At 35.6% G+C, this 72,089-nt stretch overlaps 2 protein-coding genes across 4 annotated transcripts; both read left to right on the top strand.

Moving 5' to 3' along the window:
- Window positions 1-13,200: 13,200 nt before the first annotated feature.
- Window positions 13,201-39,602, top strand: LOC149539425 (B3 domain-containing protein Os01g0905400-like). 3 transcript variants are annotated; one of them, XM_089799210.1, is made up of 5 exons: window positions 13,406-13,683; window positions 13,765-13,895; window positions 13,992-14,194; window positions 14,283-14,560; window positions 38,952-39,602. In XM_089799210.1, the coding sequence occupies exons 1-5, from the start codon at window positions 13,546-13,548 to the stop codon at window positions 39,222-39,224; spliced, it is 1,023 nt and encodes a 340-aa protein (XP_089655336.1). In that variant the 5' UTR covers window positions 13,406-13,545; the 3' UTR covers window positions 39,225-39,602. The 3 variants fall into 3 exon arrangements, with proteins under 3 accessions (XP_089655337.1, XP_089655336.1, XP_089655335.1); XM_089799211.1 differs by having other exon boundaries at window positions 13,201-13,683; window positions 13,765-14,194; window positions 14,283-14,345; XM_089799209.1 differs by having other exon boundaries at window positions 13,407-13,683; window positions 13,765-14,194.
- A 27,702-nt stretch (window positions 39,603-67,304) lies between these two features.
- LOC149539426 (uncharacterized) lies at window positions 67,305-68,642 on the top strand. Its single transcript, XM_089802576.1, has one exon. The coding sequence runs from the start codon at window positions 67,305-67,307 to the stop codon at window positions 68,640-68,642; it is 1,338 nt and encodes a 445-aa protein (XP_089658702.1).
- The last annotated feature ends 3,447 nt before the right edge of the window (window positions 68,643-72,089 follow it).

The following is a 72,089-nucleotide window of genomic DNA, read 5'->3' on the forward strand; positions in this document are numbered from 1 at the left end:
TCCTTTTTTTCTGTCTCATTTCAGCACCTCTATGTAGAACAATAAGTTTGTTTGCAGGTTATAAATTGTGTTTTGGGTGAAATTAGTTAAAGGAAGGTATTAGTTTGTCTCCCTTTTTGTAGTTTTAGTGGAAAACCTTATTATAAACTATTTGTGCAAGCCTTTACAGGAAGTTGTGCTTCATCTGTGTTTCATAAAGCTATATTATCCTCTCTATTACATGAAGGTTACATTTCCATACCCCTCTTTAGTGTAACACTTCCTTATTTTAAGACTTAAGGTTTAGGTTTTGGTTTTCAGTAACTTCTTCCCCTTTTCCCTCAAGTTTTCTTTAAGTTTCAAGAGGTTATCACTGAGAGATTCAATAGGAGCCGGCCTAGAATCCAGAGGTTTCATCTCACTGTCCAGTCCCACATAGTGAAGTGAATCCCATGTTAAGTAAGGGTTACTGAATGTTTTCCCATTCAGTAAAGGGTGCAAATCCTGAAACTTAACAGTTACTGATACTAGCCAAGTTATCAAAATTAACATGACATAACCTCTTGTGCCATAACCACACATCATCAAATTCTACAACTAAACCAGTAGCATCCTCCAAATCAAGGTATAATAGATTGCCTCTAGTTTGATCACCTTTTTTGATTAGTTTTCCATCAGTATCATATATCTTTGAAATCTTGTTCTTTGTGACACACTCAACAAATTATAGTTAAGTCCTTCAACATAATAAGCATTGTCACATAAAATCTTTTCTGTGAGTTTGATAGAACCTTTTCCTTTTATCAGATAGGGGGCATCATTACCAAACCTTACACTATTTCCATCATAATAATTCAAGTTAATGAACTTACTTTTATATCTAGTCATGTGATGTGAACACCCACTATGAATGATCCATCTATCATTCTTGTTCACACATGAAACCAATGCAGTCACCTCATCCTCATCAAATTCATCCTTCAGTACAATATACACTACTTCATCATCATAATCATCAGATGCATCTTTAGTTTCCTCTTCAACAATATAGCAAGACTTCTTGCCTTTGTCTTTTTAATCTTTGTTGTCTTCGTCTCTTTTACTTTTGTACTTGTCTTCACCTTTTTAATTCTTCTTCCCCAAACATCTAGCAAAAATATGACCAACCTCATTGCAATTGAAACACATGATAGGTAACTTACCTTTGAAATTTCCTTTTCCTCTATGAAATCTCCTTTCTAGTAGTGCTTCAAGTTGTTCTACATCTTCCTCATCTATATCACTATCACTAGACACATATTTTACCTTTTTCTTCTTCTTCTCATTAGGTTCCTTCAATGAAAGCTTGGATTTGAAAGCAGATTCAACATTGTTAGATTTGAAATTATCAAAATTAGATAGCTCAAAAGAAGCGAGCCTACCTACTAGACCTTCAAGAGTTAGATCAAAACCTACTACACATCTCAATACTTGTATTGCAGAAACTCTAATAGCATAGATGGGCAACAATGTTCTCAAAAACTTTGCTTAGTATAGTCTCATCATCTATCTTACTAGTAGACCCTCTTATTGCATTAGCAATGTCCTTTATCCTAGAGCAACAATGAGCAACATTCTCACCTTCTCACATTCTCATATCATCGAACTTACCTCTAAGACTTTCAAATTTGGCTCTTTAAACATTTGCATCACCTCCATAGATGGTGTGTAGAGCATCCCACATTTTCTTTGCACTGTCACAACCCTTGGTATCATCAAACTCAACATAACTTAGGGAAGAGGCAATCTCCAACATTACCTAGTTATATTCTTTCTTCTTCTTTAGATCTTCAATAGTTAGGGCTCCATCAGGATCAATATGCTCATTAACAATGGTAAATTGTGCATGATCTCCAAGACCTCCTAGGTGTAGCTTCATCAGACTTTTCCATGCAGGAAAGTTATCTATATTAAGCTTGGGTACCTCTCTTTTTGACATCTTGATCTTTTTTCTTCTAGTACCTTCAAACTAGTCCTCTCAAGTAGATTTCTTTTATACCAATTGTTGGAATTCTTTAGAACAATTGAGAGTGGGTGGTGAATTAGTTATCCAAGGTCCAGATGTACAAATAAAACTTTTCACAACTTAGTGAACCCATATCCATAAAACATTTTTATCATCCATGCATCCATTAGATCATAAAATCATTTAAACTTGTAGGGTACTATCAAAATCAACTCTACAAAAATGTAAGCATGAAAGATAACAGATTTAATAACACATTTGACATAATGATTTAACGTGGAAACCCAATTCAGGAAAAACCACCAATAACATGCTACTAATTCTCATTCTTCTAAAGTGATGCCCTATGAAAGGCCAACCCAATTAAAGGTTACAATGCACACTATTAAATGTGACCTAGTTAGAGGATTTTAATCACCATGTTAGGAGTGAGCCTATTTAAAGGACTTTAGATCATTCACTTGGAATGTCACTCGATTAGATGATTTACAAATAACTATAAGGTTAACCTTAATCCAAAGGATTTACCCTAGATTGATACAATGATTAGAAAGTAATGGTAAGGCTTGATCTAATAACAACTTACAACTCCATTTTGTAGGTTATAGATCTTTGTTTAGTCCTCCATTATGATTGGCTTTCACAAAGTTCATCTTTGATAGCTTGTTCACCCTTCAAGAATCCTTACCCTTAAGTCTTCTTTCTTTGCTTACCAATAGTAGTATCTTCTTTTAGGTCACTGAATGAAGCAATACCCTAGACTCCTTGTCTTCCTTAGGTTCTCACACATGACAACCTTCACTTCTAACTAGCCATCTCTATAAATAGGAAATTTGGATCCTTTTCATTCATCCTCCGTCGTCCATTTTAGGGTTAGGTTGGATTAGAAACTTCTAGAAACTTCTCCTTCAATTCTATTTAAATTCTTCTCAAAACAATTTATCTTGAATTATGTGCCACTAGCTCATCAAGCTTATCTTCCACACGGATCTCACAATCCAAGAAATCAAACTTGTTAGCTTAGATTCATTGAATTCACGATCTCTTTCATAATGCTGACACTCAACATTAACTTTCTTTTGATGCTCGACACATATTGCGTTGCTCGACATCCATTATCAAAACACTTGGCACAAACTAAAGTTTACTGGTGCTCGCATCAATGAAACTTTTCTCAACTTACACTGTATCACTCAACATATACTGAGATTTGACTTTTCTTAACTCCAACTAGTTTTTTGCTCAGTTTACACTAACTTTTCTTGGCATTTACTGTGCAAATTGTTAAGCTTCGTAGACACACTTCGTTTAACTTGTTCTTCTAAACTTAATTAGTATATCCTTCCTTTGCAATCTTAAGTAGATTATCAATGCACTATAATATCATTGTCTAACTGATCCTTGTACTCCTTTTCCATATCATAACTTAACCTTTTCTCTAGGTGCTATTGTTACCTCATTTGATCAAATCATCTTCATCAATCAAACAAATGATAGTACTCAAATCATCTAAGCAATTGTCTTACCAACAAGTAGTGGGCTTGACATCAGTGACAAAACAATGATTGAAACAAATATTCATACTTGTATCAATTTGTTTTCAACATGGTATGATTGTATCAAAAAATCTAGACAAGTGGTATGATTGTATTAAAAAAGAAGAAGGAAACTCTAAGCACTTGAATTCATAACACTACACCATGGGATGACGACCAATGGTAACATTAGGGATATCCACTCTATGTAGGTAGAATTCCCAAAGAGGATTGACTTTGAGAATTATTTAAGCCACTTGTATTGCTCTACTTCATTGAGGAGAATGAATTTATGGAGAAGATCCCTACCAAATAGTGTATGATTCTTATAACACTTAAACTCAACATTTAGGTCCAAGAGAAAAGATTGTATGACCACATCTAGTCCACATTAGAGAAGGCTAGGTCATTCACTTTTACAAGGGATCTCTACTCCTATTTTTGCAAAGGCAATAACATAAACATTTCCCTCGAGGAATTCTTCTTTGAAAACCTTCCTCAATAACATCAATATGTCAACCTTTTCTCCTTCAAGGTCTAGAAGAGACACCAAAAATTGAGACATAATGTCTAGGTTGACTTGGTGTTGGTTTTCATTTTGCAGAATATCTCTACCCAATACCATCCTTGTAGTCTTAGTTACAAAAGGCCCAATCTCATTACAAACTAACTCAAGGGTAAAATACAAGACGACCCAAAAATACCTTTTAAGCCTCCTTTAATGTGTTTCTAATCCTAATATGAGAGTCTATCTAAATCTTTTAAAATTTAAATATTCAAATATCTATAGCCTAATGACCTAAACCAAAGAAACTCTTATAATTTATCTACAAAAGGAAAATTGAAGAAGAAAGTAACTTAGATATAGTTTGTAAATAGACTAGTAATTCCTTCTCTAGCCCTATTAATTTCCATGTAGTTTTTAAAAAAAAATTCATATCTCTTTGTACATATTTCCCATAAATGGATACATGTATGAAATTGGCAATATTCTTAGTGCCTAGAAAAAATGAATTTTAGAAACCCCCTGCTAGAGAATATCACTATTAGTGACAAGACATTTATTTAATGTTGATTAGGAATTTAGGATAGTGAAACATTATTGACCCTACATATAACCTACTAACTAGTAGTAATTGATGATCAAGGTTAGTGGATGAGGTTAAGGCGTGATACATGTCACCATTCTAGAGACTCATTGAAGGTTCACATGATATTTAAAATTTTAGGGAAAAATAGAACTTCAACCATTGATCTAAAATTATCTAATAGTCTCAAATAATATATTTAAAATTATAAAATGATGTCACGTAGATGTTAGGTGTGTGTTGATTTTTAGAGTGGGGTTATCCTTGCACCAAAAGACTAGTCTTTTAGTGCTCGATACAACCACTCAACTTATAGTGCAAGAGGAGGTTAAACCCTTATGAATCTTGGGGGAGTGCTAAACATTTTACAAAAAATCTCCCCCTCAATGTTACCCAAGGGTCTAAGGATTCCAACCTATGATCAAGCTCTGATACCACTTGTTAGAGTGAGGTTTCTATTGCACCAAAAGATAAATCTTGGAGTGCCCCATACAACCACTAAACTTATAGTACATAGGAGGCAATTAAGCCCTTGCCATGAATCCTGAGGGGAGAAGTAAACATTTTTTCAACATTGATATGATTGTGCTTATCAATCATCATGCAGAAGTTGGAAACAAATAAAGGCTTAATTCTATGGATGTGGTGTTGCGTTAATTGGATCTCAACTATCATTTGGCATTGGCCCACATGACAAGTCACAATTATTGGAAAGTGGTATGATCAATAAAATCACCTTTAAAATATTTGTATTTTCACAAATAAAGAAAGATAAGCTAATTAAATTAAATAATTTTCTATTGGAGGAAACACATTCACCTTATACATTATATATTTTTTCCTTCAAAAGAGAAACATTCATCTTATATTGTACCGTCTTAAAAGGAAGAATTTCATTTTAAGACCTTTTATACCTCCTTTGCATGGTTTTTGGTCTCTCTTTATTCTTCCAATATTTCTCACATTTCTAGGTAATCTCTCATTTTTTGGCATGGTCATTTAGGTGCTATTTTATCACCTTTTTGGTCATATCTTTGAGCAACTTCATTATTTTCTAGATCTTTGTGCACTTTCTATGAGACTATGGGGACCTTAGGTTTTGGAATTCCTTAGGAATAGTTCAACCTAGATCAACCTATTTCAAAATAGGTCAACCCAGGTTGACTTCTTCCTTGAGGATTTCTAATTTAGGGGCCCAAAGTGTCTTGGGTTTCTAAATTGTTTAACCTTTCTCTTGGGTTAGCCAACTTTTTTCTAGATCCCACAAAATAGTATTTAAGAAGGATTGGACATTTCATTTCATCCATCTTCAATTCCACAAGGAACAAGGAGAATGCATAAATTTTTACTTATAAATTCAAGCAAGCATTCATCAAGATCAAGTATTTCCTTCTTGCATCATGCTTCTTCCTTCAAGGCGATAGTGAGAGTTTGACTTCCAAGGAGGAGATCTATTATTCAAATAATTCATGCCCTTCAATTCTTCAACAAGGAATTTCACATACATTCTTGTTCATGAGTTTTTGACTTCTATGGCTTCCTTTTAGTTTCTTTTAGTCAAGGCTATTACATTTTCATACTTGATAACATTTTAAATTACTTTGCACCTAAAAAGGTAATTGTATCTTTCATTTGATATATTCAATGCTACTACATCTTATCATTTATTTTATTATTATTCTTAAATCTCAATATCAAGGTTGACCAAGGTAAGCCCTCATCAAACCAAAAAAAAATCCAAGTTTTAGTGTTTTTAGGCACATGGTATTCAAATTGTGACTACAGATTTGGAAACTACTCACCAAAAAGTTTCTAAACAATTAGGGTCAAATTTTTTACTATGTCCTAATAACATGTCCATCTTCATGTAAAGTGTACAAATACTTTATTGCCAAGATGTCGATGTCTCCCAAAGGCCGAAGAAAAACAACAATTTTTGAGTTTTTTGTTGTGATCATGAATTCATAATTGGAAGTTTGACCATTGGTTTAGATCCACAATTTTTAGAGAAAAAATGTATATTCCCTTGCACATTTTAAGGTGAGTACTTTCATTTATTTCACCTTTAGCATGGATCTAATTTCATATCTTAATTGGGTTGATCACATATGTTCTTCGCCTACATCTACTTGACACTCATTATTAAATCAGTTGATTCAATTTAACATTTATATTGCACATCTTTAATCAATAAACATTGCATGAATGATGACTTTCTTGCATACCTGATATGATTTGGGATTAGTATTAACATACCTTCATCTTAGTTGAGTTTTGCTAATCTAACTTGGGTTTTATTGAGACTTATGTTTGGAAGCCTCCATTTCTCTTGTATTTTGAATGTTATTGTGAAGTGAAAGTCTTATATTTACACATGTTGTTTAAGTGCTTCCATTTTACCACTAAACATTTTGGTGAATGCAACTTAGGCCTAATTATTTTTAGAGTTAGATAGTTTCTATGCATTGGGCATTTACCTTCTTTTGGTGAACCTAAGACTTTCCTTCCTTTGTTTGATTTTGGATTCCTATTTAGATCTATTATTCTTTATTGGTGCTTAGATATCCTTTTACATTTCATATATTTGTGAAAATACTAAAAAAATTGCATCCTACATTCTTATATTGCATTGCAATATATTGAAAATGCTATTAAAATTTTAAAAAGATAGACATTGAATTTCATTTCAATGGGGTTTTTATCTTTATTTTCATGTTTTCTTTATGGTCCTCAAGATGTTACATTTCATGCATGATGATGAAACTTTAGTTCATTCTTTCATTGATTTTCATTCCCTCCCCCCCCCCCCCACCCCAAGGGTAATCTTTTTGAAGATGATGTTGATCAATCTTTCATGAATGATGATGTTTCTAACCTTAATAGTGATACTATTTGGGATAAGCCCTTAGATAGAGATATAGACTACTCTCTCCCTCATGAAACTTCTTTGAGTCATGATTCTTCCTTCCCTAATTTGTGGTTTATTCGATCCTTAGTTGATTCTATGATTTGGGATGAACCCTTAGACAAGGACATAGATTATTCTCTTCCTCATGCAATTTTTTTAAAATACAATTAGATGATATTCTCTCTTAAATGCATTTATTGTGTTACATGAGGATTAACATATCAAGTGCAATCTTATGCTTGTATGTACATCTCTTTTACAAAGGATCTATCATTTAGAGCATATACTGGATATTATTTCTCATCTTTCTCAAGGATCCATTATCTCTTTGTTTTAATTTCTCTCATGTTCATTAAAGTAGGAATAACATGGTATCCTATCATCCCCTTCATTCATTTCTCTATATCTTTTCATTATTTTATGATACATTCTTCTCTTTGGATATGTAATGCTTTGTTTCACACAAGACATGATTGTCGATGGGTAACAATATCTTTCCATGCATGCTATTTTAATGTTTTTCATTTAATAATTATTTTTTGTTTACTTCATAAGGGATATATTTTTAATCATATTATGTTGTTCTAAATTTTATATCCTATGATGCTTCTTGTCTTCTTTTTCTCTATGGTGTTACACTATTCTATGATGCTTCTTGTTTCATATAAGATGTTTTGTTTTGTGCACAACTAGATTATGGTTGCTTCTTATAGTTATTTTATAATCTATCATGGAATCATCATTCTTGCCTCATACTTGGGAGGGGAGGTTAGTTGTACATTCTTTTCTCTCTTTGTCTAATGATAAACTTCCCCTAGTATAGTGCCATTTATTTATCATGTGACATTCTTTTCCTATAAGGAATTTTGTCTTGACCATTATTCTCTCTTATATACAAGAGGTGCATGTCTTCTATCATCACCTCTCCTTTATTTGTGAAACTTTGTTCATTATGAACATTTATGCCTACGTTGTGGTTTAAATCTTGTTATCCTCCATCTAAGGATCTATATTCCACCTGAACATAGGGGGTTGAATAGGTATGTTCTTGTTCTTCTTCCCCTCTTTTGTCTTGAAGTTGATATCTTTGTTCACAACACTCCTCTTGAAGTTAGATGTCTTGCTAAAAGGATCTCTTCTTTTCAAGGGTGTCTTCTCATAAGTGACATATCCTTTCATAATTTATCTATTTTCTTAGCTTACAAGAGTCCTTTAAAGGATATCTCCTTATTTTCTTTGCTAAGTTTGCAAAATAAATTATCATTTAAATGATATCTCCTTGTTACTAGAATTCACTATCCTTTATGCTCTTCCTTATGATGTCTATGGATACATATTTATTATAAGGAGTGAGAAACACATATACCCTCCTTGTACTATAGTTCACTTTTTATGATCTTTTACTTTATATTGTAACATGCCACTCTCTAACGGGCATCAATGACACTTCTTCATCCCAGATAGATGCATTTGTACATACATTATCTTTATGGATAACACACCCTTTTCCATCCATAGAGAATACAAACATATTTACACTCTATGGTTATACCAAGAAATTGATACATGGTTAGACACACATAGATACACATGAATGCAAAATTTTTCTACAAGCACATATAATTAACTATCAGGAACCCAACCCTACTAGACCATTTGATCATTTTTTTTGTTATTTATTTTTATGATTCACCGTAAGGAACAACTCTCTCTCTCTCTCACTCACTCACACACACACACTCACTCTCTCTCTCTCTCTCTCTCTCTCTCTCACACACACACACACACACACACACACACACACACACACAGCATTAGGATAAAATCACGAGGAATGTAATCCTTTGTGATTCTCTTTCATTTCCTATGTGATCTCTTATACTTTGTAATATCTTTCCAAATATGATATTAGTTGGTGAGATATTTTCTTAGCTAAGGCCTCTTTCAGTAGTTGATTTGGGATTTATTAGTAACTCCTTTTATGTCTTTTGATTTTGTTTTACTTTTTATTTACTTTTTTCTTGTGCTCTTATGTATGGGAAGGGAGTTAGGATCCTAGCTTTGGGGGCTTAGGTCCTTGGGCTTGGCAATGTTCTATCTCACTAGGGCATTGTCTCTATCTTCTTCTTCATTTACTGAGAGTATAACTTGCCTCACACTCTCACTAAAGTGGGAGTCAAATGTACCATTAAAAATGGAAGTAATTAATTTTCAAACCTTTAAGATTCCTTAGTGTGATTTTTGGTCTATATTTCATCTACACTTATTGCTCACATTTCTAGGTCATATGTCATTTTCTAGCATGTCCCTTTAGGTGCTATTTTATCACCTTTTTGGTCATATCTTCTAACAACTTCATTATTTTCTAGATCTTTCTACAATAAGTCCTCAAGAATAGGTTGTTGGACTAACCACCAATGTTCCCCATCAAGATTTGTGACATGACTTAACCACCTCCTGTGTTTTGTAAGTCAAGTGGTTATATCGAGCATTGATAGATCAATTTTTTGGTGCAACATAAAATCTAGCTTGTAACAAGTGGTATCAGAGCTCGGTCACAAGTTTGAATCTCCTTGGGTAACGCTGAGGTGGGATTGTTGGACTAACTACCAACATTCCCCTTCGACATCTGTGACATGGCTTAACTACCTCATGTGTTCTATAAGTCTAGTGGTTGTATCAAGCATTGATAGGTCGATCTTTTGGTGCAACAAAAACTCTAGCTTGTAACATAGGTCATCTTAGGTCAACCTATATTCTAGAATAGGTCAACCCAAGTTTACCTCTTCCTTGAGGATTTATAATTTTGGGGTCAAAAGTGTCTTGGGTTTCTAAATTGTTCAATCTTGCTCTCGAGTTAGCCTACTTTATTGTCAATCCAAAAAAACTAGTATATAAGGAGGCTTGGAAATTTCATTTTCATCCATATTCAGCTCTAAAAATACCCAAGAGAAAACTTACATGTGTACTTGAGACTCAAGAAAGTATTTTCAAGAATTTATCAAGATCAAACATTTCCTTCTTACATCAGGCTTCTTTCTTTAAGGTGCTAGTGGAGTTTGGCTACTAAGGAAGAGATCTATCATTGAAAGAATTTGTGTTCTTACATTCTTCATCAAGAAATGTCACATACACTCCTATTCATGAGGTTTTAAATCCCATGGTTCCCTTTTGGTTTCTTTGAGTCAGGGATACTATATTTGCATACTTGATCACCTACTAAATTCAATTACATCTACAAAGGTGATTGTATCTTTCATTTAATATATTCAATCCTAGTGCATGTTACAATTTCCTTTGTCCATTTTACACATCTCAATTTCAAGTTTTCCTCTTCAATCTAGGGATTGACCAAGGAAAGCCATCATCAAACCAAGACAAAAACTAAGTTTTACTTTGTACAGATGCATGATATTTGAATTGTGACTACAGATATGGAAACTACTCACTGAAGCATTTTTTGAAAAATTTGGGTCAACTTTGCTACTATGTCCCATGAACATGTTCATCTTCTCATAAAGTGTTTGGACACTTTACCACGAGGGAAATATCTTCCTGGAGGCCTAAAGAAAGCAAGATTTTCTAAGTTTTCTATTGCAATAGTGAATTTGGAGTTAGAAGCTTAGTCACAGTTTTAGATTCACGATTATCAAATCAAAAAGGCATTTTTCTTTACACATTTTGAGGTGAGTGCTTCATCATTTATTTTAGCTTTTACCATGGACCTATTTTCATATCTTGATTAGGCTAATTGCATATGTTTAGCACCTAGATTTATCTTACACTTGGTATTATATGAATTGGTTAAATTTCACATTTATATTGCATATCTTAATTCAATTAACATCACATGAAATAAGACTTTCTTGCATACTTCTTTGATATGATTTGGGTTTAGTATTAGCATTCCTTCATCTTACTTAGGTTATGCTAATCTAGCTCCTTTTATATTGAGGGTTACATTTCGAAGCCCCTCTTTCTCTTATATTTTAAATGTTAGTGTGAAGAAGAAGTCTTATATTTACACATCTTATTTAAACGCTTCCATTTCACCACTAAACATATAAATTATATATTTTACGCCAGCTTAATGAATTAATTTCTAGGATATTATGGATTTTTTATATGTAATTTTTTTTTATCAATACAAATTGTTTTAGTTTCCTAATTTGAAAAAAAAATGCCATCAATATGAAGATCCCCCTTCCCCCAAATTATGTTGGATTCACTAAGATTTTTACACTTTTCTCATTAGGGGATTTCTTAATGATATCCCTGTTGACTTCAAGTATATATTGGAATACAAACCCATCCTTAAGTAAAACATGATTAGTACAACCAAAGGAAGAAGGGTGTTAATGCAAGATCTAAATCCAAGTGAGATTTGGATTTCCAAAGGGGGTTATGAAATGTGATACGATACAATATAAATGAAAGGCTTAATCTAATAAAGCAAGTGCAAAGTAAAAGTAGGAAGAATAAGCACACTTGGGTTTTGACCTAGACGATAAAGTGGCTTCAAGAGAAGATTATGATGTGATCTTGGGTTTTGAGAGGTGTTAAGGATGTTCCTAAGAGTTGCCAAGGAGTTGATTCAATTCCCCTAGAGTAGAGGTTTGGTTGGGCTAACCTATATAGTGCCTAGTTAAAGTAGTGTGTGGGTTGTAGGCAAACAAATCATTGTTTACCTACAAGCTCTACATCAAAATCTTGAAACACAATGTGTGAATACATGCTTCGACACATGGAGGATGCGTTGAAGGATCTTGATATAATGGAGGTTGTGTTAGTGTTGAAGTGTATTTGTTGTCGAATATATATTAAGAATGAAGGTTTATGAATGCCTTCCCCCCCTTTCTTGATTGGTTTTCTATGGTCAATGTATATTAAGTCATCATGTGACATGTCTTTGATATTCACAAATGGTTATGTTGTAAGGTTGTAGACATGTTTTTTTCTAATGATCTTATCTAGGAAATTATTAATCAACTCTTATGATTTTTCTAACAAATTAACAAGGCCCAACATAGCTCCAAGCTAAATTTCAAAATCTTGCTCATGCTCTCATCGCCATCTTATTCTTAGTGTTTAGCTTTCAATATTGGATAGTGTAGTCGATGTGACAATCTAGGTAGCACTCCTAAGATCACACTATGACAATTCATTTGTTTGATAATCACACATCCCTAATGGTTTAATAGCACACACATCAAAAGATAAGGAGTCACACTTGAAGTCATTCTATTTCAAGAGGAAACCAATTCAACTTCCATAATGGCTTCAACCATCATGATATTTAATTTATACAAATATTTATAACATCAATAAAGAAATATTGACTTAAAAAACACATAAATTGATTAAAAGATAACAATCTTAAATTTTACTCAAGAATATATTTATATTAAATTTGCACCAACATATAAATATAAATACAATTTCTATATCACTTCGATATCAAAACTTGTCAATAGACATAACTTCACCTAAATCATCCCTACACTAAACTTGTAATCACAACTGACCTTTTACTAATTTCAACTTAGAAATTTTAATATACCATCTCCATTTCATTTCACCTTATTTTTTATTTTTAAAACTTCTCGCTGAAATTACTGGGGCTGGCTTCGCTGCTAGTTAATTTTATTTTTTTATTTATGGCAAGAGAATAGGAGGTGTAAAAAGAGAACAAATCAGATCTGGCAAAGAATGCCACTAAGGAAGGACGCCATCAATCATTGCGTGAATCTCACTTAAAAGGAAGGACAATATGAAAACTAGATAGCAATCCCTGAAGCTACCATCCTTTGCATGATACGCTGGAGGTGAAATGTCCAATCACGAGGCCAAATTGGATTAATGGGAACATCGATTGGCGTGACAGGCAAATTTGAAATGCGCGTGTCCAATCCCACTTTCATTCATCATGATTCTTTCACTTTTCTTCATGAAAACTCACGTAAGGAAAATGGAACTTGAGTTCATCCATTGTTTATCACAGAACGAATTTTGGAGCTGCGGTTTGGAGTAATGTTGGCAATGAAGAATGATGGGTGTGCATGCAGAACATGCTGTGTTGTCTGTGTAGCTCGTCACCCTCCTTTGCTTTTCAATTCGAATGGGTTATCTTTCTTTAAGGTTATGACCAGCGACTTCACTTCTTTCTTGGTAAGTCAATGCACACAAATTCTGTTTTCCGGTATTGAAAAAAATAACCAAGCTAGTGGTGAATTTAATTATATGTTGCAGGAAATCCCATGGAAGTTTGCAGGTGGAATGCCAGATGGGCTCTGTCAAGATGCCCTTCTTATTGGATTAAATGGCTGCTTGTGGCCAACAAAACTGTGTATTCACAATGGCCTTGCAAATTTCAGAAATAGGTGGGAAAATTTTGTTTCTGATAACTGTCTGAATGATGGAGATATTGTTGTTTTCAGACATGTCACTCGCAATGATTTTATCGTGCAAATTTTTAGAGCGAATAGCTATGAAAAACAGTGTGCTAAAGAGGAAATTCTTTCCGAGGTTTGCAATCATGGGGAGAAATCATGCGCTTGTATCGAAATTATTCATATTGAGGAGAGCAGTGAAGACGATATGATTATAGCTGCCGGAGAGGAACAAGACACAGAACTAGAGCTGGCATGCAATCCAGCGGTAGAAAATTTGGCGGAACCTGGTATACTAAGACAATTTAACAGAAAATTCATGTATGACTAAATACATTTTTTTCTCATATATACTGAAATTTTTCCTTGCTGGTTCAGATCTTGCACTTGAAATGGGACCCGGAGTTTCTCGGTTACGGCCCTCTTGCACAGAAAAGAAAAGTAAGCTGAAGGTCCAGAAAGCACAAAATACCTCTTGCGTAGGAAGAAAAAATAAGCTTAAGAATGTTCAGGAGACACAAAATGCTCTTACTCGAACCAAAAATAAAAGTAGCTCCAAAATATTTGCTGCAGAAGTTTTGAAACTAATCAAAACAAAGAATCCAAAGTTTGTGAAGCTTATGACTGAAAGTTCAGTTACGGGTGGATATAGATTTGTAAGATTCACTCTTTCCTTATCCCTGATTTTTAATTAGGAAAAAGTGTCCAGAGCAAATTTGCAGCTTATATACATTATTGTGATTTCATAATGTCTTCTAATACGTTTTACAAATGGTAAAGAAGAACCCATGCTCCTTGATTCGAGATAGCACTCTGCCATGCGATTTTGTCAAGCCTAGCTGAATAAGAGCACCGTCATCTTGGTCTAAGAAAATATATGTGTGAAGGCCTGAAAGAAACAAAATAAATTGAATAGCTTTTATAATACCATGATTCTGAATTTTAGTTCTTGAGCATTGTTTATCTAGTACTCAGGTTGTCACAAATATCAGTTCTCTTCTTCTTAGCATTTTGCTATGTGTTTCCCTATATCACAAATCTAGTAAACATGAGTGATTGACAACCTTTTTGTTATCTGCTCATCCAATGATATTATAATAACTTCATCCACAAGTAGTTTTTCAAGGAAGCATTGCCTTAAAATTAGAAAAGTCCGTCGTTAATCTATATTTCTGACCTCCGGCTACTTTTGATCGATGACTTTCCTCTTTGTCTAGAAATTTCAATATGCTTCCTGTCAAAATGAAGTAAGTCTTGAGATCTATCCCTGTTCAACCTATGCGGAAGACGGAGCAATTATGTGAATAGGACATGTTTATATTTCTTCAATAAGATATGTGCGTACAGCCAATCTGTGTGCAATTTGACTCTGTCCGAGATCTAGAATGGACGGCACTTTTGCAATGCTGGCTTAGCTACTTTGTCAAAACTCCTTGAACTCTTCTCCAGACTTTGTAGAATACTTATATGTTAGCCTCAGAATTCTTCTTCTATTTTGTACAAATTTGCATAGCATTTTATCTCATAAATATACATTTTTTACAAAATTCAATTAGCTTGACATTTCATATGCTTCAGTATATTGTATCCAAATCGAACTCCATCATCTGAAATATCCCAATATAAGGGTATACTGGAGCCCTTCTATATGGCTTTTAGGATGACTGCAATGAAATGAACATTATGTAGACACTTTTAAAAGAAAGGCGCAGCTATATTTGTGGGTTGTTTGAATAAATAGATCAACAACAAACTTTTATTAGCCTGATCTTCTTGCTCTGCAATTTTGTTTCGTGTCTGATATAGATCACTGTAATTTTAGCTCTCCCTGAATCTGCAAACAGTTTTTTGCAGAATTCTGAATTGAATATTGGATTCCATTTTGAGATCTTCTTTGATAATTCATTCAGCTCAAAAGTTTCTTTTACTAGTGTTTCAATATGTCCAGTTAATCATCTGCTGTTTGGACTAGGATGTATCCCACCGACTTTAGCCTATAGGCTGCTGATTTTCCATATCTAGGGTGATTAATAGCTGCCAATGACCTTTGGCAGTCTCGTTATCAAATTTATTTAAATGACAATTTGTTCTGATTCAGGAATGTTGTAGAGAACTATGCCAGCTCTGCATGTTTCCATTCGTGAAAGTGACATCAAATACAGGCTGCATATTCTCTATGTTTATGTTATTGTGCTTCTTGTGACTCTTTGTAAGGGACAGCAGTACATATCGATTTCAACAAATGTTGTGTTCTAGTTCATATATTTGGCGAAAGTATTATATAGGAATTTTTGGATTCTAGAGTACATCCTATGCGTGCACATGTCATGACATTGCAATCAATGTGTCATCATTTTGTATCAGTGATTGTTTCCTATTTTTTATTGAAAACTTTTATCATGGATTGCTTCTCTCAAAATCTGATCTTACAGAATCCTAATAGCTCTAAGATGTGCCCTCTTTAAAATGCCTTCATATTGTTCTTGCATTACATATAGTTGAAAACTATATTTATTAACCTAGTCCAGCCATTATCCTTCTTGAAGTTTATTTACACTTGGGTAGAGATGATATTAAAAACTCTGATTATCAGTTGCACAATATTAAACATTGTTAGTTATTGTTAGAAGACAATTATCACTGATTAGATAGAAGTTATTTAATTCAGTTTTTAGATAATTTAGTATTAATAAACATGTTTAATTCATGATCAATAAAAAAAACTGGCGTGTTTGTGCACTTTGATGTGTATTTATTTTCTGCAGACTATGGTCCGATTTGTTTGGTTTGTAAATTCATCAGTCTGCAATTTGAACTTGCTCTTAATCAAGCAACTTTTTTACAATGTTCATTATGGGGGCGAATGTAAGATAATTTAACATTGCTAATTGTTGTTAGAAGATAGTTATCATCGATTAGGCAGTAGTTATTTAATTCAGCTTTTAGATCATCTTGTATAAATAAGTGTTTTTTATTCATGATTAATATAAGAAGTTTATGGTCTGTCCATTTCATGAGGGTTGATGATCTGCAGATCATCATTAGATTTGTATAAGTTTTGCACCTTCATCAGTCTGCAATATGAACTCTCTTTCTGCATTTGCAAGGCATGTTTATCTGTTGCAAAATCTATGTCACGAGTTAATTAAGCTTCCTGGTTTCACACAATTGCTTTTTCTTGCTACAACAAAAGCAATATTATGTCCCTGCTAGTAAGCATCAAGGTTTATTACAAACAAAGATGTCCTTCAGGATTGGCTATTGTAATATTGACACATTCAATAACTGCCTTGTATTTAGTGGAAACTGGTCTTGAGCTATTCAGACCTTTCAATCTGTTTTCCGTAGAATGGTTATAGGATCTCCAACCTGGGTGAATTTCTTAACTATCTTTATCCAGTCAATCTGATGAATCTCCTTAGTTTTGGTTGCTCAACAATTGCATTGTATCATTTGTTGATCAAGTCCTGGTTCTAGATATTACTTGGCCAATACAATGCACCTGATCTTGGTAAGGTATAACTTTTTCTTCCACAAAAAGGTCCACACAAATCTTTTCATTTTTCATCTTTCTCTTCCTTGAATTGGATTATACAAGGAAATTATCTAATCATACAAAAAAAAAATCTGTAAATCTCAGTATACATTTATCTTCAGATTCATGAAGACTACAACAGCATTTGTAATCCAGATAACGTTTCCATGCCCGTAAGTTCTCACTAACAGAAAAATAAAAAAAGATGACTGGAAATGCATTCAATTAATTTCTGTACAGATAGGAGCATCAGTACAGTACAAAAATCCAGTACGTGGGTATGGGGGGAATATTTTTTCCTTGGGTATGTGGGTTTGGGTAAATGTGTGTGCATCCATATGTCGATCTATACATGTAATTATACAATATATATACACACACACAGATATATATATATATATATATATATATATACAAAAAAAATAAAAGAAATATATAGTTGTAAAACTAAATACATTTCATAGTATGACAACACTTCATCATTGATCAATGCCAAATGCCAAAGATAATTATAAATGCCAATTGATGGCTCAAAATCTCAATATCGTGTCATATGCCATATAATATAAATCATATATGTCTAGGGTCACAAATCAAATGAAAGTCATTACAAGTACAAAATCGACAATAAAAAATAATAATAATTTTCTATCTTCATCAATCATCATAAGGATCTAGATCAAGGTCATCGTCCATTTCTGGAAGTTTAACATCATATGAACCCAAGACAATACCACTCACACTAGATACATCATGTGTAGGCACCTCATCATCATCACCCATAGTGACTCTAGCAAGGTCTTCAAAAGTTGCATCCAAATTGGCACACTCAAGGGTTACATCCCAATGCTTCATTGACCCGTCCTCATAGTGGTGCTCCTTATGTAATAGACGACACAAATAGGAATGAACATAAACCAAGTCCTCTACTTTATTTTTGCAACCAACCCCTTACAATTAATTGAGTGGATAAAGAAGTATGTACTCCAATGCCATCAACAGATAGAAGAAATTGCAACCTAAATGTAAAAATAAAATATGCAAAATAAATTAAGGAATGATGTACTAAATTATATAGTAGAAATTGGTAAAAGGAAAAATGCTTACTTATGATTAATCTTGATTTCAAGAGGATGGAGGAACAAATAAGCTTGACTATGGAGGTACCACCATGTACGAGCATCCATTTTAGATTGGTCATCAAACCATAAGGACTATGATGTACTCCTAATATGAACATGCCAAGTTCTAATTTGAGAAGAGTCTTGCAAATGCCTTTTTGTACCCAAGATCAACTTTAGAATCTCTATATAGTCCCTAGCAAACAAATTACTGAAAATCTATAGTACTTTGGAGATAGTGCATATGCAAGGAGGTGCCATGGCATGGTCATCTTGTTCCAACAATGAAGAATGATTGATTCTACCATTTTGAAAAATGTTGCTTTGAGGCCATTCTCATTTTTCACTATTGTGAAATTTATTTTCTCTATCATTGTGTCCATGTCATCATAGACTTCTCCCAAACATGGTGCATCTATATCAAAAAACTTGAGCACACCCAAGCTAGGTTTGATGAAATTCAATACATTTCACACAAAACTACATATTGCCATCCACAATCAATGATATAACCTTATAGGCTTTCTTAGAATTTGATTATTACTAAACATCAGTGGTTGTTAATAACTATAGCACCCAATGCTCCTTACACATTCAAAAGTTGTATCATAACAATTGTATGTGATGCAGATTAGGTTTTAGCAACCTAAGAACATGTTCATAACATATTAAAAATATGTAAATAACATGTTAACAAAATTATATACGTATTGGACATGAAATAAATAAAACCAAACCAATTAATTAAATTTTCCTTTAACAATTCCAACCTCGACAATGTCTTGTGACATATGGTAGTTTGTCACAAATATCTAGATCTCCTCACCTTCCTGGTATATTTCTTTCACCCACCCTAGTTGATTTTCAGTTTCTTGCACCATCAAGTTAAGGGAGTATACAGTGAATGGTGTTGGGAAAAAGTGCTCATAGCTTTGCTCAACCGAAGTTGTTTATCTAAATCAAATATCTTGTCTATGGGGGGGTAGGGCCCACACCTTTATAACTATCATCTATGTACCGCCCACGATACTTTTGATACCAAGTGGCTTTTTCTCCTTCCACTGTTGGTGCCCCGATTGGGTTAGGAATCATTCTCCATCATTCCTTTGATTGTTTTTTATTTGGTGCTCTTTCTCCATTCCTCTCACACTTGTCAATTATTTCATTCAAGTAGCTATTCCTTGTGCAGATAAATAGGTACTTTGTTTTCACTATAATCCTTAGGGCACCATATTCTCCCAAGTTGGTTTCTTCTATATCTTTCATTGCCTTGCTGCTTTGTTCTACCCAAGTTTCTTCATCAATATCATAGGCTATGAATGCTTCTCTTATGCCTTTATAAGGTACCCTCATTCTTCATTAGCCATTAATCCTTATCTACAATGTAGGCGCTCCAAACAATGCATTTGTAAGGTGCTTATGAATTCTTGGAACTATTACCCCTTCTACCTTTTCCTTGACCATTTGTTCCTATGGGTCCATAAGAGGTTTATTCCAATTCGTGTTTGGTTTGAAGGGTTCTTCTGTGATAATTAGGTCCTCTTCTATCTCTTTATCTTGTCTTAGTGTCTATCCTCCTTGGGTGGCGTACCCTAACATATTGATTCCCTTGGTATGTCGCTCATTATACACTTTCAAATTAGATCCATTTACAGGTTTTTTGATTAGTTTGTCGTTGAGGGTGGACAATTTTATTGCTCCATTACTACCAATCTCTCTTACATTGAATGGTCCCAACCACCTCACTTTAAACTTTCTTGGTTTGATTTTGTTATGACCGTTATATCTCAGAACAACGACCCTAGCTGGAAATTCATTTTCTTGAGATGTTTACGTGCCATTTATTCCTCTAGTGTTGTGCCACTTCCTTAGCCCACTGTGTCATCATTCGCCTTTCTTCCAATTTGATGAGATTGTCTAGTCTTTCCTTCAAGCTGTCTTCTTCCTCCCATCTATTTTCTACTGCCACCCTAAGGTTTGGTATGATGAATTTTGCTAGTACCACTGCTTCTTGGCCATATATCATTTGGAAAGGCACGCTTCCAGTTGTTACCTTGTATGAAGTTTGGTAAGCCCATAGAACTACCGCTAGCCTTTCCTCCTAGTCACCATCCTCCACCCCACAAGTCTTGTATAATTGGAAAGCAAAAATGCTGATGGCACAACTTAGAACTAGTTCACACCGGCTGTGATGTGAAACTAGTAGATGGCAAGTTCCAAAGGAAGAGTGGGCAGACAGAATGTGTTTATTTTGTAATATGGGAGCAGTAGAGACAGAGCAACACTTTGTCAAGGATTGCTTGGCATACAGTGATATCAAATCTGGTTATACAGAGATATTGCAGAACAAGGACTTCCACTAATTATTCGAGGAAGACCAAGTGAAGAGAACAATGGCTCTGATTATCAAACTTCAGAGAAGGAGAAACAAGTTAACCAAAACTTTGCAACTAGATTAGTTCCACTCCTACCTTGGGGGGTGATCGCGTGGGTCCCATAGGCTACTTTAGCCTCGTGGACGTCATTAAAATCTATTATATCATATCATATTGATACCAAAATTTTATTTGTGAATTTTGCCTGTTCATTCGCACATGGGTAGTACAAATTGAACAAGTTGTGGAAGATGTGAAATTCTTGAGTCATATTCCATATCACTTGGTTTAGAAAGTGTACACCTCTTTCACTTGTAATGAAGATTGGCATCCCAAATCTTGTGACAATTTGATCATATAGGAATTTGGCCGTACTGACTGTCATTTTGTTTGGGAGAGCCCTTGCCTCTACTCATTTTGTAATGTATTTTGTGGCAACCACAATATACCAACAATATCTGGATGCACTCGTTCTTAGTGGTCCTACATAGTCTAGTCCCCATCTCTCGAATAGTTCTGTGGCTGGAAGGAAACAATGGCATGAAATCCCTTTTCATTGGCTTTCTTGTTCGTTGACATGTGTCACATCCAGCCACCCATTCCTTGGCGTTTGGCCCCATGTGACCTCCCAATCCATCGTGAGATTCTTGTAGCACACTTGGGATTTCTTCTTCCATCACACATCTTCGTAGTACCTAATTGGGCCCCATCTTATAAAGTAGGCCCTTTATAAGCTGAAATGTTTTACTCTTCAAAGCTACCTTCCTCCTTTCGTTGGTTGTCATATCCAGGGATAGGATGTCATGGATAGGTACCTCCCAACTTGGTCGTACTAGCTTGGAAGCATTGCAATCCAAAAGAGATGCATGTTTGGAAAGTCTTCATTTACTCCTCCTAGCCATTCCCCTGATTTTATTTTGGATAGATAGTCTACCATGACATGGCTTTTGCCTAGTTGTACCACAATTTTGAATGTAAATTCTTGAAGTAGGAGAAGCCATCTACTTACCCTTCCTTGAATTATTGGTTTGTTGATGAGATAGAGGAGTGTTTGGTGATCTACAATGAAAGTGAATGGTGTGGCAAGGAGGTACTACAGAATTTTTGTACTAAGTACACCATGCCCAATGCCTTCCTTTCATTCATGCTATAGTTCTTTTCTACCTTTGACAGCAGCCTGTTGGCAAGTAAACCGGGTGGTCCAGCCCTTCCACTCCTGCCTGGACCAATGTTGCCTCGATGGAAAAGTTGGATGCATCCACATGTACATGGAATTCTTTGGTTCAATTGGGATAGACTAGTATTAGTGCTCCTACCAACCTCACCTTGAGTTCCTTTAATGCATCATTTGTTAGGATTAACCTTAGATAGAAATGATAGTTACATGCAAATATAACCAATATTAGAAATAAATAGATTACATAGAAGAGAACACAAGACACCAAGATTTAATGTGGGTCACCCAATCTCCACCAACAACAAGTCCAATATTATTATTATCTAGTAATTACAATCCACAATCCTTTATAGCTCAATACCGCCGCAAGAAGCTACAATATCACTATTACATTATGAAATCCCTAACCCTAAGCCTTTTATACAAGCTTTTTACCACTTATAAAATTAGGGCTTAGAATAAGTCGTCTAATAGAAAAAATAGCAGTTAACGCCTTTTACCATATAAGGTCATTTTTGGTGCGGCGTTGCCCTAGGACCCCGTCTTGGGGGCGCTGCCCCTAAACCCTTGTAGAAATAATATGGGGAGAAAACTATGCCGAATAAACCTCTGAGTTTGATTAGGCTCCACATCACAACAATCTCCCACTTGGAGACTAATCAAACTCCACAACAATAACCTTCCACTTAGAGATTGATCATAGCACTGCTAAACTTGTAGCTCCCACTAGAATATCAACCACCCTGGACACTGTTGTTCTTTTATTCTGTTCAGTGTAAAAGACCAACCGAAGTTGAAGAGGAATACAACTTCTCCCTTGTTACTACCTTGGTAAACATATCTGCTAGATTATCATTTGTATGTATCTTCTCCAGCTTTAACTGTCCATCATCCAAAACTGACTAAATGAAATGGTACTGCAACTGTATGTGTTTTGTCTTTGAATGCAGAGCTGAATTCTTTGCAAGATGAATCGTACTCTGGCTATTTGTGAACAAATAATTATCCCTCTATCCATGTCCCAACTCTTCCATGAAGAACTAAAGCTATATCATATCCTTGGCTACCTCTGTAGTAGCAATGTACTCTGCCTCTGTAGTGGATAAAGCATTAACCTTCTGTAACCTAGAAACCCATCTTACTTCTGCTCCACCAACAATAAATACATAACCTGTAGTACTTTTTCTGGTATCAATATCCTCCACCAAATTTGAGTCAACATAGCCCTGTAAATTAGTAGTAGAGCCCCCAAAATGTAAACACTTAATGGATGTTCCTCTCAAATATCTAAGAATCCATTTAATTGCATTCCAATGCTCAATTTTTGGATGACTCATATACTCGCTAACGACTCCCACTACATGTGCAATATTTGGCTTCATACATACCATAACATACATCAAGCTTCCTACAACTAAAGCATAAGGTACCTTAGACATCTTATCCTCCTCTTCTTGTGTTTTGGGACACATCTCCTTAGTCAACTTCAAATGACCAGGTAAAGGTGTGTTGACAACTTTAGCATTCTCCATAGAGAAATGTTGCAACACCTTTCCAATATAATCAGCCTGAGATAATGTCAATTTCTTGTTCTTCCTATCTTTGCAAATCTTCATACCAAAAATTTGTTATAATGCCCCCAAATCCTTCATAGCAAATGAATGTGTTAACTATTCCTTTAACCCCTTAATGTGATCCATGTTAGACCCAGTTACAAGCATATCATCAATATATAAACATGAAATAATATAGTTGTCATCATCTAACCTCTTAAAGTAAACACAATGATCTGAATGACACCTACTATATCCATACTCATACATAAAACTATCAAATTTTAGATACCATTGCCGAGGTGCTTGCTTCAAGCCATATAAAATTTTCTTCAATCTGTACACTAAGTTCTCCTTCCATTTGACCTCAAATCCCTATGGCTATGCCATAAATATCTCTTCATCCAAATCACCATGACGAAAGGTTGTTTTAACATCAAGCTACTCCAAATGCAAATCTTTAGTAGCCACAATACTTAAAATAGTGCGAATAGAAGTCATTTTAACAACATGAAAAAATATCTCATCAAAATCAATGCCCTTTTTATGTGCAAATCTTTTTACCACTAGCCTAGCTTTTAAATAGTTTCTTACCTCTATCCTCTTCTTTCAACCTATAAAACCATTTATTCTGTAATGCCCCTTTACCTACAGACAACTTGCATAAATCTCATCTTTTATTTTTCATAAAAGAGTCAATTTCTTCTTTCATTGTAGACTCCCACTGAATCTTTGTATCCACCTGCACAACTTCATCATAATATTTAGGTTCACCAGCATCAATAAGTAAAATTGAATAAAAAGGAGAAAATCTTTTTGGAGGTCTACTTAGCCTTGTTGACTATCTAACATTCACTAGAGTGTGTGGTATTTGTTGTTACGGTTGTTGCAAATCATGAGGAATTGCTGGAACATCATCTTTTGGAGTATCATCCATCGCTACATAATCATCTTCTTTCTTCTCATGCTGCTGCAATAGATCTTTGTACAACACTTTCTCATTGAATATGGCATCCCTGCTTCTTATAATTTTACGATTTTCAAAATCTCAAAGCTTATAACCAAATTCATTAATGCCATATCCAAAAAATACACATTTTTTTAACTTAGCTAGCTTGGTTCTATTTTTAGAATCTATATCAGCAAATGCTTCACAACCGAAGGTTTTGGGAAAAGAATAACTTACCTTCTTACTAGTTCATACTTCCTCTAGAATACCACAACCCAAAGGAGTAGAAGGACCTCTATTAATCAAATACACAACAATATTAACAGCCTTTGCCCACATGTTTAAGGGCAACCCTACATGCAACCTCATGATCCTTGCACGCTCCATTATAGTCCTGTTCATGCATTCAGCCACTCCATTTTCTTGTGGAGTCCTTGGAATAGTTTTCTGTCTATGAATACCATTAGTGTTGCAATAATCTTTAAATTCGTGATTGCAATACTCACCACCATTATTAAATCTGAGACATTTTAATTTCTTACCAGTCTCATTTTCAACCAAGCATTTCCATTTCTTAAAAGTTTGAAATACAACAGAATTCTATTTAAGGAAACAAACCCATACTTTTCTAGTTGCATCATCAATAAATGTAACATAATAATGAGAGCCACCAAGGGAAGATACCTGAACTGGTCCCCATACATCTGTATGCACAAGCTCTAATCTCTCACTTTTCTTTTTCCTTCCTAGTCTTCACAAAACTCTAAGCTCTAAGCTTTGAAACGATCAAAGTAGAAGGAACAATATGACCTGTACAAAGATATAAGGTGCCTACTTTCACACCTTTTGCTACTATAAGGGAACTTTTGGAAACCTTCCAATCTTTATCATTAAAAGTAGCTACACAACCCTCATCACCAAGTTGCCCTGCTGAAATTAAATTTCTACTCAGCCTTGGAACATGTCTTACCTCATGTAGTAGCCAATGATTCCCATTCTGCAACTTAATCTTAACTTTTCCCTTTCTAACAATCTAATACGGTTCATTATCCCCCGAATAAACAAGTCCAAAATCCCCTTGGACATAATTAATAAAATAAGCTCTATGGGATGTAGCATGAAATGAAGCACCAAAATCTAAAACTCGTGAATCATCAACACTTTCTAAAGAAAGAAGCAAAGCATCATCTTTGGATTTGTTACTTACCATGTTTGCCTCCTTGTTCCCTTTTGGTTTATCTTCTTCATTGTTCTTTCGAGTCCAACAATCTTTCTTCTTATGCCCTAGTTTCCCACAGTACCAACAATCTCTTGATCCTCTAGATTGAGACCTCTTCCCCTTTGACTTCCCTCTTGATTTCCCATAATATCTAGAATTATTTTCTCTTTTAGTTGTTCTACCTCTGCTTTGTGTATTCAAAGCACTTCTTGATGCAGATCCACCTAAGGTTTTCTTACGAGTTTCCTCACTCAGAATAACACCAATCACACCATCAAATTGTAGGGTATTAGATCCAAAAACAGAATTACTCACAGCCATTACCAAACCATTCCAACTTTCAGGGAAAGAACACAAAATCAAGAGAGCCCTAATTTTTTCATCAAAATTAATACCCACAGAAGATAACTGACTAGTAACAGTATTAAACTTATTTAAATGATTTGCAACGGATCCACCTTCTATCATCTTCATATTAAATAACACTTCATGAGAAATACCTTGTTTGAAGTGGAGGGCTTTTCATATAGTTTCGCTAGAGTTTGCATCAACTCATTCGTTGTCTTTGCTTTTGTAATGTTAAATGTCATTGATGGTGACAAGCATAATCGAATGCTTCCAAGTGCCTTTCTGTCTAAAATCTCCAAGTCCTCATCTGTCATAGTTCCTCGTTTCTTAGATTTTCCTTCCAACGGCTTCCATAAATCCTTCTAATAAAGATAGTCCTCCATTTGCGTCTTCCATAATTGAAATTTCTGCCCATTAAACTTGTCAACCTTTAGCTTACCCTCATCTACCATAGCTCCCACTCAACCATGAGACCTTCTTGTAGAGGATCACAAAAAAGAAAGCAATGATGGTTTTGGCTATAAAAAAAGACGACAATCTGAGCTAAAAAAAAAGGACGACCGTCTCACTCTGATACCACTTGTTAGGATTAACCTCAGACAGAAATAACAGTTACATGCAAATATTACCAATATCAGAAAATAATAGATCGCACAGAAGAGAACACAAGACACCAGGATTTAACGTGGTTCACCCAATCTCTAGGCTACTTCCACCAATAGTAAGTCCAATATTATTATTATCCAGTGATTACAATCCGCAATCTCTTATAGCTCAATACCACCGCAAGAAGCTACAATATCACCATTACATTATGAAATTCCTAACCCTAAACTTTTTTATACAAGCTTTTTACTGGTTACAAAATTAGGGCTAGAATAAGTCGTCCAATAGAAAAATAGCAATCGATGCCTTTACAATATAAGGTCATTTTTGGTGTGGCACTGCCCCTTGACCTCGTCTTGGGGGCATTGCCTCCTAACCCCCATAGAAATAATATGGGGAGAAAATTGTGCCATATAAACCTTTGAGTTTGATTAGGCTCCACATCACAACATCATTATGCTATGTTCCCCATGTGAACGGTTCCCCCTAAGCTTTTCTAGTGACAATGAAATTTCAGCGAATGCTTTGATGAATCTTTTCTAATAGCCCACATGGCCTAGGAATGATTTTACTCCTGTTACATCTTGAGTATTCTCCATTTCCACAATGACTTTGATTTTGTTTGGATCCAACTTTAGTCCCTCTTTACATATAATATGCCCGAATAGTTTTCCCTGGGGTACTATGAATCAACTTTTTTTGGGATTTAGAGCCAGTTGTGCCCTCCTGCACCGCTCCATGCATTCTCATAATATTATTAGATGAGTTTCTTTCCCACTAAATACCAACCAATCATGTAGAAATGCCCTAAAATTGCTTGTTGCCATTCTATCAAATATGTGAAGTATAATTCTTTGAAGTGTTGTAGGAGCATTACATAATCAAAACAACATTCTATTATATGCATATAGTCCACCTATTACAAAAGTAGTTTTCAATTTTTTATTCATCTTCTATGATGATCTTTTTGTAGCCAGAGAACTTGTCCATGAATGAGTACATCTCGTGTCCAGCTACTTCCTCCAATATTGTGTCCATGAAGGGTATAGGAAAGAGATCTTTTATTGTCACAACATTCAAGCACCGAAAATCCATGCATATACTGATCTGATTTTTTTATTTTTTTTCAATGGGATGACTATTGAGGATACCCATTCGCTAGTTTGTACCTTAAAAATAATCCTAACTTCTAGCATTTTTTCAATCTCTCTCTATAGTTTGGCCACGTAATTCTTGTTCATACAATATGGCTGCTTCCATACTGGTTAGGCATCTGGTATTAGTGGTATCTTATCACCCAGTAATGGCAGAACTCCTTTGAGATCTATGTATGTCCATGCTAAAAAATATATACTCTAGGAATATTTTAAGTGCTGCTCCTTTAAGGGTTGGGTCCCAATCATCTCCCACTATTATACGTTTTGGTTCCTTTTGATCTCCTAAGTTAAGTTTCACTGCTTTTGGTTCCTTGTACCTTATCTTCTCCTCTTCATTGAACTGGTATGCAGGTGTGTCATCTACCAATACCATTCCTGCCTTGTACTCCTTATATTCCTTAGGGTATGTGTCCTCTTCCTCTCTTTTCGCAATTTCAAGCATATTACAGCTTGGTTCAAACACTGCAAATTCCTCCATTTTCCAACAAAACGGTACACTAAGGGAATTTGTCTCATCCTCTGAACAATTCCCAAGTCTTAGGATACATTCCTCATCTGGTTCTGTTTCTCCCTTCCCATCTCACTCCTTGCCTTCCGATTCTGAGTCCTATGCCAACTCCTAACTTACTACATGGGTTTGTAAGTCAATTGTGTATTTCCTCCCTTCACTTTCAATGGACAATGTGTTTCACTTCCAATTATGGTTGTCTTTGGCTAGCACCAGCCATTCCCTTTCTATTAAGGTGTCATAGCCCTTCTCCTCCATCCACTATGGTGTTTGTCAACTTGAGACCTATGATTTCAATTTCTATCATGGCAGGTGTTCTTCCCATTCCCATGACAAATAACATTGGTTCTAGAATCATTTTTCCCTCTAATGCTTGATCCTTTTTGTTGTCACCTTCCTTCAAATTACTCTCTCCATGTTTGATGTTATCTTCTCCTATTTTGGAGATTACTACTCTTAGTTATAGTAAGGTTTCCAGCAAGTCGTCCACCCTTACTGGTACAATAGCTTGCAACATCTATCTTATTATGTTGGTTTTAGACACAGATCGAATGAAAATCTTTACCTTCTCATGGTGTTGTTCTTCCTCCAGTGCCATCCATGTCTCCTTCAGTCGCTCCTTCTCTATTTGAGGATTAGGATAGGAAGCTTTTTTCACCTATAGGCAACTACCATTACTTGTTCTTTTCTTTTTGTGACTTCCAACATGTTCACTACCTTCCTTTTAGGACAATCCACATCTTTGTGGTTTCTTGGTCCACACCACCTACATAGGTTGCTACCTCCACCATTTTGGTAGTTTTGTGTGAAGTGTCCCCATTCATTACACCTTTGGCACTAGACCATGTTAGGTTGGGGTTGTTGTTGCACCAAAAGACTGATCTATCAATGCCCGAAACAACCACTCAACTTATAATACATAGGAGGCAGTTAAGCCCTTTCCACAAATTCCAAGGGGAGCACTGAACAAATTTTCAACAATCTCCCCCTTAGCGTTACCCGAGGGTTTGAGAATTTGAACTTGTGACCAAGCTCTGATACCACTTGTTAGGGTGGGGTTGCCATTGCACCAAAAGACCGATCTATCAATGCTCGATACAACCACTCAACTTATAGTACACAGGAGGTGATTAAGCCCTTTTCACGAATCTCAAGGGGAGCGTTGAACAAATTTCCAACAAATCATTGGGTGGAATTTTTCATCATATTGGATGCAACTGCGCAATGTGTTAATGTTACTGTTTCTTACTCATCTTGTGTTCCGGTATCCCCTTGGGGAGGCATTGAAATTTGTGTTCCTTTGGGGTGTTGTAGGGGGTGTAGAATGTTCTCCCGAGAGGAGTACTTGTTCTCTTTGCTCCTTCAAGTTGTACGGGCATTCTTTGAGGGAATGTTAGCTGCCTGACAGATGTTGCAAACAAATTCTTTGGGATATTAGCCTTTGTGTGCCCTTCACCCTGACATTTTGTACACCAAACCTCCTTGCCCCCGTCAACTTCTTTCTCTCCCTTCATTTCCTTCATCATCCACATCATGTCTTTGTAGAGGGCTTGGCTGATTTTTGATTCTCCTCACTTTCTTCCTCACTACTGCCATCGCTATTTTTTTTCTTACTCCTCAACATTTTATCTTTGCTCTCAATATCCATAGCTCTATTGCAGGACTTTTTATTGGTGGATGGAGGTAGTGCCTTCATTTTATTTTAGATCGAGGGACTCAATCCCTCAATAAACCACCTTTTTTTAGTTCGTTAGCTAGTTTATTCTCCAGCTTCCCTATTAGTTCCTTCAATCTCTTGTGGTACACCGAAAAAACTTTCATTTTTTACCTGGTGAGTGTTATCATCATCCCATAACAATTTGAATTCTCCCTCAAAACCTTTTTGTAGATTGTTCCATGTGGCCTTTTCTGTATTAGCCAGATCTATGTACTAGTCAACTGCAACTCCCCGCAGGGTAGCAGGAAAGGCTTTCAACCAATGATCTTCACCATCTTGCCCTCCCACCTCCCAAATGGTAACACATGTCTTACAATGATTTATGGGGTCGTCCGATCCTTCGCCTTTAAACTTAGGAAGTTTTTGTTTATCCAATGTGTTCGACATTTTCTTTTATTGGTTTCTTGTAGATTTTCTCCTTCTCGACTTTCTAGGATCCTTCTCTCATTCTTTTCCTCCTCCTCCAGGAGTTTGCAGAACTTCCTTACTCCCATGCTCGTCTCCTCCTCCACCTTGGTGGAAGTGGGATTCCCACCTTCCAGGGATTTATGGTTTGGTGTACCCAATGATTGGTGCCTCTGAGATAGCTATTCTTTATGTCCCCTTATTGTACTCTCCAGTAAGTCGGGTACTTCTTCTAGATTTTGTTCCTCATCCTCGCTAAGAGTATGCTTTGGTCCTCATTCTTGTTGGGCAAGGTCGTGCAATCTCCACCTCCTCTCTATTTGTTGATGTGCCTACAATGCTTGCCTTACGTCTTCCTCAATAATTACCAATGGAGTTTCCTTTCTGCATCATCTTTCCTTTCTACGTCGTCTATCTTTATTGGGAATGAGGGGCATTAAATGTGGAGGTAGTGGTTGCTTTTGCAGTCTTTTGTTGTTCCTCCAATGGGATTTCATTCTACGATTGCTAGTATCTATGGACTCCTCTTTGTGGTTCCTCTGATGGATGCATTGCAATGTCTATTGCCTTCTTTGTTCTCTCAAATTCGCTTCCCTTTGCTCTTCCACTGCTACCGGCCTTTGTGCGAGTAGTTTTGGGAGGCTTCCTAGAAGATCATACGCAACTTGGCTCACCGTGAGTTTGGCACATCCCATACTAGTGGGAAGAGCCCTCTACTTTGCCTTCTGCCAGACGTACTTGTCAATCACTACGTCCCACACCTATACGAGGTCTTGTTTCGATCCTTTTTGGTCACTTCATCTTCTTCACTGTCGCTATCAGTTATTATTATTTGTTGGTCGAAGGGCCGACCCATTATATGTCCATCTTCCTTCTACCTATTGTACCTTGGGTTCTACTTAGGCAACGACATCAAAAATGTTTATGCCAATATGGTAGAGAGTGTTGCCAACAACATAGGAATATAGAATTTACAATACTATCATCACATGTATCTTAATAATTGAGATAAAACACAAAATGGTAAAATATATCTTTTATTGAGTGTACCAAACAGAAGTACATACCCGTACTAGTGATTGTCCAAAATTACCATATCCTTCTATTCCATGTTCATACTACGTATAGTGCTCGGGTTGGCTACTAATACCAACCGTCGTGACCTTTAGGTACAAACTTCTCGTAATGACTACTTAATTACTTTAATACGAGATTACCTAGTGCAAAAGAACCTACAACCCTACAATTGTTTTATCATCTGTAATGATTTGAACCACATTTTAATGTCCTACCATCTTTATGGACTCAGTGAGGAATTTAGAAATGAGCACAACATCTTTATTTTCCCCTCACAATCAACCACCCTAAAAGATATTACCCCTTTGGGGGACACAATATTAACATTTATTAATGGATGCTTTTTGCTATCTTTCAATTGGAAACAATAGAAAATATTGATTCAACCCATGGATCTCAAATTGATTTTGATGTCTTTACAAAATCATTCTCTATTCCCAATAAGATGATGTCTATGCGCTATGGAGTTTTGGGGACAAGGAAGTTTTAGGGGATAGGGATGTGTTTCTAGTATAGGTATGGTAAGAACTTGGCCTTTAATTTGTTCACCATCCAATCCCATGATTTTATTTTATTCTTGCCTCTTCTTTGTCTACTGGTCTGCAAATGTTCCGACCATAAAGATGCATATTCTTTCAACTTTGTGAAAGCATACTTCACCTTCTTAGCATCATCGATGCTCTCATAGTCAAAGTATTTCTCCATCTTTGTGATCCAATCAAGCAATTCATCTGATTCCAACTTTCTATCATAATTAAGTGGATTGAAATGTGATCTAGAATTAACCCTAGTCAAGTTTCTCAAAAATTCATCTCTTTGGTCAAGTTCTAGTTGTTCTTCACTTTTTATAGCTGCTTCTTTACTCTTTATTCTTCTTCATAACTTACATCTTCTATATGCTGACCTCTTCTCTGGGACATTTCCAAAGCTTCTAACCAAGCTACAATTTGTCTCAACATGTCCAATATTGTTGGAATTTCATCTCTCCTTCCTCCACCTGTAGCATGTCCTCTGCAAGCCATCTCAGACTATTCCTCTTCAATTGTAGGTTAGATCCTCACTCTACGACCCCACAAAAAATTGATTTAGGACTTCATGAGCTCTAGAATGAAGATCTCACCACCACAAGGAACACAACCTCTCTTTAATACCAAATGGTGCAGCCAAGAATAAAAGGGACCTTCAAGAAGTTAGTCCAATCCTTGTAGCATGAGTCAGACAACAAAAGCAATACCAAGAATTGAGAGATATGCAAGATCAGCCTTCCAATTATGATATAATCAGGTACAATGGATCTGCAACATGCAATCTTACATTTCAGGCATACATGCTTGCTTTCATAAACCTTTAAGAGGTTATCTTGTATACTATCCATCACTAACTGCCACAAAATTCTTCAAGTATCGAAGAACTACTCTAAGGATCAATTTTGATAGCTTATAAAACCTTCTCAAGCATCAAGTTGATCAGGAGAAAAGATTACATTCTCCAAAAATAGGAAAATGTATTACATTACAGGTCAGGGTCTACATCATAAGAATAGGGAAATTTTTTATATGTAGATATGCATATCATAAAATTGATAAACCATTCACCATAGACATTTTAGAATCTCAATACAATGAATACATAGCAAATTAAAAAAGTTAAAATATTTTCATTGTAAAAGTATGACATACATTAGCAAAAATGCCCAAAGGCATAAAGAGAATTTCCATTAAAATACTAAAAAGTGATCAATAACATAGAAGTTCCAACTCCACAATCAAATGTCCATAACAATTATATAAATAATTTATTTATAAATAAAGAATTGAAGAAGAAATATACAACGTTGCTCCTCTTTCTTTTTCTTCTTGCCAAAATTGGTTGAAATGAAGAAGACTTCACCTTTTTAGTTTCTAGCCTCCATTTGATAATTATTAATTGACACTTCTACGCACATGGGGCCAGTCCAACAATTAAAAAGTAAAAGACAAATCACTTTTTCAAACCTAGAGGATGTTTTTCATGGTTGGGAAAAAGGGGATGACATTAGGCTCTGGGCACAATCAAAGGATGACTACACTGTACCCATCACCTAAGGCCATCTCCAAGTTTCCTAATCTCCCAAATCCATTTTGGAAACATCCCTATCCCTACATCCCCATTTTATACCTGAGACAGGAGTAGGGGTTTCAGGGTAGGGGATGCATCCCTGTAAAACATTGGGTGGTGCACACCTTTTCATACCCAAGATATGTGAAATTGAGAGGTGCACTATTGATTGCTAATACCATTTCCTAGGAATATGGTGATCTCACCAAGTTGAAAGGAAGATTATTTGGCATAGATGCAATATGCAATTTTTTCTTCTGCAATATTCCTTGCTTTCATTTTAAATGCCTTGTCTAATAGACCTCTTTTGTGGGGAAGGATGGGAATGTTTACGTCACCTTGCTAGAGAGTATTTACAAGTAGGGATGTTGGGAGGTCATTACAAAATCTATAGGTAGTAATATTTTTTCTCCTCGCACAAGGATGAGCTCTTAGTCTTTCTCTTTTAACCACATTATCAGTGTTTTCTTGTTCTCTAAGCTATACCACTATTTGTTCAGTAAACAACCCCATCTTATTTGGCTCTTGATACATTCTAATCCCTTTCCTAGAAGGGCCAAAGAAGTGAAGTTTCACGGGATAATACAATCTCCTAAAATTTACTTTACACTTGTTACAATTCCAAAGACATCCCCCACCTCATCAAAGTTGTTCAATTATTGTGGTATGTCTCCTTAAAAGAAATCCTTTACCCATTTAAAATCTTTGGTTTGCACCCACAGCCATGAACTTGAACTAGTTGCCATTCTTGCAATCTAATTTTGCTATTATAGGAAATTACACAATTTTAAATTAGAAAAATAAACAATTGCAAGCATATAGATTCAAAACAAAGACTAAAAAAACCATAATAAACAAGTAGCTAGAATTGATTCTTTTTACTTTAAGAAATCTGAAAATTCAAAGAACTTGAATTTTTTGTTAAAAGACTAGAGAATAGGGTTAAATGTTTATCTTAGATGGTTAAATCTCCTTTTTGCAAGCTATCTAGAACTCCTCGATTGACCCCTTTGGAAAAAACCAGTTGCCCTTCAAAATGCCAAACTGAGAGAAGAGAGAGTAGAGAGAAAATAGAAGAGTTAAAGTGTTTTTCTCTAGGGTGAAAAGAATTGATATGGATTGTTTTAGGGTTTTCTAATAAAAATGGTTTAAAAATCTGTTTTTGAAGTTTTGGGTGTTGGAATCACCATTGTCATTATGCCAAAAGCTCAAGCTATCAATGAATGTCACAACATCCAAAGACAAGGATCCATGAGAGGCACTTAAGCACATGTCACAAATCCATTGGTCTATGATGAACATTACCTTCACCTAGAGGGGACAGAGGCACCAACCTCCCAATAATACCCCCCTCAGCACAACCCTAGGGATTTGAACCCGTAACCTAGCGCTCTAATACCACTTGCTGGAATCACTTTTTTTGTTACACCAAAAGCTCAACCTATCATGGAATGTCATAACAACCAAAGATAAGGATCCATGGGGGGCAGTTAAGCACATGTCACAAATCCATTGGTCTATGTTGAATGGTACCTTCACCTAGAGGGGACAGGGGCACCAACCTCCCAACATTGGGGACTTTTCTTTTCATGGCCCATGGGTACCCTATGGATACACCCCAGATATGCTTTGGGCATGCCTCAGGCACTCCAAGTGCACTATAGGTATGTGGGCATGGACCCATAGTGTGCACCTTGGGTGCAATTGAGAAATACCAATTTAGGAGCACACATCCCAAGACCGTACTCTACAATGTAAATTAATTTCAAACAGCCATGGACATAGAAAATAGCTAAAACAATAGAAATTTGTAGTATGTATTTTCCATCGATCTTCTAAGAAAGGAAACAAGACTAAGCACAAAGATCCATTCCATGAGCAAAGTCCTCTTCTAGTGCTCCCACACTCTCCCCCCTCAAAAAGGAGCATTATTATTATACCTTAAATAAGAAAACCTAAAATCAACGGCTCTTCCCCACCACATTGCAAAATTATAGAAGTAAAAAAGTGTCAATAAAGAAAAGCCCAATATAGAAAACATAAGAATATATGGTTTGCAAAAGCCACCAACATTTCCGTAAAGAAGTTGCCAACATTTCATTGGGTTGAAGTCATCTGTTGCATTGTTTTATCCATCTTTCAATAGTTTTTAACATCCTAGTTCAGAAGGATCAGACACTGTTTCCTTCAACATGAGAGTGAAAAACTTTCAGTAGATCTGTCATCAAGGCTTTCACTAGGAATCCCTTGACACAATTTTGGGTCATTACATAAGTTTCCAATCTCAGTCTTCTTATGGGGAGGAATCCAGCATTTTATTCCATCATTCAGTTGGATCAATACAATTATACAAAGCCTCTAAAGTAGAATGCTCAGAAAAATCACTAATAGACCTAAAATATTTTCCTTCAATTTAATCACCCTTCACACAACTGTTGTTATATTGAGTTAAGTCACTTTTCGCTAAATTTATGATAACATCCAAGGCAGATTTTGCATGCAATTCACTATTCCTTTCAATTACATTACAATCAATTGAAATGTCATCTTCTAACTTTTCGGGTTCACCAATAACTGTAAGTTGAATCTTGTTGCAGCTCTGCCTCATATTTCAGTTGAATTTCACTTTTATAATCATGTCTCTTTTTCTTTGAAATATTTTCAACTCCCTTCTTGGCTGATCTAGAACTTTACTTTTCACTTCAAGCTCAATTTTAGCTTTTATTAAAAGAGATAAAGCTACCACTTCAGCTACTTCTTCCTCTTCCCATGGTTTTAAGATGGTTTTCCTTCATGCTGAATCTCACATTTTTTCTTCATATTGCCAAGGCCTACCCAACAATAAATGACATGGATCCATCAGTACGACATCAGAGCACTTCAACCTCATATGGATCAGTTTTGAGAGCAACAAGACAAAACTTATCCGCAAGCGCACTATGACTCTTCTTTAACCAAAAAATCTTGCAGGAATTGATTCTTGGAATGTGCTCATCAAATTATCAGTACATCCACCATTTATGATCACCTTATATACCACATCCTTACATTTGCATTACATTTGGAAGACTTCAAGACACTTTTTCTTTTCCAACTAATTTTAGGAGTTTTCTTGTCTCAAGATATTAAGTTTCTTCCCAGCATTAGGTTCTCTCTTGATTCAGCCTCAACTTTTGCTGACCAAGGTTTTTATTCTTCTTGGGCTACCATAACCCTTTCAGGGTTTTGAGGGAAATCTATAGCGTTATGGCCCTCATCACAAATAAAACACTTCAAGGGCTTTTGCTCTCTAGACAGTGGCTTTCGTGCCCTCTACCTCTAAAACTTCCCCTTAATCAAAATCAACCTTCACATTCTTACTTTCTTCAAGCTCTTCACTCATGGTAGGTTCTAAGGAACCTCTTTCCCTTTGCTTGGATAGCTTTAATACTTTACCCATTATTTAGTTTTTCTGGTTTAGTCTTTCCTTGGTCTTCAAGGCATATTCATATGTCTCATCTACAATATGAACTTTAACCAATGCCAGCTCCTCTTGACGTTGACATTTGAGTCCATTCCATACTGGGCAGCCACTTGCGCTTCACTTTACCTGTTTGAATTTGAAATCTCATAAACTGTCAGCATAAGTTTCCACTAATTGATTTATTGTAAAATTTGAAATTATTTAAACAAGTTATCTTGATGATCTGAGGGAAAAAACTGAGTTTTCAGATGTTTCAGTATCTGAAGCCAAAGTCAAATGTTGTCTTTTCCCTTTCTTCTTGAACTCTGCACATTTTCCCACCATAGGGCTGCATGCAATTTCCACTTAGAAGCAGCACATTTTATTCTTTTGGATCATTGTTGTCCATGTCTTCCATCTCTAAGTACTTTTCCAACTCTTGGACCCAATTTAAAAATGCATTTGAGTTTAGCTCATCTTTTAAAGTCGGAAATATCAACCTTTATCTTATTATTCTATTATGTCAATGCCTCGAGAAACCTCTCCATAGGATTTGATATCCTAGCACCTTTCACTGAGCTCTCTGGTTCCTCTTCAGACTCATCCACTTTTTATCTCTCCTCAAGGCTGTCTACTCTTCGAATCAATTCACCAATGTTCCTTCGAGGGCATGCATTCCTCTTGCCCTTCTCTCAATTGACATGGCCTCCCCTCTAGGCCATCACAGATTGTTTTGATACTAAAACAGATGCAGATAATATCTTTGCACCTGCTAGTTCTCAGTCATAAAAACGTAAAAAAGATAACTGGACATGCATTTGATTAATTTCAAACAACCATGGACACAGAATATAGTTAAAACAAAAGTAATCCGTGACATGTATTTTCCACAAACAAAACACAGAGAATTGTTCAATAAACAAAATCCTCTTATACTGATCCCCACACTTGCGGCCTCCCCCCCACCAGCATTTTAGCAGCAGATATTGAGATAGATGTTGGTGAACCTAGCTCCCTTCCTCTACCCCATTCATTGGACATATTAAACCCCCACTCCAAAACCCTTTATTCCTCCCCCGCCTCGCCTCCCCCGAATGGTAGGCAATCAGCCCTCCAAAATAGAAAACATAACGAAGATAGAAGAATAAATGCTGTCCATAAGTCGCCAGCATTTCATTGGAATCGTGTCATCTGTTGCAATAATTTGTTAGCCCAAATTTTGCTGCCATAAAAGATCACTGTGGACAGTTTGCTCCAAAAGAAAACTTATGTAGCAATAAACATAGATTGCATCTATATCTTTGAAAATACTCTCCCACTCTTCATTTCATCAAAGAGCTTATATGTTTAAAGACAACATGGTTATTCTTTATGGCCAACACATTCAGCTGTTTTTATTCTTTATGTTGTCTCACGTTGTGATCCTTCTTTAAAGATGAAGTTTCCAATTATATTGGCCATATTTGGCCATCAAATAATTATTCTAGAATTTTCAAATACTTTGGCCTTCAGATTGATGAAAATCATGAAAGGATTTGTTAACCTGAATCTTTTGATAGAGAATATATTATGTTTATACTTGAAATGCCACTGTTGGTTGTATTAGCTCAGTTGAATTGTGCATGCAATACACTTTTTTAATACTAATTTTACATCTTAGAAGTGATCTACATTCAATTCAGGGTTTCTCTGCTGCTACTCTGATAGTTTTCTTGCCAGCTTTCTAAGTGTTGACATTGTATGGCTATGGTTACACTGCAGAGCTTCCCAAGAAATTTTGCTAGAGAGTGGTTACAGAATCAAAATGATATGGTACTGAATAGCCCCAAACTTTCTAATTCGTGGGTGGCAAAGATATGCTCCTATTCTCGCTTTTTTGGGATGAGATCAGGATGGCAAGATTTTGTTTTGGCGCATAATATGGAGAAAAATGATGCCTGTCTTTTCGAGTTGGTAGACAAGAAGCATATCATTTTCAAGGTATATGTGGTTAGGTGGGAGGACTTTCTAAGGAACAAGGTGCTCACAACATGAATTGGACACGCGGAGTCACATAGATTGTGTTTTTGTCACTATATTTTGTATTAATAGTTTCTACTAGGGTGAGGGATGTTTTCCATGTGAAATTATTATCTATCTAACTTTCAGTTTATGTAATGTTGTGGTCTATTAGGTGTTGTTAGAAGCCACTTTAGGTAAATAGTTAGTAGTAGCTTTGATTAATTGCCTGGTTAGTTGGATTTGGTTGTGAATTCTATTACATAAATATAAAAGGTTGACCAATGAATTGCATTAAGAATTTCCTCCAAATGTATCTCTGCTCTCTTGTGTATGAGCAGAGCTGAATTTCTTGTGGGTACTTCAAGACTGTTGATTCCTATTTCAATAGAATAAACTTTTCTTATTGGGGTAGATAGATGCAATGTTAAATTTTAAGGAATTATGAGAGGATATTATTAGTATGGGGTATGAAGAACCTGAATAAAAGGATAATAAAGCTTTATTTCTAATTCAGGGTGCACTATGTCAATCTGTTTTTCATAGAATATGTGGTTTAGTACATTCAAAATAGACACAGAAATTTCTTATAAAAGCATATCAAGGTGCTCATATAGCTAAGTTGCAGACACTAAGGAAAAATTTGAAAATGTTTAAATGAGTCCAAATGAATCAGTTAATGAACTTCTCACATAAGTTAAAGGGATGATTAAGTCAAAGAAAATTCTTGGGAATGATGTAACTAATCAACATGTGATTGAAAAGGTTTTAAGTTTTTTCCTTGCAAATTTGACAATGTTTCCACAGAGAAATTTCAAAAGATCTTACATCAATGAAAATTGATGAGTTAAGTTGCATTCTATTAAGAACACACAAAGGACTGAAAAATAATAAAGAACCTTTTATTCTCCATTTGTGTCTCCCACTCTATATAGATGGTTGGAACTTTGGTTTTTTTGATCTCTACTAGATGAGATATTACATATGCGGTAAGTTTGGTCACTGGGTTCATGTCCGAAACAAAGGAGATATGTTGCAATGCTTCTAAAAGAATTCTTGAGTATCTTAAGAGGAACAATGCAGTATGGTATTAATTTTGAACATTCCAAAAAGATTAGATTGGACATGCTGATCCTGATTGGGCAGGTTTTATAGATGATCAGAAAACTTCTTGTTATACATTTAGTCTTGGTTTTCTAGCAAGAGTTTAAATCAGTAAGCTTTCTTGTTTGATCTGAGTTAATGAGGTTTAAGAATCATTAAATTCTCCCTTTGAATAAGACTGATATTATATTTCTTCTCTTTTTTCTTCTGTTTTGATACTATTCATTGTCTTGACTCTTGAGCACTGGTTCCCTGTAACAGAGTATTGTTTTAGAGAGTTACATTGTTTGCATCAATCTGCTGTTTTTATAATTTCATTGTCTTGAATAATAATTCCCTGAAACAGATTTTGTTTTATAGATTGACTAGCAGATTCGGGGAAGGATCTGCATCAATAATTGATATTGCTAACCTATTCTTACTAATTTTCAAATTTTTGTTCTATGTCTTTGATCAATTGATAATGTAAAATTAATACATTCAAGATGCGTGTGACAAATAACAGATGGGTCTTCAATATCTATTAGTGTAATGTAAAAAAATTACTGTCCCTAAATATGAGTGCACAAGTCAAGCTGTTAATGGATGGAATGCTGTCAATCACTGCAGACAGAATCGTTTATTTACTTATGCAATTATGTTTTTGACAGAAAGGTAGAAAAGCATATTTACAGGGCAAACCCAAAGTCTGTGTAGTATAGAGAATATATATCTTGACTCCTATGAAGGTTTCATTTTTCTCATGGAGCCAATACAAAAAGTACAAGCCAGCTCTACAGGATCAAGAGCTTTAGTCATTTCTTAACCATGTTGTCTATATACCATTATATCCAATGTAAATATATTTTATTATATTGTCCATGATCTTCCTTGGATGTAAAGAATGAACATCATGGGAAGATTCAAGTACCATAGAGGAAATGGTTTATGAAGATTCACTTTCGGAATCAAATTAGTAATCATCACTCTCTTGAGCAGTATCTTGCCCAGTTGACCTCATTACTCTCCATACTGTAATCACATGTGAAACCCACTTCATTAGATGATTACTTCCCCAATAAGAATTGTGTAAGAATGCAATTATCAACTAAATATGACTCCAATCTTTTAATACTTTTCTCTATTAAATCCAAATCTGTGACAAGAGAATGCTGGTTTTGATCACCATTGCTAGAAACACCATCGCTTTCCTGATTGATCGTGAAACTGCTAAAATTCTATGCGTTTTGATTTTTGTGAGGATAATGCAGGAGCATCTGCGTTGATGTGTTTCCTCTCGGATGTAATATTGGGCCCTGTTGGTAAACATCATGTTAACCTCCAAGTTGTGTCTATCTATAAACGCCAGGTTAATCGAGCATGTAAGGGTTGTCAGTGGTAGCCAAAGCATTTATTTCAAATTTTTAAACCTTCGAAGCTTCCAGATTCAGGCGACCAATTTTGAATTTCAATTTGGTTTTGACGCTCTGCTTATAATTTAATTGTAGATATCTGATGTGTATCGTGTAAATCAATCTAGAAGAAGAAGAAAAGAGGGAATGCTTGGGTGGTGACCGCATTGCAGAAGAAGCTGAGTACCAAGGAAGTAGCATAGGAGCCAGAGAACAGAGAGAGCAGGAATTAAGGAGTAGTTACTATTTACCCTTCAAAGGATGTATGTAAACAAGATTTGAAATCTAATAGAATCAGTAATTTTCCTTTGTATTCGCATTTCAAGTGCATGGCATTTTGTGTTCATGTTATCCGTATGTGCTTGTTGGGCTCTATATTATTCTATAACAACCATTGTATTTGTGTGTGGAGCATTTCTTCTGTCTTGTCTTTTCATTTTTGTTCTTTTTGAAACTTGCAGGTATTAGCCTGTTCTGGGTTTTGGTTGCAAACGCTCTCTGACTGATAGGACACGGGAATTTTTTTGTGGAAGTTGGAGTTATATCTTTGGCTACAAACTCATATACCAAAATTTCTACCTCAGTTAGAGTAGTTTGACAAAAAAGAGAATTGAATGCATTCTGGAATCTTATGTGTTCTTTGAAGGAACAAGAACTGAGACGTGGGTTGTGTGGGGGTGAATTAGGACTTAATTTTTTTAATAATAGCAAAGCAAGCCAAGTTGAAAGTAGACATGAAAGACACGGACACAAAATAGGAAACCCTTTTGGCCAAAACCATGATATCACTAATCTCCAATGAAGAAGGGCTACAACCCGGCACAATGAGAGCAACGACTCTTTCCACACTTCTGAACAGACAGGCTCCAACATGCTGTGAGCTTCAACTCAAACAAAAATAGGCTACCACCCAAAACAGAGACTAAGAGCCAAAAATATACCCAACATAAGTTTCAGTTTTACCAAGGCTTTGGTAAAAACATACAGAATACAAGGACTGCTTCTGATAAAACAATGCAAGCTGCTCCTCCTTGATACTTTGAGTCTTTACCAATTAATGTCCGTCTCTCAATTCTTTAATTCCACTTTCCAAATTTGAACTCATAAACTCTTATGACTTCACATACAAGTGTAGGTTTCCAAAACTGGTCTTTTAAATAAAACACCAACTGACCATTGCCAAGAATCTCACTGTTGATCACCTACAGTTATTAAATCAGTCTTTCTCGTTCTCCTGAACAGCTTTAATCCCTGCACACTACCACCCTGAATTTCTATGTCCCCTCTATTGAGCTTGAGAATGTTTTACTAATTCATCCAAATATGGCACCACTCTGCAGATTAAAAAATGTGACATCCAACTTTTCTTAAGCCTCAATACTTTACTAACACTGCTATGATTTTGAACTCCTCAACAAGCGCATATCACCGGGGTAATCAATTACACCTGTTAAGCACTCCAAGACTAGTTTGAAAGTGTACCTTCACACACAGTCTGCATACACAGCTCAGAAAAAAACTCACTTTTCACTCTGCACTCTCACTTTCTTGTGTTAAACATTATAGCATAACCACACACTTCAAAAACCTTCTCCAATCGCCTCCTCACCTAGAACGCAGGTCCTTGGATACTCAATCAGTTACACTGCTACAGAATTACTCTTCATCAGAAAAACGTTTTTAATTCTCATCACAGCTAATATTATGTGTCGAGATCTCCTCCTTTGCCAAAGCTCACTCATGCATTGAATACCCACGCACAACATCAATGCACAGGAATACGTTTTTGAACCATAAGTATTACTTTTTCAAAAACTACGCATAGAATATATTCTCCAACTTGCAGAGTTCTGTTGCTGAGCTACTATTTCTGGGCGCATCACATCATTTCACTTGGCAGTGGCCATCCTTCATCGTTTCTAATTGAACATTATATTCGATCCACGTCAAGGCTGCAGAAGCATTAACAAGCTCATTGGCGCTAGTAGGGAAGGTTAACGGTAGTTTGTAGACTTTGCTAGGACCATTACACACAGTAGTTTGCAGACTATGTGGATGTAGATATAGGAACGCTTACAAGTGTCAGAAGAAACCACGTGTAGACAAGGAGGATGAAAGTGCTAAAATATAAAATGAATGATTTTATTGATTCAGACTCTCATTGGGTACATTAGGATACATACAAAATGATTCACATTGATATCTAATAAGTTTATATTGTCTTATTTTTCTTACAAAAATTACTTTGAGGACCTTAAGAGCAACTAAATATCTTATTTATTTAATCTAAACATAGAAACTAACCTAATTAATGCAATAAATCTAACATTCCCCCATTATTACATTAATCCAACGTGACTGAAGTGAAAGTTGTAAAGATTCTTATTACATTAATGCAACAGAAGTGAAAGTTGTAAATCTTCCAGCCTCCATTGCCTCCAACCTCCTATAATTTTTCGATTATTCTTTAAAGCACAAATCGTGTATCATTTCCAAGTGGACTATCACATTCATCATTATTTGTATGTACTGCAAAATCACAAAAGTGTGTATCACCTTCAATTGCAACAACAAATGTATTTTTCTTCAACTTCCTATCAATGAGATCTTTAGCCTGTTGAATACAATTCATATGTATATGTCTATTTTGTTGATAATAAAAACTTTTTAATTCTCTTCTGGGAAGAACACTAAATTTATTTCTAGCAAATAAAGCACATCCTTCAGTAATATGATGACTCTTATCAACTCTACTTCCTTCATCAATTAGGGCCCATTTGGTTAGCGAAATTAGTAAAACTGGGTTTTGATTCAAAACCTGGTTTTGTCAAAATCAGGTTTTGAATTTTGAAATTTGATTTTGAAAAAATTATTTGCCCTATTTGTTTAACCTAGAAGATGAGGCATTTGTGTAAGAATTTGTCTAAGGGCAAAATTCACCTAGGAATTAAGAACTCAAACACAAGCACACAGTAGACCAAAAATGGATATGATCAATTAATCAGAGTATGTTCGAATACATTGCTCTGTTCAGAATGTGATGTTCAACAGACTAGGAGTGCCTGTATATAAAGGCCTCTAAGATACATCTAGAATGCCTCGTAATCAGCTACATGATGTGTCATACAACTAAGCACATGTCCACCAGATATGGGTTATCCTCCATTAAGCACAGAAGTAAGTGCGATGATGAGAGGATAAGCCTACAAGGGTGTGACACACAAAATAGTGTTGTAGACACCATGTGCTAAAATAGAGTTGCGTACTCCTATGTTGTCTACATGACAACTCAAAAGGTGTGCAAACTCCTAAGTGTCTCACATATAAAAATAATAAAATAATGCATTAACCTAAGTAAACTTAAGTAAGTGTAATAAGCAAATACTTATTTACATAACAAACCCCCTTAAGTGCAACTTAGGGGAATGCCCTTAAGCTTACAAACTAGGATGAAGATGCATAATGGGTCCCGGCTACTAGGCCATGTTAGGTACCCATGTACATAATGAAGATGCAAATCTCCCATAAAGCGGGGAAAGAGGGAAAACCTCATGGGAAAAACCCTCCCCCAAAAAGAGAGTTAAAAGGGATGCATGGATGGATGGAGTAATCAAGACCCCCCCATTATGACATACATCCATGTATATACAAGAAAGAATGGAGAAGGACAAAACCTCCTATGAGGAAAAAGTCCCCCCCAAAAAAGAGAAGAAGGAGACGAGTTAGTCCCCCCCCACCCCCCCCTTAAAAGTAGTGTGCCAATCAATGAAGAATGCTCCTATGTAGAAGTTGATCCACGACCTTTGTATGATGTTCCTCCCCTTTGGAAGAAACAAGAGCAAGGGTACCTGTGAGATGTGTCCCCTGTATGGAGAAGGAATCTCTATGATGATCGGTGTCTCTGAAACTTGTCCAAAAGTCCCTGTGTCGATACTGATGATGGCTTCCTCCAAAACTGCTGAAGAGAAGTGCAGATCAAACAAGGAGTGTGGTAGAACCTGTCTCAGGAAACCAACAGTCTTCTCAACTGATGAAGAGACCTCCTGCAGATGCTATAAAGAAGAATCCACAATCACGCCAATTTGGAAGGATTGATCATGTAGAGCATGGAGTTGAGGGTTAGAGTGGGCCCTCGTAACAACTGTAGAAGACTCCTTAGCAAAGAGAAGTAAAAAATCATCATAAAAGTCTCCCATATCTACTATGTGTGACTCCAAGAACAGAACTGAAATGTTTGGCAAGAAATCATCACCTGGAAGACCATGAGCACCCTGTAGTGTTGAAGTACATGAATTTGTCATTGCGGCAAAGGATGAAGTATCTGCCTCAAAAAGAAGATGAATGTCATCAATAATGTCTCCCACATCTTCAATGTGAGACTCCATGAACAACTATGCAATGTTTAAAAGGAAGTCTTCACATGAAGGTAGAGTAGGAAGACATAAAGTATCCTACTGCACTGATTCTGAAGCATCTGTGGCTGAAATAGGATTAGTAGGAGCAACAGGAGCTGGAGGTGTGATCTCATCTGAAGAGGAGTCAGCTACAACTAGTGGAAGAAGATCTTCTGGGAATGGAGGAATAGCTGGATCTCCATAATGCTCCCAAAGATACATCCAAAAAACATATGGATCAGATGACTTAATTTTGATCAGCTTTTTCAGAACTTTATATTCCATATGTAAATAGAGAGTACGCCAAATGATGTCACGCTGATCAAAAGCAAACTCAAGATCTGATGCATACGACAGTACATTGTGCTGACGGAGATATCTAATAGCAAGTTGACTCCATTCATGATAGTTGTGTGGGGTCAATTTGATCAAATCTTCCTCTTCCATGATGGATCAATCAAAGAAACCTCCAAAAAAAATCAAAGAACCCCCTTGAAAAAGATGTTGTTGGCACTTGAAAGCCACCTGCCAATTTAGGGCCTATTTCTGAAAGCAGTATTTTTGTCTACAAAACCTATAATGTGATTGCAAATCTGAAAAGTAGACAAAAAAAAATGCACTTTCAAAAAAAAACAAAACCTGATTTGGAGTCCAGATGAGCCTGTACCAAGCATTTTAAGTGCAAAATTCAAAATTTTGGAGTTGCAAAAAAATTCAGAAACAGAGATCTCAAACCACCAGCACCAATGTGTAGATCACGAAATCCTACCCCAAAACAAAAAAAATTGCTCGCAAAAAGGAGTCCGTATGAGGAAGATATCGCTATTTGAAAATTGTTGCTACTGTTATTTTTTCTGAATCGCTGCCGTGCCTCCAAAAAACAAATGGCTCTAGATTTTGCCTCAGATGTCTAATTTGGATGAAAAAAAATCCAATTTGGGGGTTTTTGGACCTTCTGAATGTGATGCAAATATCAGATTTGCACCAACAAGCTTCAATCTTCACCTGCAAAAAATCTCTCATATGGCCCTATGGCCAAAATTTTTTCAGAAAATGATGCAGGTCCGAAAAAAAATAGCAAAGATGCAGATGAAAAAAAATGTAGATTTGAAAATTAAATGTACAGATCTAAAATGATCATACCAATTTTGCAAATCAGTTCTTTGAGTGCCAGTTTGCAAAAAAAATTTGCCTCACAATCGACTTTGGCCTAGGGTAGGCAGCTTGGTAGCCGATTTTCACCAATTCAACATTCTGGATGCAATGGCGAGGTCAGATCTAATGCTGGACACTCCCAATTTCTGCGATACTCTAGAGTCAAGCTGTGATGATGAAGCAAGATGATGGTCTCGAACAGCTATGTGATGAGAAAATCTCCAAGTTGCTCTAATACCATGTAAGAATTTACCTAAGGGCAAAATTCACCGAGGAACTAAGAACTCAAACACAAGTACATAGTACACCAAAAATGGATATGATCAATTAATCAAAGTATGTTCGAATACATTGCTCTATTCAGAATGTGATGTTCAACACACTAGGAGTGCCTGTATATAAAGGCCTCTGAGATACATCTAGAATGCCTCGTAATCAGCTACATGATGTGTCATACAACCAAGCACATGTCCACCAGATATGAGTTATCCTCCATTAAGCATGGAAGTAAGTGCGGTGATGAGAGGATAAGCCTACAAGGGTGTGACACGCAAAACAATGTTGTAGACACCATGTGCTAAAATAGAGTTGCATACTCCTGTGTTGTCTATATGACAACTCAAAAGGTGTGCAAACTCCTAAGTGTCTCACAAATAAAAATAATAAAATAATGCAAAATAATTAAATAATGCATTAACCTAAGTAAACTTAAGTAAGTGTAATAAGTAAATACTTATTTACACCAACAATTTGATCTGTAAAATTGAATTTGGAAGAAAAGAGCTCAACCTTTGGAAGAAAGAGCGCTCATCCATGCCCTTGTATAGTGGTGAACAAGGGAGTTTCACATGCAACAACCATGATTTGTGCATCTACAAGAATCCACCATCGCTATTCATTTTTTGCTCGGGAGAAGAAGCGAGAGAAGGCATATAATTTATTCAGCAATTCCTCCACCTTGAACACAGATCTGATGTACATCTAGAGCATTACAAGCAGAAACTCCAATTTGGCTTGTAAATGAAGAAGGGATTCAAGTGGGTCAACATTGATGATAATGAAAGTGTAATCCTTGCAATTTTGGGAAATGGAGCAATGTAGTAGTTTTGTTTCTTACTTTGTGTTTCCACATTGTTATGGAGAGTTATGCATTGCAGAATGTGAATGAGTTCGAGGTGCAAAGTGAAGTAGGCTCATGGTTCGTGTCATCTGACGTGGTACTCCTAGTTGGAGTGTCATCTCTACTCATTCATTAGGGTTAGTTATCATGTATGGTAAGTTTATGTGTGATATAATCCGTCTAGCTGAAATATATGTGGAAATCCAGCGCTGATGGGAAGATGGTTGAAAGTGAGGTGATGAAATATCAACTGACCACACCAGCCCCTTCATCTCGATGATCTCAATACACCTACATCCGACTTCAAAAATAATGGAGTCATCTAAAGCCCTCGAGCTCTACCATATGGCAATTTCGATTTCCAAATACCTTCAGATAATGAGCTCTGTACACATGCATAGCTTCTTCGATCTGTTAAAGAATAAACCCTGTGAAAAAACATGAAACTTGATTCTGGATACTACTATAAACTGAGTAAAACATGAAACTTGATTCTGGATACTACTATAAACTGAGTAGACGCCAAAAAAATCATTCATTTTAATTTTGTTGTAATCCCCAAAATGAAAAACCTTGGATTCAATTCTCAATTCCTACTATTTTGATGGAAGACTGGTATCCTTGTTTTTGGTCAAAATTAGAAGACCAGTATTCTAATTCCATTTTAACAATTTCGACCCAAATGCCCATTTTGACAAAACTGGGTTCTGTGAAAGCCAATTCTAGTCCAATTCCATGAAACAAACGGGCCCTTATTAAAGAAGAAATTATTGTTTCTAGGCTAGGATTCATTTTGTTCAAAACAATATAATCAAAGCTTGAAGGCATGCTACTAAGTAGGATTGCTTCAATGGCATCATCATCATTTGCAACTAATCCCTTTATTATTCCTGATAAAAAGAAATCACAACATATTCATGAACTCATAGGCTACAATAAATCTCAAACCTCTCTTCAATAAAAAATTTCCAATTTGTAGAAGATCTCACCATATCCAAAAATTAGACTCTAATAATCTAAAATCCATCAAAAGCACCATGCTCCCCATTGATTGACCCACTTTGATATCAAATGAAAGAGCTAAAATATAAAATGACCGATTTTATTGATTCAAATTTTCATTGGATACATTAGGATGCATACAGAATGATTCGCACTGATATCTAACAAGTTTGTATAACCTTATTTTTCCTTACAAAAACTACTTACGGGAATAACTTCCTAGCAACTAAATATCTAATTTATTTATTTATTTAATCTAAATATATAAATTAACCTAATTAATGTAATAGATCTATCAGAGAAAAGAGTAGTCGTTGGTGTAATAACTGCTCAGAAAAGGACAAAGATAGACACTTGGAGATGTGACAACGAATATCAAGCTTGCCCACATGACAATACAAGCAATAGTGTCTAGTTGTACACACAACACATGACACATATTGAACTCAAAATATAACAACCTCATAGAAACAACAGGTATCAAACATATGCTTGTCTCACATAAGTAGCTCAAGCAACTCAAACTCCTTAAGTAGCTCAAACTCGTTAAACACCTCAAGCTCCTTAAGAAACTCAAACACGTTAGACACCTCAAGCTCCTCAAGTAGCTCAACTAGCTCAAGTTCCCCAAGCAGCTCAAACTTGTTAAACATCTCAAGCTCCTCAAGCAGTTCAAATTTGTTAAACACCTTAACCTCCTTAAGTACCTCAAGCTTAAGATAATCCTTTTTGCATCAATGACGAAAACACATCCAACGATCTCCCCCTTTTTCTCATTGATGGCAACACATATTTGAGCCAACATTTGAACCAGAAACATAGAACTCTAGCTAAAAAAATTCTCCCACTTTGACATTAGTAACTATGATATAGAGCAATGAAGGTCTCCCCCTAAAAATATGTTATTTAATGAGGCAGAAGAACACCAAGCTATTCAAAGCAATCCCACGACAAAGGTTTTGTAAATATGTCAGCCATTTGTTCCTTTGAACAAACATATTCTAGCTTGACATTATTGTTAGCAACTTGCTCCTTTAAATAATGATACTTATTCGGAATATGTTATGTGTGAGAGTGCATGACGAGATTCTTAGAGATATTAGGAATCAAACATATGCTTGTCTCACATAAGTAGCTCAAGCATCTTAAAATCATTAAACAATAATAAAATCTAAATAACATTATTAGTTGAATTAATAAATATATTATTAAATACATATCTTGAATTAATTAAATAAAAGAATGAAACTTAAAGATAAAGTTATGGTTCTAATTTAGGCATAATTATATTTATTTAATTTATAATAATTATTTAGGAGTTTTATTTTAAATAATAAACTTTAAATAACATTATTAGTTGAATTAATAAATATATTATTAAAAATGTATCGTGAATTTATTTAAATAAAAGAATGAAACTTAAAGATAAAATTATGGTTCTAATTTAGGCATAATTATATTTATTTTATTTAATAATTATTATTTAGGGGTTTTATTCTAAATAATATTATTAGTTGAATTAATAAATATTATATTAAAAGCGTCTCATGATTTAATAAGAGAGAGTAAGTAATTGTTTAATAAAGTTTATTTTAAATAAATTTCTTTAAGTGTATGCATGAAATTAAAATATAATAAATTAAATTAAAGAGAGAAAGCTAATTAATTTAATAAAGATATTTTAATTAAATATCTAAAAGTTTGTGCATGAAAAGGTAAATGATAACAAATAATAAACAATAATTAATTAGCGAGTTCCCTCACATGATTGCACAATTAGAGCCCCAAATTAAGAGAGAACTCTTTATTAAAGATTGCATGATTGCACAATCAGAGCCCCAAAATTAAGGGAGATCTCTTTATCAAAGATTTAGATACGATAAGATAAGATAATGATATTAATGTCCAACAAGAGACCAACTAGGGTCTATGGGACTAAAAGATACAACAGTATAGAGAATAAAACGACAATGAGAACACCAAAAGGCATCCGGAGAAAACAAGCAGAGAGAGAGAGAGAGAGAGAGAGAGAGAGAGAGAGAGAGAGAGAGAGAGAGAGAGATCATCAATTATGCAATTACACAAGTTTTGGAGGAGCAATTTCGAAGAAGGAAGTTTTCAAAGATCTAGACACGATAAGATAAGATAATGATATTAATGTCCAACAAGAGACCAACTAGGATCTATGGGACTAAAAGATACAATAGTACAGAGAATAAAACAACAATGGGAACACCAAAAGGCATCCGAAGAAAACAACAAGCAGAGAGAGAGAGAGAGAGAGAGAGAGAGAGAGAGAGAGAGAGAGAGAGATCATCAATTATGCAATTACACAAGTTTTGGAGGAGCAATTTCGAAGAAGGAAGTTTTTAGAGAAAGGGGATTGTTTTGCATGCTTTGTGTGATTGTTGTTTTAGCATCAGATCCACGTAGGATCTCGTTAGTTATTTGTATAGTAGTTTTCTTGTCCTTTGAATTCCTGTCTTCTTTGTGTCTATTGTGTTTTTGTTTTCAGAATTCTTCTGGGTTGAGACCCTTGTTTTGCATATTTATTGTTCTTCATTTTGAAGAACTTCTATAAGCAATTTAATGACTGAAAACCTTGTGTGTGGATTTGGTTGTTCGTCATTCTCAGGAATCATCTATATACAAATTGGAAACTAGAAAGCCCTCGTGTTAAGATTTATTGTTCTCTATTCTTGAATACATCTATGAAAGAGTTAAATTGGAACCCTTATTGTTAAATTGAGGTTTTGTATATGGAATTATTAAATCGGGTTTTGGGTTTTGAAAAGAAAACAAATTTTATTTTATAGAATTTGACTGGCTGGTTCAGATTTGTATATTAGTGCTATTTTGGAAAGTTTCTATTTTTAGTATGTTTCTATTTTTAGGAAGTCTCTATTTTTAGTAGATTTCAATTTTTGGAAAGTTTCTATTTTTAGTAGGTTTCTATTTTTAGAAAGTCTCTATTTTTAGCAAGTTTCTATTTTTAGAAAGTCTCTATTTTTAGCAGGTTTCTATTTCAAGAAAGTTTTTATTTTTAGATAGTCTCTATTTTTAGCATGTTTCTATTTTGGAAAAGTTTATATTTTTAGCAAGTTTCTATTTTTGGAAAGTTTATGTTTTTAGTAGGTTTCCATTTTGGAAAGTTTCTATTTTTAGCAAGTTTCTATTTTTAGCAGGGTTCCTTTTTGGGAAAGTTTTTGCAAAGTTTAATTAATTTAAAATTATTATGGTAATAATTGATAATAATAATTATTATTAATTTTAAAAGTATTGTTAAAAATTGAAATTTAATTATTTAAAATTTGATTTATTACTTTATTATTTAAATACAATTCTAAAGTAAATTAAAAATCAAAGAAATTAATTGGGAGAATTCTTTTATATACTTGGATGTGTTTATATCGTTCAAATATATGAAAATGATTTGTAATACTAGGGAAATTTTAATATTCGAAAACCTTAGTAATTATAATACTATGAGAAAATGAAAACTAAAACCCTAGTTTTGAATATCGAATCTTGTGTTTGTTTGATAACGAATTGTACCATGAAACTATGTTTAAATAACTTTATATGAATTAGTTGAATCATCTGGGATTCTAGTGAACTCGAGAAAACCTTAGTGAATCTAGTAACTAGAGAAATTGGAAATGGAAACCCTATTGGAAATTGAAAACATTAACTGTAATATTTGGAAATGAAAATGAAAACTTGGAAACCTATAGTGAAGTTTAAACTTGTGTGTTTTCCAAAACAAAATGAATTATGAAAGTCACTTTTGCATGTACTCTTTCTATGATGTGTGATTTTACTGTTGGGTGTCAGAGTTTGACTTAGCTTTGACCAATTAGGTTGTATTACTAGAGGCTTGGGAGTTTTGTGTGTGATATCATGCTGATGCATTGTGTACGATCTTTTATACTGAACCATGGTAATGTGTCTTGTATGCTCTATGAGGTGTTTTGATCTATCGATTGTTATTGCTTTCTAGTGTTCTTTGTAAAACTAAAGTGAATGGTGTGACCTATCTAATATAACCTTTGAGTCTTTGATCAGTTGTATTTGGATTGCTTTCTAGTCACTTGTATAGGATTGAGGTGTTTTTATTATTAGTTCTTGGTGATATCATGTTATGACGTGGATTGGTTTATGTGTACTTTCTTGGATCGGTCCTGTTAGGATGATCATTTTAGTAATGCTTGTATTTTGACTAGTGATATTTCAATGCTTGTTAGTTGCTTGTTTAAGAACTAATGTATGGTATGTGCTCTTTTTATTTTACTGAGCCTATGGTAGGTAATCTATATGTTAAGTTGGGAAATGGCTTGCGATGGAGGCTAGGGCCCAAAGTGGTTGCTAGGGTAACCCATTGTAAGTAGTTTAATAAGTGATAACATTTCATTAAATGGATTTAAAATGATTTAATAAGATATTGGTACCATAGAAAGTCACTAAGGGTTGAAGGATTAAAAGACTAGCCAGGTAACCTTAGAGTTGACTCATTAGTATGCCTTGTCAATATGAAAAGATACTAGTGCCACATACAGTCACTAGGGTACTAGAGTTTTAAAAGACTAGCTAGGTAACCCTAGAGTTGATTCATGCGATGACACTTGCCCACTAGCAGTATAGAATTCCTATGTGTCTGTGTTTGCCTCTAGGTCTAGATGTCAATTTATCTTGGAATATTTGAGTTAGATTACTTTTAGAGTTTTCTAGACTTAGAGACTACTTTTGATATTTGGATTGATATCCTGTTTGGAACTTGAGACTATCTCCTTAGCACAATGGGAGTGGGCCTTTTTGGGTTACCATGTGGCTGGGTGGTAGTGCTTTCACTCTTACCATTGAGATCCGTCCATTGTTTTCGTGGCTGGAGTTCTTTGTCTGCTTTTCCTTTCATTCTATTCTTGTGTATTATGATGGATGGTTATTTCTTTATGATGGATGATTTCACTTATTGTATTGTACTTTGTTTCATGGATCTGAAAGGGATGATGTAATCCTATTTTTATAAATGTATATTCTTTTAGCCTTTCATACCCTATGACTGGTACAGTGGATGATTGAGCATTTCGAATTTTATTGCAAAGTGGCATTCAGAATAGATGTATATTATTTAAATGGACTTGGACTTGTAATTATTCTTTCATGTGGATGTGGTATTTATTAGACTTAGTATTAATTAAATTTAAATGTGATTCAATGTCTTGGGATCCTTAAGGAATGTAATCTGTTATGTTTTCTTATGTATGATTGTATGTTATTGCTTCTGCTACTTTATTATTGATGTGTATGTTATTCTTTCTTTAAAAAAAAAGTTTGGAAAACTTAGTAAAATTTTAGGTTAATTCTTTTGGATCCCTTGGCAGGGCGTTACACTACAAGCTCCTTAAGCAGCTCAACCAGCTCAAGCTCCTCAAGCAACTCAACCAGTTCAAGCTCCTCAAGATTCTCAAACTTGTTAAACACCTCAAGATCCTCAAGAAGCTCAACCCAAATCAATCTCCCCAAGAAGCTCAATTTCATTAAACACCTTAACCTTCTTAAGTACCTCAATCTAAAGATAATTCGTTTTGCATCAATGACAAAAATGCATTCAACATTCTTAGCAGAGTTTGGAAACCCACCATGAGTTAGGTGAGTTGACAGGTTGGGTCAACTCAACTGAGTTATGTCAACTTGGTTCGCCAAGTTTTGGGGCATGACGTGCACAACTAAGTGAGTTTTGGCATAACTCGGCTAGGTCTGAGCATACACTTAAAAGCTTACTCTACAATTCAACATTTGGCTTAGGGGGTAGGAGGACTAATACAAATATATTTAAGTTATATTTTTATAAATATTATCAGAATGTTTGAGATAGGTTTCAGCTTCAAAAGAGTTAAGATGCAAAATCTAGATTTTGAGGTTTTTCAAAAAAATCTAGATTCAACGAAATTCCAAGATTCAACATACCTTCAACACTCTAACTCCCCATAATGTATTTCTAACTAAAGTTAGAACAAGGATTGTCTAAAGGTTTTATGTTTTTAACTCATTTCATCCAAAATCCCTTTGGTTTCAATTCCATATTCCTGACAAACTTAGCTACAATTTATATTTTACATATATAATGAATATAGCATATATGTTCCTTGTTCATGTATGTGATGAAAAAATAGCTTCTATTGGAACATGTTATAGTGTCTTCAAGTTTTATTCAATAAAGGGTGTATGAACAAAGTTTTAAATCATTAAAAATCTCTAAATTTCAAGGGTTTTGTCATTTTTCCAAGTCATAGCCGAGTCATTATGAAGTCATAGCCGAGTCATTATGAAGTCATAGCCGAGTCCCAAATTGAGTTGACATTTTCGAGTCCAAGTTAGGGAACTATGGCTTTTAGTTATCATCCCATTTTGCAAATTTGAACAGTATATCAACAAATATCTCATCATCCTTTTTCTTGGTTAGAGAATCAAGCATTGAATCAATCTCTACCACATGAGAGAATTTGAAATCGATTGCCCATTCATATGTAAAAGAATTAATACACAAAGTGAAAAGTGAAGAGAAATTTGTAGCTTGAAAATATAGAAAAAAGTAAGATGAGTTGGGGAAGTGCATCCATAGGTGATCCTACATTGTCCAATTTTATTTTTATTTCTATATCTATTTCAATTTTTTAATTGTTTCTGACACCTCTCTAAAAAATTCCAATCAAATTGACAAAACTCAAAGTTCTACTCAAATGTAGTTTTCTAGCTCTATGAGTTGATAAATGTGGTAGATTTTTTCCATAGCAAGTCAAATTGTGATATAGCTATCTGGATTTAATCGTGTAGTTTTTGAGTCAAACTCATTGTTCCATGTATCATGAGTAGTGATTCACATATGAATCCATCTCTCATGAGAGTAAATGGAACACTTGGCACTCATTGGATCTAGGTGATGCTCATAGAGGTGAAGCACCAAGACTTTCTAGGAGGTCACTCATCCTAGTACTACTCCAGCTTGAGTGCACTTAACTATATAGTTTCCTCTATAGTTAAATGCACTCCGCTTCCAACCCCATTTGTAAAAACTTCACCAAGTGTTGAGCCTTATGAACCATTCATTATAAATCCCCTTAAGCTCATCAATTGATCAGTAGGAGATATTTTCCATAGCAAGTTAAATTATGATATTGCTATCAGGATTTTACTGTGTAGTTTTTGAGTCAAACTCATTGACCTGTGTATCATGAGTAGTGGTTCACACATGAATCCATCTATCATAAGAATAAATGGAACATATTGCACTCATTGGATCTAGGTGATGCTCACAAAGGTGAAGCACCAAGACTTTTTGGGAGGTCACCCATCCCAGTACTACTCTAGCTCAAGTGCACTTAACTACAGAGTTTCCTTCATGGTTAAACCCACTATGCTTACAACCCCATTTAAAAAACCTTCACATAGTGTTGTGCCTTATGAACCATTCATTAGAAAGCCCCTTAAGCTCATTAATTGATAAGTAGGAGATATATTCCACAACAAATCAAGTTGTGATATTGCTATTATGAATTAATTGTGTAGTTTTTGAGTCAAAATCATCGACCCATGTGTCATGAGTAGTGATTCACACATGAATACATCTCTCATGAGAATAAATGGAACAATTAGCACTCATTGGATCTAGGTGATTCTCACAAAGCTAAAGCATTGAGACTTCTTGGGAGGTCACCCATCCTAGTACTCCTCCAGCTTGAGTGCACTTAACTAAGAAGTTTCCTCCATGGTTAAACCCACTCTTCTTGTAACCAAATTTGTACAAACTTCACCAAGTTTTGGGCCTTATGAACAATTCATTAGAAAGCCCCTTAACCTCATCAATTGATAAGTAGGATATATTTTCCACAACAAGTCAAATTTTGATATTGCTATCAAGATTTAACTGTGTAGTTTTTGAGTCAAACTCATTGACTCATGTATCATGAGTAGTGATTCACACATGAATCCACATCTTGTGAGAATAAATAGAACACTTAGAACTCATTGGATCTAGGTGATGCTCACAGAGGTGAAGCATCGAGACTTCCTGAAAGGTCACCCATCCTAGTATAACTCTAGTTTGAGCACACTTAACTACACAATTTTTTCCATGGTTAAACCCAATCTACTTGCAACCTCATTTGAAAAACCTTCACCAAGTTTTGTGTGTTATGAACCAATTATTAGAAATCCCTTTAAGCTCATCAATTGATATGTAGTAGATATCTTCCACAACAAGTCAAATTATAATATTGTTATCATGATTTAACTATGTAGTTTTTGAGTCAAACTCATTGAACCATGTATCATGAGTAGTGATTCACACATGAATCCATCTCTCATGAAAATAAATGGAACACTTGGCACTCATTGGATCTAGGTTATGCTCACAAAGGTGAAACATTGGCACTTCCTGAGAGGTCACCTATCCTAGTACTAGTCCATCTTGAGTGTGCTTAACTACGAAGTTTCCTTCATTGTTAAACCCACTCTTCTTGCAACTCCATTTGCAAAACCTTCACCAAGTGTTGTGCCTTATGAATCATTCATTAGAAATCCTCTTAAGCTCATCACTTGATAAGTAGGAGATATTTTCCATAGCATGTCAAATTGTGATATTACCATAAGGATTTAACTGTGTAGTTTTCAAGTCAAACTCTTTGACCTACAAATCATGAATAATGATTCAAACATGAATCCATCTCTCATGATAAAAAATGGAACACTTAGCACTCATTTGATCTAGGTGATGTTCATAGAGGTGAAGCATTGAGACTTCTTAGGAGGTCACCCATCCTAGTACTACTCTAGCTCGAACACACTTAACTACAAAGTTTACTCCATGGTTAAACCCACTCTGCTTATGACTCCATTTGAAAATCCTTCACCAAGTATTGTGCCTTATGAAGCATTCATTAGAAAGCCCCTCAAGCTCATTAATTGATAAGTAGAAGATGTTTTCCATAGAAATTCAAATTGTGGTATTGTTATCAAAGATTTAATTGTGTATTTTTTTGACTCAAACTCATTGACACATGTATCATGAGTAGTGATTCAAACATGAATGCATCTCTCATGAGAATAAATGGAACACTTAGCACTTATTAGATCCAGGTGATTCTCATAGAGGTGAAGCACCGTGACTCCCCAAGAGGTTACCCATCCCAACAGTTAAGCATGATTTTGATGGAGTAGTATTGGGAGGTCACCCATCCTAGTACTACTCCAGCTCGAGCACACTTAACTACTAGGATGTGTGACCTGAGAGTTCTCGATGCTTCACGTCTATGAAAATCACCTAGATCCAATGAGTTCTCAATGTTCCATTTATTCTCATGAGAGATGGATCCATGTGTGATTCACTACTCATGATACATGGGTCAATGAGCTTGACCCAAAAATTACATAGTTAAATCCTGCACAGCTCCATGACTTATTTTAATAAATATAAGTTTTTGAAAAATCATTTTTTCCTGACAAGGACATCCTTGAATGTATTTCACCCATATTTAATAAGATTTTGTAAGAATCTACCTGAAGCTCTGATATCATGTAAGAATTTTCCTTAGGCAATTAATGTGATGCCAAGATTTAGAAGCACAACATATAGCACAAGAGAGATAAGAAATGATCAAATGAGAACCTCAATAATGATCAAATGATAATGGATATTCATATGAATACATCATAGATGTGCTTGTATATAAAGGCAAGCAAGATGACTAGGAGTTAGCAAAGAGATAAGCATAATGACTAAGCCCATGTCTACCACGAGTGGATTATCCTCGATTGCACATGAAAGTACTTGCAACAATGAGAGGATAAGGATACAAAGGTGTATCTTATCAAGAGATGCCATAGACAACATGTGCTCAAATAAAATGCAAGCTATTGTGTTGTCTAGATGCCAACTCATATGAATATGGAAACTCCTCGATTTCTATATGACAACTAATATGAAAATGCATTAACCTAAGTAGACTTAAGTAAAGCACAAATAGTAAATATGCATTTACTCCAACACTCCCCCTTTAGTGAAGCGTAAAAGTAGGTACCCTTCAATCTAGAATCTACACCCATGATTAATGCTCCTGAATCAATGTAGAAGTTGCACCAAGATAAATTAAAGACAATCATCCCATTAGGAAGAATTGGTCCATAGGTGTATGAAAGAATCCTCCCTACTCAAGAGGAAGACCCCTCAAAATGTAGGATGTCTTAGGAAACTGAATAGGAATCTCTGACGCATGAGTATGGTCAACCATGTAATGTGACATCTCAAGTGAAGTTTGAGACTCATGAAGACTGATCTCCATAGACTCAAAAGTATTCTCTACAGAATAAGAGACCTCCTTCAACTGTTGTATCAAAGCATCCACAATCATTTCAAACTCAAAGGAATGATCAAGTGAAGAATGACAAAGGTTAGAGTGTTCCCTCACAACAACTAAAGAAGGATTGACCTTGATAAAGAGAAGATGCATGTCCTCAATGTAGTCTCCCAAATCCTCAATGTAGGACTCCATAAAAAAACTTACAATGTATATCAAGAAGTCATCTCAAAGAACTATCACTAGAAGACGAGGAATGTCTTGCTATATTGAATCACCTAAATTCATGGCAGTGTGAATGCAAGTATCATCATGAATATTAGTAGATGTGAGAACTGCAACTAGAGGAGTAGACGATGCAAATTTTGGCTTTGGCTCATCACAACACTCATATTTTGCAAGTTCTACGATGAACTAAAATATCTCATCATCATAGGGAATATTATCTGCGATAGCAAGTGGAATGAGATAAAATGCAACTGGAGGAATGTTTGGATCTCCAAAATCTTCCTAATTAAGATTCCATTCTGGAAGAGGGGAAGCACTAAGATTATTATCATCCATGACTATATCATAGACTATATGATATCTAAAGAAATGAAGACTCATTCTAGTGATACCTCTAATATGTTCATTCTTAACCTTCCAAGCACATCTCTTCCAATATGTCTCTAGCTTAGGCATGCAACCATATAGTTTAGGCAAAATATTAAGCCATCTACAATGTGTGATGATGCCTTTTTTCCATGATGCATAATTATCCCTAGTTAAATTTCTGACATCAAGATGTGGTGTCATGATTACATCAATAATGTACCTCCAAAATGCAATGAAGAATGGAACCCCCCCTAAATATATGATTTTGACACTTTATATGTAGTGCAAGTACAATTTCCACTTGGTCAATTTGGCCAAAATAGACTTCTTGTTTAGATTCTTACAAAAAAAAAAAATGATGCAATAATAGTCTCAATAGAATTAGGACACAAGATCCCTTAAGGATGCACAAAGTACAAGTACCCAATAGGGCCAAAATAGACCAAATGCTGAAAGTGAATTTTTCATCCAAATAAGCCTATCTTAGGATAGTGAATCTGGATCTCTCTAAAAAACTTATGCACTTTTAAACAAATGACACCTGAAAATGTGTTTGTATGAGCCCAAATGAAGCCTCTAAAGTTGCAAAATCAAGGATTGGACAAGTACTATTGTTAAAATCTTCAAATTTCTAGAATACCTGTCCACCAAAAGCATAAAAGAATTGCACCACTAAAAAGTTTAGGAAATTTAGACCAAAATTTAAAAATTTTCATCAAAATTGGAGTATGTATAGCTAAATTATGGCCCTATTGAGTTGGACTACCAAACGAAAAATGCAAACCATGAGGGGTATGGCTGTGCAAGCTAGTGATGATGTCAACAATCTATGAGACCAAAGTTAATGACTATATGGCTATCACAGGTGAAAATCCTCTACCCCTATTTGATGTCTTGATGGGCATCAATTTTTGGATGGCAAGTTGGAACTCATTGCAAAAAAAAAAGGTTGGTCTACTAACTAGACAAATGAAGGTCACTGAATATGCACTTGAGATTAAGAAAAAATTTATTGTCCTCCTAGTGGAAGGGTAGGGTGCTAAAATAATAGCAAGAGGGAGAGGGTTTTTTTCTAGAGATTTTTTTCACTCTGCTAGGGTTTCATGTGATCTTTGAGTTTCCTTGCATATGACTCTTTGTCTAAGCTTTCCTTCTATGTCTTCCACTTGTCAAACTGTATTTATTGCAAGATTTTTTAGGCTAGTTTATAATGGCTTTGGCTAGTGGTGACCCAATTTTTGATACTAATATTCATGCTGCTACTTCGAAAAGCCATGGTAGCTCCATTGAACAAACATCCTCGCAAGTTTTTCTCTAAGGTTTTTCATGAGGTAATCCTAATATTATCCTTCCTTTGCAAGAATTTGATGTTGCTTGTGATTGGTTAGAACAACATACCTTAATAAGGTATTTTGTGGGTAAGAATCCTCCTAAAGCTATGCTCTGAGAATGGATTAACAAGAGCTAGACTCCTCATGGAGTCTACCTTGACAATGTGCAAAATCTTACCAAAGGTTTTTATTATTATTTCACTTTGCTAACCCATCACAAGCAGATGAAATGTTTACTAATGGTCCTTGGTCTATGCGTTCTTCCCTACTTATTTTTCAAATATGGTCAAGAGATTTCACCGTCTTTGATGATAAAAAAACTTAGGGTTCCTATGTGGGTAGAGTTCCTAGGTTTACCCTTGCTATGTTGGCCTTTTATTGAGTCCATTGCCAATACTCTTAGCAAAGTTATTGCAAAGGAACATGAATTTTTTTCAATGCCTGTCTGTAGAAACACATATGCATTGAGGTTGATCTTTCCAAGGATCTTAAGGATTATGTGGAAATACGGATTGGTTCCCAAACCTTCTCCCCGAAGGTGCTTTATTTGAACCTATCCAACACCTACTATAGTTTCCAGTCAATAGAACACAAGATTAGGGACTGCCCTTTGGCTATGCCTAGGGTTAAACCCCTACCTAAAGAGGCTCCTTCCAAACTAGCAAAAGGGAAAAAAGAAGAATGGACTACTATTGGGTGCAAGGCGAAGGCTTCTTCAGCTCCTAAATAGTCATATGCAGATGTCATTTTGGTTCCTCCTATCTCAACAGGAGTTCAAACCCCAGCCAGTGTAGGGACATAAGCAATTTTTTTGGAACCAAACCCTGGTGTTTCATAAGTTTCAAACCCTAGTTCATAGGGGATTAAGGTAGCCACCAGGGCCAACACCTCGATTGTGATTCACACCCTTCTTGCTGCTTCTTCTATAATGACTTAGAATGTGCGACATTCTCATTGTCCTCCCAAACATGCTGAGAAATAGAGGTGAAATGTAAGGCCATTAGTCCAGAGGATCTTCCTTCTGGCTTTAACCTGGTTTCAACTTTCTTGCAGAATAGCTACTCCTCTCTCTGGAGGAGGAAGATATGGAAGAATTTTCATGAATTTTTTATCATGAAATGTGCGAGGTCTTATAGACCTCTCTAAAAAGTACTATGTCAGGGATACTTGTCATAGAATTGGAAATTTAGATTTTCTCTATATGTAAGAAGTTAAGATCTCTAGTTTCATGCTTTCTTCTACATGTCACATCATTTGGCTGGATGGCATTATGTTTTCCTCTCAACACGATTCTAGTAGGTGTGGTGTAGTTACTCTCTTGTCACCTCGTCTTCATTCTACTATTATTTCGCACAGTTCTGACCCCATGCACAAAATCATTTGGCTTTATGTTCTTGCTGCTAAAGGGTTTGGCTACTTGCTAGTCCACTTTGTGTTGTCGGGTTTGATTTGTGGCATCTATTTACTAGAATCCTCTTTCTAGTTGGTCGATGGCCATTTTTCTGATGATTTCTTTCTCACTCTTTTGGAGGATGAAGAAAACATCAATAATGCCTTGAATTGCCTTGATAGTTTCTGTCAAGTCTCTGGCTCTGCTATTCAATGGCATAAAATGCTCTGTTATTGTGAATATTTTTTGCCAAATCCTCCTTAGCTTAACCTATTTGAATGGAAATGGGTCACTCACTGGGAGATTTACTACTTTTTAGGCATTCCTTTTGCCTTTCAAGCATTGCTAAGGGATCTATGGAACACTGTGCTTACCAAGATTACTTAGAAGATGAATTATTGGCTTACAAAACCACTTTCTCTAAAGTTCTTGCTGCTACACATGTCTATTATTATTCTTGTTAGGCTCCTTCAAAAGCCTCTTATCAGAAATTAGAGAGATTGCTCTGTGATTTTCTTTGGGCTTCTGGGTCTGATCATCATGGATTTCACAGAGTTTCTTGGGACTTTTGTTGTCTCCCTAAAGAGTTTGGAGACCTTGGCCTTCTCTCCACTTAGAAGTAAGGCCTTTCTCTATGTGCCAAATGAATTATTCATGCCATCACTAGAGATGAAGCTTGGAAGATTCTTGTTCGGCATTGCATTTCCTTTGGGTTTCCTATTAATAGACTTGCATGGAAGGGTATTGACTTTCAAACCCTTCTCATCATGTGAGAACCCATGCACATACAAGGCTCTTTTGTTATCAAGAGCATATGGAAAGCTTGGGAAGCTGTTAAGCCTTGGCTTCACTGGTCTAGTGATGAGTTCTGTGATGGGCTCTCTTTGAACCAGTTGAACATTCAGCGGTCTCCCTTGTTTTTGATCTAGGGTATTCCCCTAGCCAAGAATCAAGGTGCTAGTGCTCTACATTTTTTCAAATGGGGCATCAAGACTCCTAAAGATATTTTCTCTAGGGTCTCCATGAGTATCAAATCTTGGGAAGATATGCAAGTCCAGTTTTGTCTTGCTCATTCAGATCGAAAGACTTTTGACTTATTTCTTTCTGCAATTCCAGGTCACTTAATTCATAAAGTGGGTATCCAGTCTATTCAACCTTGGTGGATTGATTGGAAGTGGTATCCTACAACTCCTTTTACTAGTTACAAACCAAGGTTGGGTTATAGATGGATTTTTCCCCATTTTCCAATGGTGGATACACTCAATCAGAGATGGCATTTGTAATCTTCCCTTTCTTAATGGAGAAAATGCTTTGACACTATTTGGAGTGCCATTGTAGAGCCCAAGATTGCCCATTTTTCTTGGTTCCTAGATTTTCAAGGTCTTTCCCTTGGGCTGTGACTCAAGCATATTGGGGTTCTGGATCCTAGGTGTCCATTTTGTGGCCAACTAGAGTCTTTCCTGCATATTTTCTATTTTTGTTGACGTTCTCAAAATTATTTGCACTGGATTCATGAATTTTTAAAGTCGTTTCAACCTAAACCCTTTTCTTGGGACATGGTTATTTTGGGGGATTCCCCTAGGATCCCTAGGAAATTTACCTAGATCTGGCATTCCTTTAGGATGGAGATTTTGTTTACTCTGTGGAAAGATAGAAATGTTGTTCTTTTCACTCATAGTTTTTTTGATATAAATATTGCTATGTACACTAAGGCATGCATTAGTAATAATGTAATGATGTAGATTCAAGTTCAAGCAAACAAGGTGGCTCTAGAGGTGGCCCACCTTCATGAGCTTCTTAATCACTAGGGCAATTCCCCTTGTACTATTTCCAAGGTACCTCCAAATGCCTTAGTTAATACCTCAATGCCTAGAGGCCATCGCTAGAGGTGCACTTCTTCAGGCTATCACTTGGACACACAACATTCCCAGGCTTCTTTCCATTGCTCTCCTAGTGGTGGTGATGGTGGGTGGAGGCACCACTCGGTTTCCCTACCCCATGGTGGCACTGGCTAGTTCTCGATTCCTCCTCCTGGTCCTCGGTGGGTGGTTTTTGGAAAATGGCCTTTTCACTTGGAATTGGTCATCTTTCCTCGATGGCCTGATATGAAGGATGCTGACCAGGCCCTTGATGATGCTATTGATGGCTAGACTATTTCTAGCCTGCCTACCAAACCCAAGGATGATTGGGGATTTCATGATTGAGATGAACCACCCCCCTCAACTAAAATTTCTTTAGCCACTTGAGGGGTTGCTTCTTTTTTTTTTTTTTTTTATGAATAGTTTCTGATTCTAGCTTCAACAGTGTGAACTCTTGTAGGGGGATCTAGTATCCCCTAGCCCCTTTTTTTGAATTATAATCTTAGTATATTTTTATTAATAGAAAAGAACTATTCATTAAAAAAAATGGTAGGGTGATGTGTACGTCCTCAATAAATAAAATGTTTCCACTTGTCATGTTTGAATTAACCAAGAGGAACTAATGTATGGAAGTGCACTGCTCGGGGCAAGTTCTAATTGAGGCCCTTGAGCTTGAGCTCGGATCACTATGTGAAACTCACATTGGATGTTGGATGTGTGCCATGAGTAGTGAGGGAGGACTGTCAATGCTTACTGAAGGAAGGCTGTCAATTTGCCACTTTTTCCTTATCTTAGACTCATAGACCTTATTGATGCCAAATTGTAGATGTTTGAGGATTACTTGTAATGTCTGGTCTCATGCATTGGAGGGACTTTCAGATGGATCTGATGTGTTTAAATCAAGGTTCCAGGTGCTTGAGAGTAGTACAATCTTTGAAAAATCTCTATGAATATCATTGGATTGGAGAAGGAGACTAACTCGAGTAGTGTCACATGGGGCAAAGAATATACATCAGTGGAACCTTCAATGAAGGACCATGTAGTTGGGGCTAAGCTATCGTGTAAGCTCGGTGTGTAAAGCTCTCCCAGATTTTATATAGAAAAACCCACTATCCAAAGTAAATGGGAAATCTAGAAAATCATTTGATGTGCCGATGGTTGAGCGTCCTCCATGGATTAAGCCTCCATTCAATTAGATTAGTTCTTGGAAACAACTTTTTGGAAACCCCCCAACCCAAAATGTAGAATAATAATAATGAAGGAAGCATTACAAGATTCAAACAACTTTTTTCCAATTGGTCCCTCCTCCCTTCACCTTCCCTCAAAATATAGAATAATAATAACTAGCAATCACACCTTAAAGTGCAATAGGTACACCAAATGAATATTAAAGGTAAGAAAATTAGGAGAAAACATTGGTCTATTCTTTTTGCATATATTTGTGAGATTTTTTTTGATGAACTGTCCTTTTTCATATTTGACTACGATAAATCTTTAATATTAAATCATAATCATATATGAGTTTCATAACTCAAATGGTAAACACAATCCTAACTCTAATATGATATAAACCTAAACCATTATCCTAACTATAACAATAGTAAATACCTCAATTCTAACCATAAACTAACCTATATCTAAATCTAATCTGAATCATAAGCTTAATCTTTACTCTAACTAGAGTAGTAACCATAATGTAACATCCTACATTAACCATAATTCTTATACTAAGCCCTATTGACTAAACACTAACCCTAATAGAAACATTAAACCTTAATTCTAAACAAGGTCAGAAGTTGAATTCTTAACCCAATCACAACCCTTCCCACATGGTGTAAATCTAAACTTTTTTAATAACTTTAACTCAAAATTCTAACCTTAATCAAAAACTCTCCCTAACCATAATAATAAACATGATATAAATAAACATGTATTAGCAAGCAAAAGAAGAAGTTTGAGGCTCTTGCTCACAAGTTTCAGCGCTGTCAAGCGTGGTCTAGTCATTTCTTTGGGTCTTGCTCCATGTTTCTCCATCCTCAGCAGCACCTCCCTACACATCATGATCTGTGGAACCAACACGCTGCTCATCTTGATTCAAGGTCGAGCCAGTCTTCTTGTTCTCCTCACCGTGTGGCTTCCACTCTGTAGTCCTTGGTCGAAGAGTCATCTGTTGCTGTTGGTTCAACTCGGGTGCTTGACGGCTCCTGCTGGTTACATCCTCAGCACCACGCGACTGTGCAACATTTCTTGTCTTCCTCCAACCCTGTGGCAATGCAGCCACACAAATCTGTATAGGGGTCTAGCCACAGGGGCTCTCCTCCACGAGTTGAAGCTGCTCAAAGGTCTGATTCTAACATCAATGGCTCCTCTTTCACAACCTCAGTTTCCAACGCCAACGTCTCTCCGCTCATTTCCTCAGGTATGTCTTCTTCTGATGGTGTGTCTTCTACGTCTTGCAGTCTTAGTTGTCTTGCTGTCTCTCCGGTGGTTGGTATGCCTCAAGCCCCTAAACCTCTTGATGATGTTTTGAGCCTTGGGTCTTGTCAACCTGCCATAAGTCTGGTCTCTCCTAGGGTCGCTTCAAGCTGCACTTATGGAGACCACCTAACCCGTTCCAAGCTTTGTCCTTCACCCACCGCGAGCCATCTGTATCCTCACCCGTTGTTTGAGATCATGGAGGGGGATCAGTTATCCTCTCAATTGTCACCCTCCCATGCCTCGAGTTCCTTGGCTTGCCCCAATCACAGCCCTTCCTCCCACTCTTCCAATTTTGTGCACCAATGGGACAAAAAATTGGTCATCAACCTTGCTGATGTCCCCATCGACCCACATTCTTTTAATTTCTTAAAACGGGGCCTTAATTTTGTGGTGGCACCTCATGCCATTCTGCAAGTTGACTTCTTGGTAGAGATTGAGAATGCTATTCGTTATCTACCTAATGATGCCGTCGAAGAAATTAGACAAGATTGTGCAGTTACTTTGAGGCGGGCCAAACCTCCTAGGCGCAACATCCCCAAAGTTGAGTTTCTTTCCTTCAAAAGTTTGTTGCATCAAAATGACTTGGTAATCACCAAAGCTGACAAAGGCAATGCCACAGTCATTATGAACAAACAAGACTATGTAGCTAAGATGCGTGACCTTCTTGCTGATTCTCGTAGCTACAAAACCTTGCCTCGCAACCCTTGTGCTAAAATCCTTAAGCTTGTCAAATCTAGGGTCTTGGCATCTTCCTTTGATGATGACGTCAAGAAAAGGTTAGTCCCTTTGAAGGAAGTCACTCCTCGCATTTATGGTTTCCCAAAAATTCATAAGGAGGGTATTCCTCTAAGACCTATTGTCGACACCATTGGCTCCCCTACGTACCCACTTGCTTCCCATCTTGCCAAACTTATCTCACCCTTGGTGGGAAAATTTGATTCCTTTGTCAAGGACTCAACCCACTTCGTCCAATTCATCAAGGGTGCTCATCTAGACAGTAATGATCTCTTGGTGAGTTTTGACGTTGTCTCTCTCTTCACAAAGGTTCCTATTCCTGATTCAGTTGAAATCGTGAAGCTTAAGACCAATGTGGAGATTGCTAGTTTGGTTGAGTTATGCCTCAGGTCCACTTTTTTCTCTTTCCAAGGGGTCATCTACGAGCAAGTTGAGGGTGTAACCATGGGATCCCCCCTCTCCCCGGTCATTGCCAACCTTTATATGGAACATTTTGAAGAGGTAGCCCTTCGATCTTTCCCTCTTAAGCCTAAGTGGTGGAAGTGATATGTTGATGATACAAAAATTTGTTGGCCTCATGGGATGGATAAATTAGAGGAGTTCTACCAACACATCAACAACATAGCGCCTTGCATTTCCTTTACCAAAGAGCTCGAGTCTAACAATTGTTTGCCTTTCCTTGATGTCCTTCTCATCAAGAAACCAGACAGTACCCTTGGTTTTCAGGTGTTCAGAAAGGCTACACATACAGACTCATATATCTGTTCATCCTCCCACCACCCCCCTAGCCAAAAATTTGGCATTCTTAAGACCCTTACCCTGAGAGCCTATAGAATCTGTGATGATGATCATTTAAGCCTTGAACTAAACCACTTGCGTCACGTTTTTAGGCTTAATGGTTACTCTACCAGAAAAATTTCCGGAGCTCTCAACCAAGCTAAGTCCCTCCACCTTTCCCATTGTGATCCCAAACCTTCCCCAACTCCTCTTGGTTTGTTTTCCTCTCTCCCCTTTGTCGAAGGTATTTTGCAAAAAATTGCCAAGATCTTGACCAAAACAGGTTTGAGAGTAGCTTTCAAACCCCTATCCAAGATTAGAAACCATGTCCCACCTCTAAAAGACTCAAGAGATGCATATTCTAACTCAAGGGTCTACAAAGTTGCTTGCTCTTGTGGGACTCCTTATATTGGCAAAACTGGTCGCTCTTTCCATACTCGAATAAAAGAGCACATTGTAGACATTTGACATGATAGGGTTTGCAAATCAGCCTTAGCTGAGCATTCTTTCTCTTCCAAACACCACATCTGTTTGGAAAACACGCAGATCCTAGCCAATGAGGACAACTATTTCAAATGGAAGCTTAAGGAAGCCATTGAGATCTATAACCACCCCATCAACCTTAATCGTGATGATGGTTGGACCCTCAATCCCTCGTGGCAACCAATGTTAACCTCGAGGTGCAATGACCATTGTCATGAGGGGTAATCCCGCTCTCTCACACCCCACCCCCCCCCCCCCCCCCCCCCTGTCCTTCCTGCTTGGTCGCTTCCCCTCTCCACCGGTGGGTTTCTCTCTTTCCCTTCATTTTCTCCTTATTTTCTTTTTTCGGTCTGCTTGTTGCTTTCGTGCTTCTTCTTTGTCTTGAGTTTTTTATTTCTTGTTGCTTTGATTTCTCTCCTCCTTGTTTTCTTCTTAGGGTTTTCAAACATTGCATAATTCTTTATTTTATTTTTTCATTTTTTTATTTTTATTTTTATTTTTTAATTTTTTTTTGCATTATTATATATATATATATATCACATGTTAAATATAACACATACACCCACCATATCTCGTGTGCATTTGTCTTATTCAATATGTCATATAGGTTTTCCTGTTTCTTACTTATATATTATTACCTTGATATATATATATATATATATATATATATATATATATATATATATATATATATATATCGTTATTTGATGCATACTCTCTCTCTCTCTCTCTCTCTCTCTCTCTCTCTCTCTCTCTCTCTCTCTCTCTCTCTCTCTAACATTAGATATTTGATACATTTTTTCTATCCTTCTCTATATATTTTTATATATTTGTGACATATATATATATATATATATATATATAACCAGTTAAAAAAATGTGTACACACACCTTATCTCGTGTGCATAGGTTTTATTCAACAGGTTATATAGATATTTGTTTTTTACTTTTTATATATACTTTCCTATATATATACACATTCATACACTTTGGTTTGTACATATTTTTGGAGCGTGCACATAGTAGTTATACTATGTGTACATGTGTTTTTGGTTGTTTGTATATTTGCTAATATGCATTAATTAGCTATCTTTTTATTTTTTTGGAATTTTTTGGTTGTTTAGATTTTGGTTTCTTTCTATGTTCATCTATTAACAATCGTGTTAAATAAAATACATGCACACACATACACTTGTTATATTATGTGTGCAAGTGTCTTATTTAACTACACACACACACACACACACACACACACACACACACACACACACACACACACACACACACATAGTGATTGTTGTTTTTATTTGGTTATATGTATTTTTTGAAATTTCTTTTTATTTGTTTCTTATTGTGATTTTTTCTTGTTCTTATTTATTACTATTTTTTGTGTTTCCTAGTGTTGGATGCTTATTTTTTACCTCTCACTTTCACACACTCTTTCTTACATAGTCTCCTTATATGATTATATATTTGGGTAATATTACTCGCTTGCTTCATTTGCTTATATTTATTGTTTTTTCCATAGGTTTTCTTTTTATTATGTATTTGTTTGTCCGTGCATATTTCTTATGTTCTAAGAATTGGTTAGTTGTGTCATTACTTTTTCTACATTTGATTGATTTCTTGGTTTTATTTTTTATGTTCTTTCCTTCTTGTTGTGTGTGGAGTGTGCCCTTGTTGGTTCCTTGTCCTACCTTCTCTCCTCCTTTGGTTAGTGTGCAATCTCTCTTCCTCCTGGTACCTTTATCTTTTGGGTCAGTCAACTTCTGCAACTCATTTTGTTTTACATCTCTTGCTCTATTTTCATCTTGATGATGGATCATGTAGTGTGATTTGAAACGTTGATGGTAAAAATATCTACACAATCAAATCCAGAAACAAATATATTATGTAATGGATTGTGGAAATCTGATCTCTTTAAATGATATAAATCTTCAACCTAACTATGATCCTAATAATATTAATATAAATTTGTTGCACTTGTAATATTAATTTATCAAATTTATAATAATCATTCAACAATACCATTCAATTAATGATCTATATTTATTTTATGTATTATACATGCATATAAAAAATGAATGACTTAAATACGACATACTAAAGCCTCATTTCTAGGCTACAAGTGTTAAATAGTCAAAGTTGACTTATTTTTCCAAGCTTAGTGTGTGATGTTTAAGGGTGGTCTATGAAAAATAAAATTTTAAGAATTATTAAAAACTATTATCAATATAGTATAATAAAAATAATTATTTGGAATCTTCAAACAAATATATCATATATGTAAATAATTTATCTAAAAAAATGTAAAGTACCTAAATTTCATCTTATTATAACATTTATTTAACCATAACATAATCATTAAGATGAATGAAATTTACTTTTCAAAATCAATGCATTGAAAAATTAAAAAAGTCAACATGTAAATTATTTTTAAGAACATATATATATATATATATATATATATATAATATAATATAATATAAATCTAATTAAGAACATATATATAAAATATAAATCTAATTTAAGATTAGATAAACAAATCTTAAATTTTAAATTACTCTTACATAATCAAATTCTCTAATATATTATCTTATTACAATGAATTCAAACTTCTTTGATATTTCCTCTCACAAATTACACAATTTTGTTTCCCATGCAATTAGAAGTTACACAATAAGGATATGAGAGAAATTAAAGCTTTGTTCCAAGATCACAAATATTATATAA

The sequence above is a fragment of the Cupressus sempervirens genome, chromosome 9, assembly GCF_028749045.1.
Source record: "Cupressus sempervirens isolate cs-2001-9-10 chromosome 9, ASM2874904v1, whole genome shotgun sequence".
NCBI classification, from domain to species: Eukaryota; Viridiplantae; Streptophyta; class Pinopsida; order Cupressales; family Cupressaceae; genus Cupressus; species Cupressus sempervirens.

Bases quoted from the DNA above. Each gene is read 5' to 3' on its own strand.
- LOC149539425 (XM_089799209.1), top strand. From the start codon at position 13,546: ATGTTGGCAATGAAGAATGATGGGTGTGCATGCAGAACATGCTGTGTT. The intron at 14,195-14,282 runs GTATACTAAGAC...TTGCTGGTTCAG, and splicing joins AGAAAATTTGGCGGAACCTG to ATCTTGCACTTGAAATGGGA. The intron at 14,561-38,951 runs GTAAGATTCACT...GTTACACTGCAG, and splicing joins TTACGGGTGGATATAGATTT to AGCTTCCCAAGAAATTTTGC.
- LOC149539426 (XM_089802576.1), top strand. From the start codon at position 67,305: ATGTCTTCTTCTGATGGTGTGTCTTCTACGTCTTGCAGTCTTAGTTGT.